This window comes from Mesoplodon mirus (assembly GCF_964341445.2).
Source record: "Mesoplodon mirus genome assembly, chromosome: 18".
In the NCBI taxonomy this organism is placed as follows: Eukaryota; Metazoa; Chordata; class Mammalia; order Artiodactyla; family Ziphiidae; genus Mesoplodon; species Mesoplodon mirus.
Genome location: NC_138994.1, coordinates 1975752 through 2045434, shown reverse-complemented (window position 1 = coordinate 2045434; position 69683 = coordinate 1975752). Strand labels below are relative to the sequence as shown.

The window sequence follows — 69683 nt, the reverse complement described above, 5'->3', positions numbered from 1 at the left end:
CCCTCCGTGCTTTTGTAGTGAAATGGTCGATTCCCCAAGTCAATTCCCCAGACTCTGCCGGGGGGCCCAGAACACATTCTGACCAAATCTCCGGCTTGCCACCATGTGCTTCCTGAGTGCTGCTTCCTGCTGTCAGTCTGTGGGAGCCTGGAGGACACGCTTTTATTTGAACAGCGTCTCGAAATAGACAGTGTGACAAACTATACTGCAGAGAGTAACTAGACATTCTTTACAATGTTTGTGTTTTGCTCTCCACCACTGGCTGGAAAAGGCATTTTCCAATTGCATTTCTTTTGATTTACGCCTGGCTTGTTCCTCTGATCAGCTCCCAAGAAGAGGGACAGACTCTCTTCTCTGTTCCTTCCCCTCAGTGCAAATCTCTGACCTCAGGAGTCATCACATGTTATATTATTTAAATCCAAGATACATTGAGTGTTTACTACCGGTTAAGTGCTCTTGTCATCCCCTTTTATAGAGGAGGGAGCCAGGGCTTAGTGAGGATGAGGACTTGCTGAGGGTGGCACAGCTGCAGGAGGCCAAGCTGGACCGGGGCTTAGGTTTGTAACACAGAATCCTGCTGTGGGGGAATGGGCAGGGGTGGGTGTGGCGCCTGAGGCCAGCTTCCTCTCACCCACCCATTCTGCCCTCTGCAATAAAGTTCATAGTCCAGGAAATCCCCTGCAAGTGACAGTGACTCTGAAACTTTCCTGAAGATAAAAACTGCTTGGCCAGGGCCCCACTCACCACTTGCCATCCCTTCAGCTGATGCTTAGTAACTCTGCCTTTGCCAGTAGTCAGGCTTTCCAGCTACCTTCAAGTCAGGACAAATTCTCTTAAAGAAGCCCTAGTGACATCCAGGCCCGGATTCAGGCCCATCCCCCATTATGGAGGACCCATCCCTGCCACCCCACCCAACCCACTATCCCTTCCTTCCTTTCTTCCTTCCGGGAGTTTTTGCAGCTCAGCTTTCACTCAGCCAAAGGGAAGCAACTGCTAATGTTAAGCAGGAAGGAGATGTAGTTAGGGGCCCAGGAGGTACTTTTTAAACAGAAATTTACTCAGGTTCAGGAAACAGCTATAAAGGGCATCTTGGCAGTGCAGGCGCTCCATCTCCTGGTTGTAAACCCCAGGCAATGCCATACAGAGTGTCTGTTTATCAGTTGTCATGGATTCAGGAAGCCACACAGACCAGCCCATCACCAGGGCATCCCCAGGCCCTGCCTCCAGAAATGACCATCCCTGAGTTGAAATCCACTCTTGGAAAGAAACTGAGGAACTTTTACAATTTTCTTAGGCTTCACACCCTTTGTTGTCAGGAAATTCTTTCTATAGCCAACTTCAGTCCCTGTTAATATATTCTGAACAATAGAATTGTTTTTGTTGTCCCCCATTTAATTTGAATAAAATAATAGGCATTGAATGTATGTATGACAAGCATTGTATTAAGCACTTTGTACTTGGTCATTTTAATTCCCACAAAAAGCCATTAATCATTACTGTATAAACAGTTAACGATTAAAGGTATCATTAATATACCCATTTTACAGATGGGGCACCAAGACTTAGGTTGAGTAAATTACCCAACATCATACAATAGCAGAGTAGGGATTTGAATTCAGATAGTCCCAACTTCAGGGCCCATGTGCTTAATTAATTATTAATGCTCTGTATCTCCCTACAATTTTCCTTTCCCCAAATGGGATTGTTCCACCTGCATATACCTGTCCACAATATTTCCCCTTGAGGCAGGCAACCTAGAACTGGTCCCAAAGACCCTGAATAGAGTCATATTAGGGACCAGGGCCATGGAAGCTTTCCATTCCATCTCCTAATTCAATTTCTGACCACATCCACACCAGCCTTTCCCCTGTATGACCCCATCTTGTTAATATCCTTCTTAACAAAGTGGTTCCTGAGCCTAACTGGAGGACTGTGTGAGCCATCCAGGAAAGCTCCAACAGACCAATAGCTCTGGTCACAAGTGGAAAATGAACCCCTCTTTGCAAAGCAGCTGTATTTGCTAATTTAAAATTACTTCAACAGGGCTTCCCTCGTGGCGCAGTGGTTAAGAGTCCGCCTGCTGATGCAGGGGACACGGGTTCGTGCCCCGGTCTGGGAGGATCCCACATGCCGTGGAGTGGCTGGGCCCGTGAGCCATGGCCGCCGAGCCTGTGCGTCCGGAGCCTGTGCTCCGCAGCAGGAGAGGCCACAATGGTGAGAGGCCCGTGTACCACAAAAAATAATAATAATAATAAAATTAAATGAAAAAAATAAAATTACTTCAACAAAATGCCATAAGGAAAAGATACCTGGGGAGGCATTATGCTCTCAGTAGTTTTGGTAGGAAATCAGCATTGAATTCCAACTGAGGAAACAGCAGAGAAAAACACTGTGATCAGCTCCTGGGGCTGGGTTCTCCCGCACGCATCACATAGACCACTACATCCCTCCCTCTTATTCTCTACCCCACTGGGCTTGTCACTGCCCCAGCCCCATACCTTATGACCCCACAGAGTAGGCAGGCTTGTGGTAAAGAGCCCAGATTCTGGAACCAGATAGCCTGGCAGCAACCTCCAGCAAGTTACTTAGCCTCTCTTGGCCTTGGTTTCCCCATTTACGAATGGCAATGATGACCACATCCTCTACTTCAGCTAAATGAGTTAAAATGTGCAAAGCATTTAGAACAGGGGCTGACACGTTGATTGGAAGCCCTCAATAAATGTTGCACTCTTCCATGTAATTCAGAGCCCTGTAAAACTGGGCAGGCTGCTTTGAAAGAGGGCAGGATGTAGTGGTTAAGAGCACTTGGTTTGAAGTCAGATAACCTTGCCCTTGAATCCTACCTTTCAACAATTTATGTAACCTCTCTGAGCCTCAGTTTCCCTATATGTAAAATGAACCTAATAACATCTACCTCTTGTTAGGATTGTTGAGAGGATTAAATGAGACAATGTATATAAGGGGCTTAGCACAGGGTCTGGATGGAAGTAAGCACTCAATAATTGGCCTTTGTTACTTTTTTTTTTTTTTTGCGGTACACGGGCCTCTCACTGCTGTGGCCTCTCCCGTTGCGGAGCACAGGCTCCGGACACGCAGGCTCAGCGGCCATGGCTCACGGGCCCAGCCGCTCCGCGGCATGTGGGATCTTCCCGGACCAGGGCACGAACCCGTGTCCCCTGCATCGGCAGGCGGACTCCCAACCACTGAGCCACCAGGGAAGCCCAGTTACTTTCATTATTAACTCTCTGAACTTTAGCCCCTTCATGTGTGACTTGGAGGCACCACTGCCCTATGAGTTCTGTGAAGCCTGAAGGACATGCCACCTAGTTTCCCCTCCACTCTCTCCTGCTCTTTTAGGATGTTCCAACTACTGCCTGTATGACACTCACCTGTCAAAGCCAACTCAAAATACTACCTCTTCCCAGAAGCCTTCCTGGGTCCCTACCTAGTGCTTTAGAGCCCCTGACTGGTTCTGACTTGACTTCAGAGTCACTTGGTCCTGGTCTTGTCTCCTGCCCATTCTACCTGCTAAGCCGGAAGTCCCAGGGGACAGAACCTCTTCCTATTCAACATCTTCCCAGTGGAGAAGCTTAAACCACCCCTCTGCTATCTTACCTTGAGACCAAGAAAGATGTTGGCTGAGGTCAGCCTTTGTTACTGACCAGGCCCGGGTAGGCATGGCTCCAGAGCCCCCAGCAGGAAGCGGGGAGGCAGATGTGGGTGTGCGGGCCTTCAGCCTCAGACTCATTGGGTAGCTGAGCTAAAGAGCAGGGCCCTGAGCCCTCTGGTGGGGAGTCTGGGCTTCCAAGTAACATTCCATTCCACTTACTCCCTCCCAGGGCCTTTTCAAGGGCACCAAGGGCACTCAGTGCTTTAGGACTGCCCACATAATGACAAAAACTAAGATGCACTCACATGCCACATGAAATGTCATTTATACATAAACTATGTACAAGTGGAGCTGCAGTTAATTGGTTGAAGTTTTTGTCTTATAGCCATTTGTTTAAATATGAATTTTCATTTTGCGATTTTCTTTTTCATTTTGAAACCAAAAACTTTTTTCCATCTTTCAACCATAGTCCCTAGGCCCTAAGCCTATGTCTAAGGTATGGGCCGGCAGTGCCTGGTTAGAGTCCCAAATCCCAGTGTTTGTCAATTCCTGAGCCCATCTGGACCACCCGACCATATCTATCCACCCACCTATCTATCATCTATGTAGCATCTATCTACCTACCTATCTATCTATCCATCATCATCTATGTAGGCTGCCTAAAGTAGTAAAGGCAACTGGACAGAGGGTAGAAAAGCCGCATGTGGTGTGAGACTGCCCTCTAGAGGAAGCCCCCTCTGCCATCAGGAGGAGATCAACCCCACCACCCACTCACTGACATTTATTGAGCGCCTACCAACACCAGGCGTCCTGTACGCACTTTGGGAACTAAGGGTAATAGACAGGAATAAAGTTCATCCCCGTCATCTGGGAAGTCACCATTCTGTCGCGGTGACTACAAACACAAACACACAATTACAGTTCAGTGCAATGACTACTGTAATATATGTGTGTACCAAGTTCCAGGGGGGATGTGAATAAGTCTGGGACAGTAGGGGAAGTGTCACCACAGGGGAGGTGACATTTTACTTGGACTTCGAAGGATAAGTAAGCATTTTCCAGACAGTGCTAGAGAGGGAAGACATCCTGGGCGGAGGGAACCGCATGAGCAAAGGCAAAGCACCGGAGAAGTGTGAGCTTGTTGGGGGGCAGTGAGGTGCCGTGCAGCTGGAGTGTGCATAGCACGGAACAGTGCAAGACCCGCCTAGAGAGGCAGGTGGCGCCAGATGGTGACGCAGCTCCCGTTTGAAAAACAGGGACATGCTACTCTGGCCAGGACCCTGTGCCCAACAAGAGTGAGGAATGTCTCTCCATCCCCATGGGTTTGGTTAAGGTCTTGCATTGGCCTCCTTGTTTCTCCTCTGCCCCTCACATCGCTACCTAAGGATGCTTCTAAATCACAGTCAGGTTTCTCCTGATTTCTGCCTGCTTAAACCTCTCCATTGGCACATCAACAGGCACAGGGCAAAGGCCAGACTCCCAGCCTCACATATAAGGGGGTGAGTTTGGGGCTCTTTCAAGAAGAAAGTTCTTTACATAATGGGGGTTTATTATGAGGCCGCACGAGGAAGGCAGGAGGACAGGAGTCTCAGCCACCAAACAACCAGGCCGTGCAGTGACTGGAAGGCGACTGAGCAATCCTGAAGCCTGCAGTACAGCCGTGAGGGAGACAGTCCTTTACTGGCAAACGTGACGCATTCCTACAAAAGTGTATGAGAGTGATATGTCTGAAAGCGGAACAATAGATTCGTGTGTTAGAGGAAAGAAAGTTCTGGCCCCAGGGAGCAAAACAAAAAAATATCTCAAAATACCTAAACATGGTCCAGAAGCAGAATAAAATAGTGACTAAGAGTATTGGTCCTGGGCTTCCCTGGTGGCGCAGTGGTTGAGGGTCCGCCTGCCGATGCAGGGGACACGGGTTCGTGCCCTGGTCTGGGAAGATCCCACATGCCGCAGAGCAGCTAGGCCCGTGAGCCATGGCCGCTGAGCCTGCGCGTCTGGAGCCTGTGCTCTGCAAGGGGAGAGGCCACAACAGTGAGAGGCCCGCCTACAGCAAAAAAAAAAAAAAAAAAAAAAAAAAAAAAGAGTATTGGTCCTGGCACCAGGCTGCCTGGCTGCATCACTTATTACCTATGAGATTCTGGGGAAATTAATTAATTGACTGCTCTCTGCCTCAGTTTCCTTTCTATACTAGTGCCTATTTCATACATTTTTGTGCAGATTACAAGTTTCACACATGTCCTGTGTTTGAAATAGAGTGTCCACATAGGAGCCACTCAATAAACATTCTCTATTACGATTCATGCAGGTCTTGGGGCAGAGAGGCCTAATTACCCCCTGAAGTACTACTCTCCACTACCTAGTCTCCCTTTCTTCTGGTTGGTAATGGAAACCCCACCCTCAAGGATAAGTGGTGGTCCAGCCAGAGACCAGATTTCATCACCCTCCTTGCAGCCCGCTGTGGCCATGTGACCGAGTCCTGGCCAATAGGAGGCAAGCAGTACTGAGGTGCCCAACCTCTGGATCCCGTCCTTAGAAGGAGAAAAGGTGCTTGCCCTTCACGTCTCGCCTTCCTGCTGATGAGAAGTGGCTTAGACACAGAGATGGAAGCCCAGGTTGAAGATGGCAGAGGCACTCCAAAAGCCCCAGGCTGCTCCCTTCTTACTGCTGCATGAGAAAGAATTGATCTTGTGTCTCACCTAAGCCACTGTATTAGGGGCCTCTTTGTTACAGCAGTTTAGTGCATAACTTTAATGAATGCAGTATCTTTTTCTAAAGTAATCCTTCCCTGTTAGAATAGTGGGCAAGAGGCACAAAGAGAGAGTTTACTCACATACATCAGAAAAAAACATCTAAAAATGGCCTTTAAATAGATGAAAGTATGCTCAATTTTACTCATGAAGAAGAGAAATGCAAATTAAAAGTACACTGTAACCCTATTTCTCATTTATCAGATTGACAGAAATTCAAAGGCTTGACCACATACTCCGTTGGCGAGGCTGTATGGGAAACACACACTTTCATAGTTTGCTGCTGTGACATAAGAAAAATATATTTGGTCTTTGCCACTGTTGCCTGACACTGAGCCCCTAAAACCCTAGGAATTTCCTGAGTGTAGGGGTGATAAGCCCCTTTCAACTTTACCTGAATTTATGCTAGTGAGGTGACTCTTGGAGGATAGGGGCTGGTTGCCAGAGGAATCAACCACAAGATCAGAGGGTTGGAACTTTCAGTTCCATCCCACGCCCACCTCTGGGGAGGGGAGAAGTTCTGAGGATCAAATTAATCACCAATGGCCAATGATTAAATTAATCATGCCTGTGTAATGGAACCTCCATTAAAATCCTAAATGAATGGGTTCAGGGACCTGCACATAGAGGTGCTGCATGGGTGGTGCACCTGGAGAGGGTGGGGGAGCTTCGCACCCCTTCCCCACATACCTTGCCCTGTGAACCTCTTCCATCTGGCTGTTCCTGAGTTACATCCTTTATAATACACCAGTAAGACTACGCAAAGTGTTTCCCTGAGTTCTGCGAGCCATTCTAGGAAATTATTGAAACTGAGAGGGCTTCCCTGGTGGCGCAGTGGTTGGGAGTCGAAGGCGCAGTGGTTGGGAGTCTGCCTGCCAGTGCAGGGGACCCAGGTTCGATCCCTGGCCTGGGAGGATCCCACATGCCGCAGAGCGACTAAGCCTGTGGGCCACAACTGCTGAGCCCGCCAGCCACAACGACTGAAGCCTGCGCGCCTGGAGCCCGTGCTCTGCAACAGGAGAGACCACAACAATGAGAAGCCCGCACACAGCAGCAAAGACACAATACAGCCAAAAATAAAAACAAATAAATGTGGGAAGCCCTGATTTACAGCTGGTCGGTCAGAAGTATGTGAGGCCTGGACTTAGGACTGGTGTCTGAAGTGAGGAGTAGCTTTGTGGGCCTGAGCTCTTAACCTGTGGGGTCTGCTCTGACTATGGGTAGTTAGTGTGTGAATTGAAGTCTAGGACACCCAGTTGGTGTCTGCAGAGAACTGGAGAATTGGTTGGTGTAGGAAAAACCACACATTTGGTGTCAGAAGTATTGTTGGTGATTAGAGAAAACAGTTTTCCTTTAGCTGGTGGGGGTGCAAAATGGTACAACCCCTATGGAGGAAGATCTGGCAATATCTAACAAAATAGGCATTGACCCTTTGACCTGGCAATCCCACGTCTAGAATTTACCCTGAATATAACCCTCCGACACCATTAAAAAAAAAATACACGCAGGTTTTTCAGCAATATTTGTAAGAGCAAAGTATGAGAAACAAATGCCCAAACATAGGAGATTTTGGCTAAAGAAATTCTAGTACATCCCTGCGGTGGAGTACTAAGCAGCTATAAAAAGGAAACAAGAGGGGGTTCCCTGGGTTCCCTGGTGGTGCAGAGGTTGGGAGTCCGCCTGCCGATGCAGGGGACGCGGGTTCGTGACCCGGTCTGGGAAGATCCCACATGCCATGGAGCGGCTGGGCCCGTGAGCCATGGCCGCTGAGCCTGCGTGTCCGGAGCCTGTGCTCCGCAACGGGAGAGGCCGCAACAGTGAGAGGCCCGCGTACTGCAAAAAAAAAGGAACAAGAAAGTTTGCTTTGACCTGATATAGAGTCACGGTCAGGATGTATCACTAAGTGGAAAAAGCAAGATACAAAAGAGTATGCAGATATCCCCTGCTTCTCAAAAGTTCACTTCACACCACTTTGCTTTTACAGAAGACCTACATTAGTACCTGTTTCGGCTAACCAAAAAGAATCTGAAGAGGATTTTTGCTTTAAGAAAAAAGTGAAAGGGGGGACTTCCCTAGTGGTCCAGTGGTTAAGACTCCACCTTCCAATGCAGGGGACGGGGTTCGATCCCTGGTCTGGGAACTAAGATCCCACATGGCGCAGGGCAATTAAGCCCGTGAGCTGCAACTAGAGAGAAGCCCACCCACCGCGACGAAGATCCTACATGCTGCAACTAAGACCCGAAGCAGCCAAATAAATAAAAAAAATAAATATTAAAAAAAAAAAAGTGAAAGGGAATTCCCTGGCGATCCAGTGGTTAGTGCTCTCACTGCCAAGGGTCTGGATTCATCCCTGGTCAGGGAAATAAAATCTCACAAGCCGCCTGGAGCGGCCAGAAAAAAAGAAAAGAAGAAAAGCGCTCAGCTTTTCAGCTAGCTGGGCAGCAGGAGTGGCGCCACCAGGCGCCTTCCCTGGGAACTACACTCAGCATCTCAGCATCAAGCCACTGTAGCTTTGAACGTGTCTGGGAGCATCTGTGATTTATCTCAGTTTATTTTGTGCATCCCATTAGCAAGATGTGTCCGAAGGTAATTGTTTCTTCACTTTACGCCATTTTATTTTATGAAAGATTTCCTAGGAACACTCTACTTTCAGATAGCAAGGGAAACCTGCATATGTATAGAAGACTACCTTTCGTATAAAAGAAATATTCCCAGTCACAAATGGGATTAAGGAAGGGGGTGGGAAGAATTAGTAGTAGCTACAAAGAAAACTAAACAAATGAAAGAATGAGACAACTATTTCCAGGCAAACCAAAAAACTGCATAAGAAAGGAAATGTAATTATAGTATAATATATGGCTTAGCTGGGAGTCATAGTTATTTAGTCATAAAATGTAAACGTTGAATTAACCAAAACTTATGATATGTGAAGTGTGGAGGTGTACAAGAGGAGAAATCAGGAACTGAAGGGAGCTCTATGCTCATCTACCATAATAATAAGTAAAATGGGTAATGTCTAATGTTGAGAAATTAGGAGTTAACGGTATAAGCATATTACTTAGAAATATGGGGGTAATACCAGAGGAAACAGCTAGAAATGTTAGATAAAAATAGTGGCCTCTGAGGAGTAGGACTGGGAGGTAGGGAGGGGTCAGGCAGGGAATTGATATTTTCCATTATAAGCCTTTTAGTACCATTTGCTTTTAAATGGTGTAAATACATTATGTTGACTTCAAAAACATGTTTTTCACTTTAAAAAAAATAAATGAAAAATTAAGAACAGGAGACTCCATACTAGCAGTAAAAGCTAGTAGAGCGTGAAGGGAACTGGGGAGCCCACTTCTGTTCTCACTTGGTCAAACCACATTCTATCCCTCTGATGTCAGCAAAGACTGCACACAGGGGAATATTACTGGCAATTATCTGACCCAATCCTGAGATGTTTGGGTTTTTAAAACAGAACAAAGGACTTAACTTGGGTTCCCCCGGAAGCAGACCCTGAGTCTGTTTTTGAGGACAAATAGTGTTATTGGGTGGTGATCCCAGGAAGCATGGGCAGAGAGGGGTGTGGGGCAGTGAGGGGAGGAATGCAACACAAGATGTGCTCCGCAGCGGATGACTGCTGTGGGCAGCTGGGGCTCAGTCCTTACAGAACCCACCTCAGAGCCGTCCCAACCACGAGTGAGAAAGCTGGGGTATTTATCCACCAACTCCTACCCACCACTGGTTGAGGGCCACCCCCAGAGCTGTTAACTCCCACCAGCTGCCCCGTTTCCGGCCTGCCCCAAGGAGGCCACCTGGCTTCAACAGCAGAGCGTGCCTCAAGTGGGAAGTTGCAGGTGCGTGATGTTGAGAATCATGTGTGTGGAAGGGAAGGTACATGAGGGGAGAGTGGACGTGGAAGGGATACGGGAGGGACACTGACGTCTGCCACAGGACTGCAAGGAACGGAACATGCTTTTCTTTTGGCCAGGGGTGAAGCTTCTCAGGAAGGGGCTGGGATGCACTGTGCTGTGAGTCCTATAAGAGGGGAAAGGGGGGAGAACTGAGGGGACAGAGAAAGCTGAGCGAGAGGGACCGTCCACATTAAACACCCTCCTTTCTAAGGCTTAGGATGGGAAGACCCTTCCCTTTTATGGTATGAGGGAACACGTAACAAAGTTACCGCTTTTTTCCCCCATACTCTACTGGTCTTTTCAGCTCCTTTAGTCATTGTCGCCTGGTGTGTGTTTCATGAAGGGAAGACAGGACATCACTTTACAGGGGTCTTCTGTCGAGCTAGCCCAGATTTCTAGGTGGAGTAACTACTAGTCACCCCCTGACGGTGTCAGCTTTGCCTAAAGACTCTTCTGTCACAGCCGCCAGGCAAGTACAGCAGTTCCAGGCATAAATCCAGACGACAACGTCCCGAGTAAGAAAAACGATTATTTATCCTTCTTGTATCTCTTTCTTAGAAATCCCCTGGCAGACTTCCCCTCATATATCATTGGCCAAACTTGGGTTTGATGTAGAGGAACCAACCGTCCTGGTTTGCCTGGGACTGAGGGTTTTCTGGGATGTGGGTCTTTCATGCTAAAACCAAGACAGTACCCTCAATATAAAAACAAAAGGAAACAAACAAACAAAAAAATGATTAAAAAATGGGCAAAGGACCTATTGAAAAATAGATATTTTTTCAAAAAAAGACATACAGATGACCTACAGACACATGAAAAGATGTTCAACATTGCTAATCATCAGGGAAATGCAAATTAAAACCACAATGAGAGATCACCTCACAAATGTCAGAATGGCTATCATTCAAAAGACATCAAATAACAAGAGTTGGCGAGGTAGAGGACAAACGTATGGACACCAAGGGGGGAAAGCGGCAGGGGGTGGTGGTGTGATGAATTGGGAGATTGGAATTGACATGTATACACTGATGTGTATTAAATGGATGAGTAATAAGAACCTGCTGTATAAAAAAATAAAATTTAAAAAATTTAAAAAAACCCCAAACAAACAACAAAAGAAAGAGGTGGCGAGGGTGTGGAGAAAAGGGAACCCTCATGCACTGTTGATGAGAATGTAAATTGGTGCAATCACTATGGAAAACAATATGGCGGTTCTCCAAAAAGTTAAAAATATAATTGCCATATGATCCAGAAATTTCACTTCCAGGCATTTACCTAAAGAATACAAAACCTCTAATTTGAAAAGATATGTGCACCCCTATGTTCAACCTAAGTGTCCATTGATAAATGAATGGACAAAGAAGATGTAGTATACATATATATATACACATATACATACATATATACATATATGTAATGGAATATTATTCAGCCATAAAAAATGAAATCTTGCCATTTGTGACAACATGGATGGATCTAGAGACTATTATGCTAAGTGAAATAAATCAGACAGAGAAAGATAAATAATGTACAATCTCACTTATATGTGCAATCTAAAAAACAAAATGAAAACAGACTCATAGATACAAAGAACAAGTGGGTGGTTGCCAGAGGGGAGGAAGCGGGGGTTGAGTGAAGTAGGTGCAGGGGATTAAGAGGTACAAACCCCCAGTTATGAAATAAATAAGCCACAGGAATGTAATATGCAGTATAAGGAATATAGTCAATAATATTCCAATAACTTTGTATGGGGATATATGGTTACTAGACGAACCATGGTGATTGTTTCATAATGTCAAATCACTATGTACTACACCTGGAAACTAACATAATATTGCATGTCAACCACATTAAAAAAAAAAAAAAAGGAAAAGAAAAAAACCCAAGACAGTCCCATGCAAACTGGGACAGTTGATCACCCTAGCTCCATGCTAAAATACATGCCTTTGGTGTCCTGCTCAAATTCCCTTTGCTGGGCTGGGGATTCCTCTGAGGGTTGACTACTAATGACCCACAGATTGTCTCCAACTCCAAAGTATTGCCTTCAGCTGAACCAGAGCCATCTTGCTATGGAGGTTACACCATCACCACCACAGCCCCTCCTCAGGGGAGCCTGTAGCCAGTGATTAACTGACAGGGGTTACAAAAGGTTGGCCCCTGGTTCCAAGATGGGAGGAAATGTGTGGTGCAATTTACACTCCAGAACTCCCCATGGACTCAGATTGAAGCTAATCTCCAAATGAGACCATGTCCTTGCTTCCCAGATGCCCTCATTTCCCTTCTCCCGAGGGCAGTCCATCTAACAATCAAGCATCCCTGTCTTAGGCTGTGCTTTAGTGAACCCAACAGAAGACACTCAACCATTGCTAAACCAGTCAATGACAAGGGCAATGGAATTGCCATGATTCACTTCAGGTTCTGCCACTGGAGTTGGGATAGGGTCCCCTTCCACTGACACATACAACACCGTGGAGAAAACACACCAGCACAAACTACCCTTCAGAGGAAGGAAAGGAAGACATGGTTATTAGTCAGGCAGTCAAGCCAACAGAGGCGCCCTAGTGAGTAAACCTCTTGGGAAAGGATGGAAGTAATCTGATTACATCCGGGCTACACATTGTATCAGGAGCAAAGTTTGGAGCTTTATGAAATTTAAGTGTCTACTCCCTGTGAAACACCTCTGTATCTTTATAATAAGTCCTCTTATTTTAAAAACAAACTAACTTGCAACCAAAGAGTCCTAGGTGACATAGAAAGGAGCATCCAGAGTAGGGTTCATTTCACAAAACTTGAGAGATATTGTGGACTTGGCTGAGTTGGGCAGAGGGGTGCGAGAAAGAATATGTGACCACAGAAAGGGAAGCTGGCAGTCCTTGCTATGTGGTAGTGAAGTGGTTGGTTAAGCTCTTCCCTGGTGTCTTTTTTTTTTTTTGGTAGTTTCTCTTTTTTTTATTGAAGTCTAGTTAATTTACAATGCTGTGTTAATTTCAAGTGTACAGCAAAATGATTCATATATATATATATATATGAATATATATATATATATATTCTTTTTCAGATTCTTTTCCATTATAGGTTATTACAAGATATTGAGTAGTTCCCTGTGCTATACTGTAGGTCCTTGTTGGTTAACTATTTTATATATAGTAGTGTGTATACATTAATCCCAAACTCCTAATTTATCTCCCCCACCCCTTCCCTGGTGTCTTTTGGTGCTCAGTCCATGTGTCCACTAAGACCAAGGCTTCAGATGACCTTATAGCAAGACAGTGTGTTGGCCATTGTTGGTGGACTTCAGTAAGGTGCAGCCAGAGACAAGCTGTTATCCAGCAATGGCACAGCTGACCAAAGATGGTAAAACCCCGGGCGACCTGATGTTGTTGCAGTCATGATCAAGAATTAGCCTTGGGGAATGTAAACCAGACGGCTAGTGGGAAGCAGTCACATAGCACAGGGAGATCAACTTGGTGCTTTGTGTCCACCTAGAGGGGTGGGATGGGGGGGAGGGAGACGCAAGAGGGAGGGGATATGAGGATGTATGTATGCATATAGCTGATTCACTTTGTTATACAGCAGAAACTAACACAACCTTGTAAAGCAATTACACTCCAATCAAGATGTTAAAAACAAACAAACAAACAAACGAATTAGCCTTGGGGGAATTCTCTGGCGGCACAGTAGTTAGGACTCTGTGCTTTCACTGCTGAGGGCCCTGGTTTGATCCCTGGTCAGGGAACTAAGATCCCACAAGCTCCATGGCATGGCCAAAAAAAAAAAAAAAAAAGAATTAGCCTTGGAATGGGAGTTTGGGATTAGCAGAGGCAAACTATTATATATAGAATGGATAAACAGCAAGGTCATACGCTATAACACAGGGAACTATATTCAATATTCTGTGACAAACCATAATGGAAAAGAATATGAAAAAGAATATATATATATGTATAACTGAGTCACTTTGCTGTACAGAAGAAATTAACACAACTTTGTAAATCAACTATACTTCAATAAAAATTTTTTAAGAAATTAGCCTTGGGCTTCCCTGGTGGCGCAGTGGTTAAGAATCTGCCTGCCAATGCAGGCAACATGGGTTCGAGCCCTGGAAGATCCCACATGCCGCGGAGCAGCTAAGCCCGTGCGCCACAACTACTGAGCCTGCGCTCTAGAGCCTGCAAGCCACAACTACTGAGCCCGCGCGCCACAACTACTGAAGCCCGCACATCTAGAGCCCGTGCTCCGCAACAAGAAGAGCCCCCACAATGCGAAGCCCACACACTGCAACGAAGAGCAGCCCCCCCGCAACTCGCCGCAACTAGAGAAAGCCCACGCACAGCAAAGAGAAGACCCAACACAGCCAAAAAAAATAAATTAAAGAAAATAAATACGGAAAATTAAAAACAAACAAACAAACAAATTAGTCTTGAATCTTGCTGAATTGCTGTGTCAGATTTTCTGATTCTCTACACCTCCCCACACCCAGGAATGAAGTTAGAGCATTGATTAGAGAAACTGTAAGATCTTCGCTGTTGGAATGAAGGTGTTGATCGATTCATTCAGTCAACAGGTATTTGTTGAGCACCTACTCTGGGCCAGGTACTATTCTAAGCACAGTGAATGAACATCCCTGCCTTCAAGGAGCTCATGTAGGAGGGAGAAAGATGATAAATAGTAAACATAACAAATACATTTGTTTGTAACAGTCAGTACAGAACAGTATGTTAGAAGGTGCTGAGTACCGTGGAGGAAATAGAGCAGGCTAAGAAATTTGGAGCGCGAATAGGGAAATGGTGGTTGCCATTTTAAATAGAGAGGTCAGGGCAAGCCTCGCTGAAAAGGCAAGATTTGAGTGAAGACATGAAAGAAACTAGGGAGTGAGTTACCTGGACGTAAAAGGGGAAGAGCAAGAATATGCCTGGGAGTTCAAGCAACAGCCAAAAGGCTAAGGGGGCTGGAGCGGGGTATGGGGTGGGGGGACTTGTAGGACAGGTCAGACAGGTAGTGGGGGACCCAGTGGGATGGAGTTTGGGCTTTTACTCTGAGAGAAATGAGAAAGCCACTGCAGGATTTTGAGCAGAGGAGTGACACAGTATACTTACATCTTAAAGGATCTCTCTGGCTGCTGGGTCGGATGAGGATAGATGATAAGGAAGCAAGTAAAGCAGGGCAAGTGTTCGGAGGTCTCTGCAGTAACCCAGATGAGAGAATGAAGGCGGTTCAGGCTAGAGCGGTACCATTGGAGGTGTGATTAAGTGGTCAGATCCTGGACGAATTTTGAAAGCAGAACCAGCATGGTTTCCTGGGATCGAATGTAGGGTGTAAGAGAAAACAGCTTTGTTGAAAAAAAAACCAAAAATCCCACCACCAAACCTCAGATCTCTCCAAACCATCTTTCATTGAGCCCCCTCTGCTGGACAAATGTGAAATTGCCTCCCATCTTAAGAGACCTTCCCCATGGCTGTGGAACGCGCGGTTGCAGGGATGACTGACCTTCGAAGGCAGATTAGAGGAGCACGTCAGACACCTCCACCCTCATTATTCACCATCCATACCCTGAAGCTAAAGCATGAATTGGAGAATTGGTATAACTGAGCAGAAACCCCTAGGCAGGCCCAGCTCTGAATCTTCACCAGGCCTGGATATTATCAAAGAAAGACAAGATTCTTAGTTTGGACTTTTTAGCAGAGAACTCCCAAAGGAAATGCTCAGGTCACCAAAATTTTAGGGGAATTGTAGTAGCAGAAAAAAAAAAGTAATGCTGGCAAACAGAGGCCTGAAATTTTCTTAAACCAATGTTACAGGAAGACTCGGTCCCAAACCTCATAAAAAGGATACCAGCAATAATAGGAAGCAGATGGCTCCCTAGAGGAGACCCTACCCACTGGTCCTCTGTGAAGCAGTCCTGAAGGATGCTGGTTATATCAATATAAAGGAAGTCCTCCAAGCAGGTAGATCATAGGGACCAAGGAAGTCACTCCACTGCTCAAGAAGTGAGTTATACCATGATGCCCATGAGATTTGCTGTTGCATCATTTACCTATACAGACTTGTCCAGCAAGATACAGCACAGCCCCTGGACCAGTGGCCAAGTATGGTGCTTTCATAGAGGCTTCCCACTAAACCCTTTTCTTAAGAATAACAAATGTGACTGTCCTTTTTTTTTTCCTTTCCCACTATTGCATATGAGTAGTCGTTACTGGTAGGTACTACTAATCAGAATTAAAATTGGGATTTTGTATGGTCAGTAATATGTAGGGAAATGTACCTTATAATTGATGCTAATGTGAGCATAGATGTTTAGGAATACTTTGTGTTAGAAAAAAATCAGTAAATTTAGATGAACGCGTCTTGGTCAGCAAAATGCTGGGAGATGCAAAACTGATTTAAAAAATAAATTGTACCATTTGACTTTTTTTTTCAATCATAAGAGAGAGGGAGGCATTGAGCTAGAAAGTGGAAGAATTTTGTGCAAAGATAATGACTGAGATCCTTAAACTGAAGGTCTAAGTTATGGACAAAATGGAATGCAATCAGTCTAGTGCTCAAAAAGGTCTTGGCACTGCACCTGCATAAATGAACCAAGTGTCCATGAATCTGTCCTGATCCTTGCACCATCTGAGACCTCTGCTGCATGGAAGGAAGCCCAAGTGTGCACAAGGTGGGGCTCTATCTATTGTTTAGTCCGTAAATAACAGGACGATGTGGAGCCACACCAAGGTAAGATCGAACCTGAACTAGAAGATTAGATAGACCTCAGTGGGAGGTAACACACTTGGAGAATAGCTGCCTCTTTATGGTGCCTCTGGCTACTAGCTAGACACAGATGATTTTAGCTTTGGGAAGAAGGTGAGTAGTGGTTATTCTTGAAGTGGTTGGGTCATGCTTAGAGGGCTCATCTTAGGCTGTACTGGGAGAAGGGTGGGGGGGGATGGGGCTTAGAATGTAGTGGAGACTTTTCAAGGTATCTGCCTGGCTCATGGGGGTCTTCACTTCCTCTTCTCTAGTTACTGGCCTTCAATTCTTGATATGGACCCCAACGGTCACATTTGAAAGGTTTCTTTATGTCTAAATGCATGTTTTGTAATGTTTTGATTTCTCATTTAATTACACTGTGGTCAGAGAATGTGGTCTGTGTGACATTGATTCTTTGGTATTTATTGAAGCTTGTTTTGTTATTTAGTAAGTGGTCAATAAGTGTTCCATGTGTGCTTGAAAAGAATGTGTACTCTTTAATTGCTGAGTGCAGAGTTCTATATACGTTCACTTAACGAAGGGAGTTAATTGTGTCATTCAAATCTTCTATATCCTGGTTCATTATTGGTCTGTAGGTCTGTCAGTTACTGACAGAGATGCATTATCTCCCAACATGATGCTGAATTTCTGAATTTCCCCTTATAATTATGTCAATGTTCACTTTATATGCATGTTATTAGATGCATACACTTTATTTAATTTATTTATTTATTTTGTTTATTTTGTTTTGGCTGTGTCTTCGTTGCTGCACATGGTCTTTCTCTGGTTGCGGCACGTGGGAGCTACTCTTTGTTGTTGAGAAGTATTGCGCCAGCTTCTCACTGCGGTGGCTTCTCTTGTTAAGGAGCACAGGCTCTAGGCATGCGGGCTTCAGTAGTTGTGGCACGTGGGCTCAGTAGTTGTGGCACACAGGCTTAGGTGCTCCGCGGCATGTGGGATCTTCCTGGAGGACCAGGGCTTGAACCCGTGTCCCCTGCATTGGCAGGCGGACTCTTAACCACTGCACCACCAGGGAAGCCCTAGATGCATACACTTTAGAATTATTATGTTCTCTTCATGAACTGAACCCTTTTTGTGTGTGTGTGATACGCGGGCCTCTCACTGTTGTGGCCTCTCCCGTTGCGGACGGAGCACAGGCTCTGGATGCGCAGGCTCAGCGGCCATGGCTCACGGGCCCAGCCACTCCGTGGCACGGGGGATCTTCCCGGACCGGGGTACGAACCCGTGTCCCCTGCATCGGCAGGCGGACTCTCGACCACTGCGTCACCAGGGAAGCCCTGAACCCTTTATTAATGTACATATGATCCTCTTTTCTGCAGTAGTGCTTTTTGCTTTAAAGGATATTGTGCTTGACATCAATATATAGTTATCTAAGGCCAGCTCCTTTTGGCTACTTAAGAGCATTGTTTCAGAAGTCCTCACTTTTCTCTCTTTTATCATCAGTTTTTTCCATCTTTGTTGGTTTGTTCCAATCAGCATAAAATTATATTACTATTTTTTCTATTTAAAAAAAAATTCACAGGACTTCCCTGGCGGTCCAGTGGTTAAGACTCCACACTTCCAGTGCAAGGGACGTGGGTTCGATCCCTGATCAGGGAACTAAGCTCCCACGTGCTGTGTGGCCAGAAAAAAAAAGAGTAAGATTAAAAAAAAAAAATTCACTTGATCCCACTTCCTCCTCTAGCTACAGCCTGATTTCTCTGTTTTCCTTTACAGCAAAATTCCTCAAAAGAATGATATTTAGTCCTCTCCTCCCATTCTCTTATTTTTTCTCATTTTCAGTTTTTTCTATTATGTTTTAAAATAACCTATCATTTTAGAAGAAATACACAAACATTGTAGAAAATTAGAAAATGTAGATATGCAAAAATAATAAAATGAAAACATTATATCAACCACTGCACCACCAGGGAAACCCTCTTCTATGGTTTTTGAAGGATATTTTTGCTATATATAGAATTCCTGGCTAACAGGGTTTGTTTGTTTGTTTGTTTTGGCCATGCCACGCAGCTTGTGGGATCTTAGTTCCCCGACCAGGGACTGAATCTACACCTTGGCAGTGAAAGCACAGAATCCTAACCACTGGATCTCTCTTTCAGCACTTTGAATATGTCATCCCACTACCTTCTGGTCTCCATACTTTATGGTAAGAAATCAGCTGTTGATCTTATTGAGGATTCCCTTGTCCATGATCAGTCATTTTTCTCTTGCTGCTTTGAAGTTTCTCTCTTTGTCTTTGTCTTTTGACAGTTTGGCTCTGATGTGTCTAGGTGTGATAAATTCTAACTACATACTGATGACTTCCAAATACATATTTCAAGCCCATACTTCTCCTGGACCCCAGACTCATATATTCAAATGCCTACTTTTTGTCCTCACTTGAATGTATAATAGTCACCTCAAACTTAATATGGTAAAATTGAAATCCTAATCCCACTTTCCCAAAAAAATCCTGCTCTAAACATAGTCAAACCTTATCTCAGTTAATGCCAACTCCATTATTCCAGCTCTTCAAGGTACAAACCATGGAGTCATTCTTAATTGCTCTCATTCTCTCATTCTCATCATCCATTAATAGCAATTGTTGTCTCTACTTTTAAAATAAAACCAGAATCCTATCATTTCTTACCACTTCCACTGCTACCATCTTGGTCCAAGCCACATCATCTCTCATCTAGATTATTACAATAACCTCCAACTGGGGTCCCTGCCTATCCCGGTCAGTACTATTTTCTCAGAATTACCCTTTTAAAACAGAAGTCAGACTATGTCACTCCTGTACTCAAAACCCTCTAATGAGTCACCATTTCATTCAGAGTAAAAGTCAAAATTCTTATAAAGCTAACATTTACAAGCCCTCCTCTCCCACCACCAGTATCTCTCTGATTACATCTCCAGTGATACTCCTTCTTGCTCCCTCCTCTCTATTCAAACTTGTCTATTCCTAGAATGTGTTAATCATTCTTCTTCCGCAGCACTTGCTGTTCTTTATGCCTGGAACATGTTCCCCCCAGATATCCTCATACCTTATTGCCCCTCTTTCAATACTTTTTCAAATATTACCTTCTCAGTGAAACTTTCTATTGTAGACAAATTGTTTTTCTTTGTGGTAACTTTTAATATCTTCTCTTTGTAGAGTGGTCTGTAGTTTGACTAAAACGGAAAATGGGATTTTTCTTTTTTTATAGCTATCCTACTTGGGATTTGTTGAGACTTCTAAACTATAGGATTCATGTTTTTTATCAGTCTGTAAACGTCTCAACCATTATATTTCAATATTTATTATTTCCCATTCTCTCTGTTCTCTCCTTCTAATATTCTAATTAGGTGGATGTTAGCTCTCATTTTACCCTCCATGGCCCTTAACCTCCTTTTCATATTTTTGATCTTTTATTTCTTTGTGCTTCAATATGAATAAATTTTCTCAAACCTGTTTTCCAGTTTGCTAACTTTTCCTTCAGCTCTCATTAATCTTTTGTTTAACGTATCCATTAAGTTTTTTCTTAACTTCAAGTACTATATTTTTCTTTTTTTTTTTTTTTTTTTTTTTTTTTGGTACGCGGGCCTCTCACTGTCGTGGCCTCTCCCGTTGCGGAGCACAGGCTCCGGACGCTCAGGTTCGGCGGCCATGGCTCACGGGCCCAGCCGCTCCGCAGCATGTGGGATCTTCCTGGACAGGGGCACAAACCCATGTCCCCTGCATCGGCAGGCAGACTCTCAACCACTGCGCCACCAGGGAAGCCCTATTTTTCATTTTTTGTTTCATTTATTTCTTTTTCTTTGTTCATTTCTTTTTTATTATTTATTTATTCATTTATTATTTACTTATTTTTTCTTTTTACTGAAGTATAGTTGATTTACAGTGTTGTGTTAGTTTCAGGTGTACAGCACAGTGATTCAGTCATATGTATATATATATTCTTTTCCCTTTTAGGTTATTATAAAATATTGAGTATAGTTCCCTATGCTATACAGTAGTAGGTCTTTGTTGGTTACCTATTTTATATATATTGTAGTGTGTATATGTTTTTGATCACTTAACAGCACTTAATATGTTTTTGATCACTCCTAATTTATCCCTCTCACCTCCCATTTATTTCTTTTTCAAATCTGCAAGTTCTTCTTTATACCATCTTGATTTTTTCTTATGTTCCTAATCATTGTAAGCATACTTCATTTTAAATAATAACAAATGCATCTGTGACACTATTTGCCAAGCACCGTTCTAGGTGCTTTATAAATATTAATTCATTTAATCCTCATAACAACCCTGTATAAGGAAATGGAGGCACAGAGAACTTAGTCACCTTGCCCGAGATCACCTGGATAGTAAGTAGAATGCCTTGACTAGAATGCCTGGCAGTCTGGGTTTATTCTTAATCACTACACTTTACTGCCTCTTTTATAGTTGAGTTGCAATCTGAATATTGTGTTATCTGAAATCCTTGCTGTTTGTTATGTTTGCTGGTCCTCGCTCATTGTGGATTGTTTCTTTATGGAGATTACGTTTCAGTTATGGTGAGAATTCTGCATGGGTCCAGAGGAGTTTTACATTGTTTCATTCCAGGGACATCCCCTGTCTAGAACGGCTTTCAATATCAGTTCCTTAGCCTGGACATTCCTGGACCCAGGGTATAGATTTGAATCCAAAACCCAAGATATAGTCCTGTCACTATAAATTCTCAGGAAAGTTTTTGTTTGTTTGTTTTTCTTTTCCCACTGAGAGCCAGGAATAGGCACACAAGCTTCACTGTTACCTCCCTGTGGATAATAGTCCACATTTGAAGTCCACCCTTCAAAGGGTGTAGCCTTTTGAGGATCTTAGGTTTATCTGGAAATTTCAATTTTAATTCCTTATTTTATACAGACCCCAAATCCTTCTGTCCCCATGGGCGATTAAAAGTCAAGCCACTTAATTGGTGCCACTGATACCCCTTTCCCTATCCCACTATATTCCCAGTCATGGCAGCTTCAGTTTAATATTACATGTTTACTGCTCTAATGTTATGTTCTCTCTTTCTTTTGGGTCCTTAGGGACTCTTGTTACTTTCTTGTGAGCTCAGCTATGCATTTAAAAGCTAGGATTTATCACCATGAATAATCTATGCCCAAAGCTCCCCCCACCCAAAAAAAAAAACCTTCCTTTAAATTTGTTACTATTGTTGTTACAGAATATATCATCACCACCTGGGTCATTTGGCAGAGGAGGTATTTTTTTCAGACTGTGGGAAATTGGTAATTTGGGTATAATATAGAATGTATTTTCTTTTAGCTGTCAGAAACAAGGCTATGCATTTTAAAATATGTGTGCTATATTTATATAGCATTTTTAGGTGTTGTGGCAGGATGTGGCAGGAGGATTTTCAGAATACTTAGTCTGGCCATATTGCCGGAAGTGGCGTATAGCCGTCATATTTCTGCTGTCCCATGGCCATGACTGATCAGTCTAAAATTGGCCACACCAACTCTCCTGGGTTTCTACATCTCATTCAGTCTGCCTGGAATATCTTCATCCATTCTCACTCTCTCCCTTGATATATCTAGCTAACATATGTTTATCCTCAAAGCTCAGCCCAGAATTTTTTTCCAAAAAGTTCTTCCTTGGTTCTCTCCACCTCCCTTCTCTGTACTTTGCAGGAAGTTTTCTTGTAGTGTTCATTAAGATACTAGTGCTTAGTATTTATTTGCCTATTTATTTTCTTGTTAACTGAGTTTCCTTAGTGTGGAAACTGGTTCTATTCATCTGTGTACCCCCAGCGCCAAGTGCACTGCTTGGAGCTGTTAGGTGATCAAAAATGTTTGTTGAACTGAATTCCTAAAGGAAGAGTGAAAAGGAGGAGGAAAAGCGAGACGATCTGAGATACGACTCTGGGTGGAAGAGGTAGATTTGAGGAGTCAGAAATGCCTTTGGAAAGAGGGACCTGCTGGTATTAGTATCCACAAGTTTGCCCTTTGCCACCTTCATCAAAAGCTTTTTTGCCATACAAATGAACTTATTTACAAAGCATGAAGAGACCCACAGATAGAAAACAAACTTATGGTTGCCAAAGGGTAAAGTAGGGAGGAGGGATAAACTAGGAGTTTGGGATTAACATATACAAACCAAAATAGATAACCAACAAAGACCTACTATATAGCACAGGGAACTATACCCAATATTTTGTAATAATCTATAGGAGAAAAGAATCTGAAAAAGAATATATACATATATATATATATATATATATATGACCAAATCACTGTGCTGTACACCTGAAACTAACACAACATTATAAGTCAACTATACCTCAATAAGAAAATATATCTCTAATAAATCATTTTGTAACCATAAGAAAAAAGCTTTTTTGCCTACTCAGGAATCCTCTCAGAGTTCCCACAGAAGTTTTTGGGCCTCCTCCAAGCCAGCTAGTACAACCCCCAAGATGTCGGTCTGGGTTTGAGGTTTCCTAACCTCCTTCCACCTCCCACAGCCTCTCCTGGTTTACCAGTACTTTTTACTTCAGTACTTAAAGGAGCACCTCTACATGTACTATCTCATTTACTCATAACAATTCTGTTGAGAAAGGAGTATCTCCTTTTTATAGGTGATGACGGAGCACTAGAGAGGTTAAGAGCCTTGCCCCAAACCACACAGCAGTAAGTGGCATTGCCAGGATGTGAATCCTGCTTATTTAACTCCAAAATTCATGTCCTAAACATGGCACTGAAACACCTGAGTTCTAGCAGGTCACAGGATAACCTTGACAATGTTGAAGCTAAGCTAGGAGAAGAGCTATGTGACAAATCTGGATGTGAAAAAGAAAATTAAAACACGTAAACAAAGTGAGGGATGTCCACACGGAAACAACGTGTCCTAGAGGAGTAACAGACAGGGACTACTCACCAAACACCAACCTATGCCTGGCATGTATTTTATCTCATATTTCTATAAGGTAAGTAGTATTAACCCTGTTTTACAGGTTCCCCAGTTTTAGGGAGACTCAAGAGCTGATGGTTAAGCACTTTGGACCCAGACCGACCTGGGTCCACATACTGACTTTACCTCTTACCAAAGATGCCAAACTGGAAAAAAGATGCTCTGTAACATGGGGGTAATCTGTAAAATGGGGATAATAATATCCACTTAAAAGGCTGTTGTCAAGCTTAAATCATATAACAGGTGAATGCACCTAATCCAATGTTTGCCGTATGGTGAGGCCTCAGTAAATGGTAGCTTATTACACTAAAGCCAAAAGAGATGTGGTAATCTGCTCAGAGACAGACATATCTAGTTATATGATAGAGCCATGATAGGAACTCAAGTCTGTGTGATTTCAAAACTCCACATTCTTTCCATTGTACCATTCCAGCAGGATACCTTAAATCTCAATCTTAAAATATTTTTTCTAAGAGTCCAAAGTTCAGACTTTCCAGATTAGCCTAATTGTTACTATATTGCTATTATAAATATTATACAGGGACTTCCCTGGGGGCACAGTGGTTAAGAATCTGCCTGCCAGGGGACTTCCCTGGTGGCGCAGTGGTTAAGAAACTGCCTGCTAATGCAGGGGACACGGGTTCGAGCTTTGGTCCAGGAAGATCCTACATGCCACAGAGCAACTAAGCCCATGCACCACAACTACTGAGCCTGCGCTCTAGAGCCTGCGAGCCACAACTACTGAGCCTGCATGCCACGACTACTGAATCCCGCACGCCTAGCCCATGCTCTGCAACAAGAGAAGCCACCACAATGAGAAGCCTGCGCACTGCAACAAAGAGTAGCCCCTGCTCACCGCAACTAGAGAAAGCCCACCCGTGCAGCAACGAACACCCAACACAACCAAAAAAAAAAAAAAAACTAATACATACTCATAAAAATATAAATCCTTATTATACCATACTGAATTTACTATTAATATTGTTTTATTTTCTTTTTAATCTTTTTTCCATTTTTTTCACAATACTATACAGCTCTGCATTTAAATCTTCAAAATTTGTCTTACATCATGAAAATTTTCTCAATATAAAACATAAAACCAGGGCTTCCCTGGTGGCGCAGTGGTTGAGAGTCCGCCTGCCAATGCAGGGGACACGGGTTCCTGCCCCAGTCCGGGAAGATCCCACATGCCGCGGAGCGGCTGGGCCCGTGAGCCATGGCCGCCAAGCCTGCGCATCCGGAGCCTGTGCTCCGCAGCGGGAGAGGCCACAACAGTGAGAGGCCCGCGTACCGCAAAAAAAAAAAAAAAAAACAAAACCAGAAACATGGTTTTACTGGCCTTGCCTCAGTTTCTCATGCTACCTCCTGTTCCTGGCAGCTGCCCACAGGGAGGGTTCACAGGAAGGGACCAAAGTAGGGCTAAGCACGAGCCACCTTAATGCAACCTTGGATCTGAGAGCCCAGAGGATGGCTGGCGTGAGGGGGGTAGTAAGGGTGGGATCAGGGATTGAGACTTGGTCTTGTTGAACCCACCATGCTCACCTCGAAGAAGCACTGAGCAAGAACCCAGGCTACATTAAAACTGCACAAGATCTGGGCAGCACAGAACATCTCCAAGACAATTGCCACATCACAGAATCGTATCTATCTCACTGATGACAGCCTTGTGCTGAACCTACAGCATGAAGTGTAGGTCACTTCCCTACACCCAGGGAAGTGACAACCTCATCAAGGGTAAGAAATAAGCCTGGTGACCCAGAACTCGGCTCCCAGAGAAGAAGTGGATCTGTTTCTCCCCTGGTTTTTGAGGAGCGAGTTCGGGGTCCAGCACACGCCCACCCTGCCCCCAGCAACATGTGATGGTCTCCTCAGCATCTGTCCTCCCAACACTTCTTGGAATAATGAGAACTGACCCATCTTCAGGGGAATGACTTTCCTCCCTATGTTGGCCGGGGGTGTTGGGACTCTGTGATTTCTCAGTGATTTCCTAGTGTTGGTTGTTCCTCTCTTTAGGTTGGGAAGCCACAACCACCCCCCCAGGAATTCTTAATAAATTTTTATTACTTAAGCTGAAAAAAAAAGAAAGAAAGAAAGAAAGAAAGGGGAGGAAGGAAATTTACAATACCTGCTTATTTCATCAAGTGAAAACATCACAATTTATTTAACCATTTACTTGTTTCCAATTTCAACAAATTCTGCAATGTACATCCTTTGAAGAGAATCTTTGCATTTCTGGTTTTTTTCTTCAAGACCGATTTCTATGAGTGACATTCTGGGTCAAAGAGGATAGAGAGTTTAAAGGCTCTCAATTCCTCGAGAATTTCTGAGTCAGAGAGGATGGACCATTCAAAACCTTTCAACAAACGTTACCAAATCACTTTCAAGAAATGTTCTAATTCATACTTCTCACCGGCAGTACCTAAGTGCCTGGCTCACATTAGTAAAAAGAACTCTGCTTTTTGATTTAGTGAGAAAAGTTGAGTTTAAACTTCTATTTCTTTGTATAATTTAGTTTAAGATTCTTCCCTTCAATTTATATTTCTTCTGCCTGTTTCCCATCCTTTGCTTGTTTCTCTATCAGGGTGTTACGTGTTTTGTCCTTGGAATGTTGTTTTTAACAATACAAAAATACTTTAAAAAAACAAGCAAACAAACTACTGGTTGCTAGCTCATGGCTGCTCAACACTGGCAGAGGCCCACAAAGTTGCGCTCGCCCACTAGCGAGCTTACATGGAGGCAGGTGGCCTTTACGCTTCTTGGCGGAAGCAAGCCTCCCACAAAACACTAGGGCGGGAGTTGCTGCAAAGGCATTGGCTCTCCCAGCCTGGGGAGAAACGTCTCGCGGGATCTCAGCCTCCCTTAGGGCCTCTGACCCGACTACAAGTCCCAACATGCAACGCGCCTCAGGGCCCGAGCGCTCGAATGAAGGCTAAGGTCCAAGGTCATGTGTCTGTCTGCGTAAGGCGACCGGTCATCTCTCCCACGCCTTTTTCTGCTGCTTTCCACCTTGGCCGCCATTTTGTGCGGGAGGTTATAGAACCTCTGAGTCAAGCCGACTCTGTGATCGAGCCCTTCAGGGATCGGCCAATCGGAAGCCAGATCTCGGAGGAAAACCCCGCCTTTGCCCGCACGGAGGCGGGAACTGCCACGAAGCTCCTGTGGAGAGAGAGGAAGAAGCTGCGGAAGACCAATAAGAAAGGAGGACTCGAGGATGTTAACCAATGAGGGCGCGGGGGGATTGCGGCCAATGAGAGTTGGGGGACCCCCGGACACGTGGGCCGGGGAGCTGAGCGCTGAGTCCTAGAGCTAAATCCCGGAGGTGAGTCAGTCACCTTGAGCCGGGCGAGCGCTGTGTTCCGAGCAGGGGCAGCAGGGCAGTGGGAGTGCAGGTGACCTGGGGCCGAAAGCCAGCAATCGGCAGGGATGTGGCTGGGTTGTGTGGTGGGGCATTTGCCCCTAGGGCCGGGAAAGGCAATGGCCGTCTGTAACCTTAACAATTAATGTTAGTTACCAACGGTAATGAGCAATCTACTGTCCCGGCTGAGGCGGGCCGTGGACTGCTGTGTGAAATGGGCAGGACCCTAAACGGCACCTGCCTAGTTTCTGCCTCCCCAGTCTTCCCGGCAGATCATCCTCTTTGGGTATCATTTCCCTGCTGGGGCTCGGGCCTCCTTCCTTTACTTCCGATCTCCGTGACCTTCCTTTGCAGACCTGCCGCGCTGAAAGTGGTGGAGAGGGAATTTGCGCTGTCCCTCTGACCTCTAATGGTCTCCTCAGCTGGGGCATGGTTCGAGGAAGAGCGTGGTCCAGGGAGGACGGGCGGGGTGAAGGGGACGCGACCGAGGGTCGCGACTGTAAGCAAACAACCAGGCTGTCAGTGGATTTTTTTTTTTCCTCTGCAGACCGAAAAAATGCAGACCACCGGGGCACTACTCATTCCTCCTGCTCTGGTAAGCTGCGGCTCCCGGGTGCTCTAGCGCCAGGTGTGGGAACCATCAGTGTTTAATGAATGAACTGAGAGGAGCTTGGCATTCTGATGATGTTGCCCCTTTAGCGAAGCAGTAGGATGGATGCAGTTGACCCCTGTAAACCAAGCGATCTTGGCTTTGGAATGTGGTCAGAGTCTGGATCTGACCTTTACCCCCAGTCTGACTTGGCCATAGTTAGCCCATTGAAACAGTGATTTTCAACATTGGTGTACATTGGAATCATCTGGGGAGCTTTTAAAAATCCTGATGCCCAGGCTGCACCCTATGGGAGTGGAATCCATGCATTTGTATTTTGTTTTAGAACTCCCCAGGTGACTCAGATGTTCGACCAAGTTTCACAACTGCTACGTTATATTTCTTGAGATAGTTCAAGAGAGCCTTGTTACAGGAGTCTCTGATGAGGTGACTGTTTCAGGAGCCTCACCAGGCTTACTGGCTGCGTAACAGTGACTACAGTTTTAGCAAAATAAGATTTTCCCCTTCTGATTCCTTTGGTGGTCTGGGTACAAAGCCTTCCTGTACTTGGTTTGATGTTAGTGTGTGGGGTTTTTTTGTTTTTTTTTTCCCCATTCTGGGATATTGATTAAGGGCTGTGCTCATAGCAGTGAACTTTGTTACCCAGTTTTAAATGGAAGGGTTGCCACTGCTGACCACACCAGGGTCTCAGGACAGCTGTCTCTGGTGTGGGCATACGTGGTAGCAACAGTAATACATTAATTGACCTTGAAATACCTTGGACTTGTTTTATTTATAATATTTGTAGTGATTTTTGACTGAAGCTCAGCAGCTAGGGGGATTTTTTGTTTTGTTTTGATTTCTTGCCTGATTTGGAGAAATGTGTCTTTCTGATTTTATAGATCCGCTCTTGTACCAGGGGTCTGAGCAGGCCTGTGTCTGCCTGCTTCCTGAGTAGGCCAGAGATCCCATCTGAACAGGTAAAGGAGATTGGGCCCTCTTAAGAATTTCCCCAGACCACGTTCCTTTAAGTTTGTTCACTTGCCTTTAGGCCATAGTGGGAGGAGAGTCAGAGAATCTGTGGTGCTTTAATAGTTCTAAGTACCTCAAGGTGAGCGTTGTAGGTGACAAACTTGCAAAAGTGAAATTGGGTTTGCATGAAGCCCACGAAACTTCCCTAGTCCTGTCTGGAAACGGACCCTAAGACTAATTCCAAGCACGCTCTGCAGTCTGAGCGTTCTGTACTTGCTAAGGGCGAGCTTGCCAACAATTTCCGAGCTCAGGTGGGTGGGGTGAGGGGTGGAGTCAGCCACCTGTCCTTGAGCCTCACTATCTCCCTTCTTCCTCCCTTTCCTTCTCTACTCCCCTCTCTCTCCCCGCTCCTTCTAGCCTTCCTACAGCAGTGTCCCGCTCCAGGGGGCCAGGCGGGAGTTCCGGACCGGTGTTGTCTCCCGGGACATTGACACGGCGGCCAAGTTTATCGGTGCTGGGGCTGCCACGGTTGGTGTGGCTGGTTCAGGGGCCGGCATTGGAACAGTGTTTGGCAGTTTGATTATTGGCTATGCCAGGTAAGTTGTGGGGTGGCCTAGAGCATCTTCTACTACAAATTCCACCTTATTTGGAGGAAACCTCAGGAAGAGATCCTTCTAGCTTTGTGTTGATTTCATCTACCTCCTGTTTTCTCAGAATTTAAATATAAGTTTCCAGTCTGGCTCACTTCAACTTACCGTGTTGGTACTCTGCTTGCCTGTCCAATCCCCAGGATATATGCAAGCGAGGCCCTCTCCCAGTTTCAGCACTCTCCATTCACCTAACCTACTTGAGTCCTCCACCACCACCCATGACCCACACCCTCACCCCTTCCTTTCCCTGTCTCTGTCCCCGGCAGGAACCCGTCTCTGAAGCAGCAGCTCTTCTCCTACGCCATTCTGGGCTTTGCCCTGTCTGAGGCTATGGGGCTCTTCTGTTTGATGGTCGCCTTCCTCATCCTCTTTGCCATGTGAGGCTCCATGGAGGTCACCTGTCCACCCCTGCTGCTTCGACTCCAGGCCGTGCCCGGTGCTAGAGTGTGCTAAGCTTTACCATTAAACACAATGTTTCTCTAAACTCATATGCCTGCGCCTCTGTCCTTTGCCCTTGGGGAGGGCCTTCATAGAAAGGTGGGACGAGGAAGTGGGATGGGGTCAGCCACTGGTGATCAGGAACTCCTCAGGGCTGAGAACGGGCACTGCCATGACTGTGGTAACATCTCCCACAGGAGGGAACACGGATTTGACTAATGATAATTGGTGCTTTTTTCCCTTCAAATTTACTGTGATAATATGTAACATTTTTGAGGGGCTTAATTTGCACCAAGCTCTTTACCAAGTGTTTTGCATTTTTTATCTCAGCAACACTATGAATTGTAAGTGCAGTTATTATACCTGTTCTGCAAGTGAGGGAACTGAGGCTTAGGGAAGCAAAATAACTTGTCCATCATCACAGGGCTGGAAAGTGGCAGCATTGGAGATTCCCCCACACACACACCTCGGGCCAGCCTAAACCTTCACCTGCTGTGCTGTGCCATCTGTTTTCATTTTGGCCACACAATTAAGGTGGCGCAGATAGGGAAACTTCGTCCCAAAGAAGTTGCATAGCATGTTAGAGTTGGAGGTGGGCCTCCACCTCCCTGCACTTAGCTACACCTGTAAGTTTCATTTCCTTTCTTAGAGTGCCTAAATGTTCTTGAATAAAGCAGATGAGGGACATGGTCTGTGTTCTTGGAGAATTTACAATCTTAGCTTTGCTAGCGATGAAAAGGGTGTCTGGGGGGGTGCGGGGTAGTGAACCAACTACTGAATTGCTTAGAGAGCTCCTCACGGTATCATCCTGTGCTCTCAGTCTGTGCCCAGCGGGTGCCCCCCACTTGGCCTGACGTGGGACTGATAACCCAGGTAAGAGAAAGCTAAGCTGATACATCCACAGAATGAACTCGGGGGTGCTAGTAGGCATGGTCTGTCTCAAATATGGGACCCATTTTTTGAAAACCCGATACTTCAACTTTTTGCAAAGCTCTGAGCTTGTGAAACCAAAACAAAATTTCTAATAATTTTTGACACCTTCCAACAGAAGGGCAGCTAGTAGGGTTAAAACCCCAAAAGATGTGAGTCAATAAGGATGGATTCAATTTAGTGCAACTTAAAGACAGTTACGGGACTTCCCTGGTGGCGTAGTGGTTAAGAATCCGCCTGCCAATGCAGGGGACACCGGTGCAAGCCCTGGTCCGGGAAGATTCCACATGCCACGGAGCCGCTAAGCCCGTGTGCCACAACTACTGAGCCTGCGCTCTAGAGGCCGAGGCCGCGAGCAGCAACTACTGAGCCCGCGTGCTGCAACGACTGAAGCCCGCACGCCTAGAGCCCATATTCCGCAACAAGAGAAGCCACCACAATGGGGAGCCCGCACACTACAACAGAGTAGCCCCCACTCGCCGCAACTAGAGAAAGCCCGCAGGCAGCAATGAAGATCCACCGCAGCCAAAAATAAATAAATAAAGATAGTTATGCAGGTATTTAGGAGTTAAGCATCCTCCTAGGAGTCTTGGGGAATGCTGAAAAATCAAGAGTGGAAACAATACTGAACAATGCCATACGTTATTGAATACGTGGGTAGAGAAGCTATGTGCTATAGAAGAGGAAAAGCAAGGAGGCTAGTGTTGGTTGTAATAACATGAGCTAACATTTGAGCACTTGTGTGTCAGGCATGGTGGTAAGCATTTTCAATGAATAACTTCAACCTCCCTATGAAATAAGTCATTCTATAAGTAAGGAAAATGAGGGAGATTCAGGGAGGTGAGGAATCCTGTGAAGGTCATACGGCTGGTTAGTAAAGCTGGGATTCAAACTCCAGAACCTGTGTTCTAATCACTGTGCTGACTCATCCAAGATTCAGTGACATGCTCAAGGTCATACAGCAGGGCAACGATTTCAATCCGAGACCACCTAACATTCAACAATCATGGTGGTCTTCTTCCACAGGATCGCTCACCCTTGGCACATTCCCGGCCAGATAAATCATTGTCTGATAATGTTTAGCAACTTCCTAGTCTCTATCCACTAGATGCCAGTGGCAACCTCCCCTCCCCCAGTTGTGACAACCAATTGCCAAATGTAAGATATTGACAAATGTCTCCTAGTTCTGGGGCAAAATCACTCCCAGTTGAGGACTGTTGGTCTACTGTAACCTGCTACTTGTCCTCTTAGTCTGTTCACCTTAAGTAACTCTCAAGATTGTCCACAGCAACCCAGTGATAGAACCTGAAGCAGAGCCCAGGAATCTTGGGGCCAAAGAGAAGGAATCAGACTGAGGTTGAAGTGGCAGCTGAGGTATCACCGAGGGAGCAATGGATTAACTGGTAATGCTGTTATGCAAATGGAATGTAGTGACCTTTTGGGATGTCAGGCTGGCATCCTTGCCAGGTCACTACCCTTTGGTGGTAATCAAGGAGCAGCCCCCAGGGAAGATGGTTACCTTTTCCTTCCTGTGAAGCTCCAGGAACCTATTTTTTTCCCAAGGGGCTGGTAAGAATTTCCCTTCATCATGGGTTCCAAACAGCTTTGGAATTGCTGGGCTTTCAAATCCAAATCAGCAGGGTTGGGAATGTGGTTGGTGGGCCCATGGAACTCTAGAGTCAAGAGAGAATGTGCGGGACTTCCCTGGTGGTCCAGTGGCTAAGACTCCGCACTCCCAATGCAGGGGGCCCAGGTTCGATCCCTGGTCAGGGAACTAGGTCCCGCATGCTGCAACTAAAAGATCCCAAGTGCCACAACTAGGAGCAGCCAAATAAATAAAGAAATATCAGGAAAAAAAAAAGAGAGAGAATGTGCTCCCACCCCCAAGCAGGCAGTTAGTCCATTACCATTGAGATTCTTTTTTTTTTTTTTTTTTAGATGTTGGGGGTAGGAGTTTATTAATTTTATTTTTATTTATTTTTGCTGTGTTGGGTCTTCGTTTCTGTGGGAGGGCTATCTCTAGTTGTGGCAAGTGGGGGCCACTCTTCATCGCGGTACGCGGGCCTCTCACTACTGCGGCCTCTCTTGTTGGGGAGCACAGGCTCCGGACGCGCAGGATCAGTAGTTGTGGCTCACGGGCCTAGTTGCTCCGCGGCATGTGGGATCTTCCCAGACCAGGGCACGAGCCCGACCATTGAGATTCTTATCTAAGCTCTACGGCCCATGGATGGGACCATTTTGCTTACCGCAAAATATTTGTGAGTGCATACAGAGGTGCACTGTTCTTGGGAGAGGGGTAATGACCAAAAAAACACTGAGTAACCACTGCCTTAAGAGTTCAGCAAGGTGGCAAAGACCATGAACTTGGGAGTTAGAGGGGAGTGCAAATCTCAGCCCTGCCATTTCCTAACTATGAAGTTAATTATCTCCCTTGAGCCTTGATTTCCCCATCTCTAAAATGGGGATGAGAACAATTCATAGTGATTGTGACAACAAAGTAAGATAATACAGGTAAATGTATGCAAATAATGATAATATATGTAATATATATATGTACAGTATTTTTTAATATACATGTACAGTATTAATGATATATGTAATATAAAGATGTATTGAGATATGTAATGAGATAACACATAATACATGTATTATTAAAAATTTTAATATAGCTATTATTACTTATAATCAGAAGCCTCCAACACCCAGTCCAAGTTCTGATTTTTCCTTTTAGCCCCCAATTTGTGACCTGGGTGGGAACTCTTCATCTATTCCTGGCACTGAGCCCAAGACGAAAGGCTAGGCCCTGGAGGGGAAGGACTGCTCCAGAGAGCAGGGGGACACAGGACCTTGGGGAAGGGGAGAAGGATCTTCACGATGTATCTGTTTAGAGGGTTGAAGCACAGCAGTGACCTGAACTCCAGGATACTTGCTGGTCTCTGTCCTGGGGGAGAGTGCTTTCCAGGTTGCCATGAGCAAGGTGCTACCAAACTTTGCTGCATTAAGAGATGGCTCAATGCAGTCCAGCGTGCTGGGGAGGAGAGAGAGGGTTGGATCCAGTTTCCTGTCGGAAGACAGCTTGGTTGTATCATCCATCCCCAGAGGCCATGGGAGTGGCTCCAGAAGGCACACTCTTGCCCTCTGGCCAAGTTGCCAGGGAAAAGCAGCCAGGTGTTGCCTTGAAAAAGTCAGTGAGCACTGGACTAAGCAATGCCAGTTCACAAAGTTCTGCCAGCCTCTCCCTGGTCCTTCCTCTTCCCAGTTTAGAGGCCTTCTGGAGTTCCCTTGGGGGTTGGTGAGCTGGTCCTTCAAGCAGCTGCAGCCCTTTAGACCTTGAGTTGAAGATTCTTTGTACAAGCTTGGCCAGCCCTTTGGAAAGAAAACAGGCATTTCTGAGGAAGAGGAGGTGAAATCTTAAAGATCCGTGGCCAGGGGAAGGGCAACTGGCTACAATGTCTTCACTTCCATTGTGTTTACCATTTCTGCAATACTCACTGAATGTCAGGTCCTGGAGATACAAGATAGGTGCTCCATGCTTACTGCCCTAGAGGACGTCATATGTAGTAGCTAGACAGATGAGTAACCAAACCACTAAAATAAAAAGCAGGGCTTCCCCAGTGGCACAGTGGTTAAGAATCTGCCTGCTAAGGCAGAGGACACGGGTTTGAGCCCTGGTCCGGGAAGATCCCACATGCCACGGAGCAACTAAGCCCATGTGCCACAACTACTGAGCCCACACACCCAGAGCCCATGCCCCACAATAAGAGAAGCCACCCAATGCAGCCAAAAATAAATAAATAAAATGTAAGATAATAATAATAATTATTATTATCAAACACTTACTTTGGCCAGGTATTGTGCACATTCATCATCACATTATCTCTTCTTTATAGCTACTATTATTTTATCAATATTACTGATGAAGAATAGAAGCTTAGAGAGTTTAAATAACTAGGATTTTCCCTAATAAAGGGAAAGCGGGGGCTTCCCTGGTGGCGCAGTGGTTGAGAGTCTGCCTGCCAATGCAGGGGACGCGGGTTCGTGCCCCGGTCTGGGAGGATCCCACATGCCGCGGAGCGGCTGGGCCCGTGAGCCAAAATTACTGAGCCTGCGCTCCGCAACAAGAGAGGCCGCGATAGTGAGAGGCCCGCGTACCGCGATGAAGAGTGGCCCCCGCTCTCCACAACTAGAGAAAGCCCTCGCACAGAAACGAAGACCCAACACAGCCAAAAATAAATAAATAAATAAAGCAAACTGTCAACAAGTAAAAATAAACACTATTATAAAAAAAAAAAAAAAAAGGGAAAGCGTATTCCAGGTAGAGAAAATATGAGCACAGGCCCAGAGGAGAGAAGGCACATGGGCAAGTGAGGTGCCAATTATTTGGACAGTGCTTACCACTTTGCAAAACACTTCTAAAAATGCCACACTTAATCCTCAGAAAAACCCTGAGAGGTAGTAATTATCACCATTCTATGGATGCAGAAATAGGCTCAAAGAGGATATTTGCAGAGTGGTACATATCAAAGGTTGAACCTCTTTTTTCTGGATCTGAGGTAAGTGTTTTTCTGTTCATTGTCCCATCTCTAATGGACCTTGTACCTGAAAACAATGGTCCAATAATAAGTAAGGGACCCATTGAGGAGTTCTCTCACCCCATGGGCCCCCTATGGGCCTCTGCAGTCTGTAGCCATGGAGAAGCTATGGAGTAGTGTTTTTCTTTGTGTGAGGTTACCCAACGGGTTGACTTTTGACCATCTTACTAAGTAAATAATACCCAAGAAAAATTCCAGAATCCTTAAAAAATGAATGAAATATATAGTTTGAATAGGCAATAGATGTACAGCACAACGTTTAAAAAGTACAAGTGTGTTTGTGTGTGTGTATGTATGTGTATATGTATGCCCTTTGCCCCATCTTGTCTGCAATCAAGAGGCAACCGCTGTTACCAGTTTCTTGCATATCCTTTCAGAGATATTTAGGCATCTTTATAATAGAGTGGTAAAACGCTATACCAATAAAACATGAAATCTGTATAAAATATTGTATCAATTCATTTTGCTTCATGTTAAGTACCTAAGCTGTGACAGGCCCCATGCTGGATTCATAGATAATACACGATCTAGAGTCCGAAGAACGGGGAGCAGGGGGTAGTAGGGGGTGGAAGCAACAGGTACCAAAGGACCCTAATTAGTACAAGGTACAACGTGATAAGTGTGGGAGAGAGTTCCAAGCTGTGGCAGTTTCACACAGTGGTCAGAACGTTTCTTCTGGAGACAGATTTGGCTTGCTCTCACTGTGACCCATGTAAATGACGGAACCTCTGTGAGCCTCTCTTTTTCCATCTATCAGAATGGACTAATAATAGTACTTACTTCATAGGTTTGTTGAAAGGAATAAATAAGACATACAAAGCACTTGGCATGGGACTTGCCTGGTGGTGTAGTGGTTAAGTGGTTAAGAATCCACCTGCCAGGGACTTCCCTGGTGGCACGGTGGTTGGAAATCTGCCTACCAGTGCAGGGGACACGGGTTCAAGCCCTGGTCCGGGAGGATTCCACATGCCGCGGACCAGCTAGGCCCTTGCACCACAACTACTGAAGCCCACGTGCTCTAGGGCCCGCGTGCTGCAACTGCTGAAGCCCGCACGTCTAGAGCCCATGCTCCGCAACAAGAGAAGTCACCGTAATGAGAAGCCCGCGCACTGCAATAAAGAGTGGCCCCCGCCGGCTGCGACTGGAGAAAGCCTGTGCGCAGCAACGAAGACACAGCACAGCCAAAAATAATTTTAAAAATAAGATAAAATTTTAAAAATAATAATAAAAAAAGAATCCGCCTGCCAATGCAGGGGACACGGGTTCAAGCCCTGGTCCGGGAAGATCCACGTGCCGCGGAGCAACTAAGCCCATGCGCCACAACTACTGAGCCTGCGCTGTAGAGCCTGCGACCCACAACTAACGAGCCTGTGTGCCACAACTACTGAAGGCCGCGCGCCTACAGCCCGTACTCCGCAACAAGAAAAGCCACCACAAAGAGAAGCCCGCGCACCGTAACGAAGAGTAGCCCCCGCCCGCCGCGACTGGAGAAAGCCCGCGCGCAGCAACGAAGACCCAACGTAGCCAAAAATTAAAAAAAAAAAACAAAAAACCCATTTGTGTTAAAAAAAAAAAAAGCGTTTGGCACCTATTAGGCACTCAATAAATGTTAACTAAAAAAACAGTATTTTAGCTCTCAATAAATGCTGGCTATTATCACTCAACTCCACAGTCCCTGGTTGGAAAATTCACAAAGCTGTGAAAACAAGACTTCTCTTTTAAAAAACAAATTTGGCGGCAAAACGTAATCTAAAGTGAGGCTAGGGGCTTCCCGGGTGGCGCAGTGGTTGGGAATCCGCCTGCCAATTCAGGGGACACGGGTTCGAGCTCTGTTCCAGGAAGATCCCACATGCTGCGGAGCAACTAAGCCCGTGAGCCACAACTACTGAGCCTGCGCTCTAGAGCCCACGTGCCACAACTACTGAGCCCTTGTGCCACCACTACTGAAGCCCGTGCGCCTAGAGCCTGCACTCGGCAACAAGAGAAGCCATCGCAATGAGAAGCCCGCGCACCGCAATGAAGAGTGGGCCCCGCTCGCTGCGACTAGACAAAGCCCGCGAGCAGCAGCGAAGACCCAATGCAGCCAAAAATAAAAATATAGATACATTAAAGAAATTAAAAGTTTAAAAATAAAAAACAAAGTGAGGCTATTCGTCTGATTTAATATGAATATTCATCAGTGTACCCAAATTAATATGAATATTCATATGCTTTGCTACAGAAGTATCAGTATGTTTGGTTACTGAGTGCTGCCCAAGGTCTTGCTGGGAGTGTTAGATTATGATCCTGTACTCTTGATAGGGAGAAAAGGGAAAGCTTTTTTTTTTTTTTGATGGCTTGTTTTTGTTTCTTGATGGCTTGTATTTTTTCAGCTTAATCTCAGTAAAGTCCTGAGGAATCCTCCCAGGATTTAAACTCACAGCCCCTTGATTCCTGCATATTCAAGGCCTTGTGGAAAGAAATGTTGAGCTTGGAGTCGGGAGGCCTGATTTTCTTCTTTTTACCAAGCTTCTCTAGGTTTGTTTTATTATCCCTATGGCAACGCCTAGCAAAAGTGCCTGGCATTTAGCAAGCCCTTCATAAATATATATCGAATACACTCTAAAACGAGGTAGTTTTTCACTCGTAGTTCCTGATTCCTTCCTTCCTTCCTCTTGGTCCTGTTGCAGGCAGGGGGCAATGGCAGCCTGCCCTCCGTGGGTGAGGGTGCAGGAAAGATAAATCACAGAGACTTTCGGACAGGAAGAGCCCTAAGCGAGTCAACTCCTCTACTCAGCACCTCCCCACAAGGAAGCTGGATCCCCAATCCTACCCCTTGGGCACGTCTGAGGGTCGCTTTCCTAGATGTGGTAAATGGTCCTCCTCTCCTCCCCTTTCAACGCTTGAAACTAAAATATTCCTTGGAATTGGGTCCTCATTTGCACCTAGGAGTCCGGATCCGCCTCAGAACTTCCTCCCGCAAAGCGCGGGACCCGCGCAGGCCCAGTACCCTCGCTTGGCCGGCGAGCTCCGACCCCCGCCCGCCCTGGAGGACTGTGGGTGGACGCTCTTGCAGAGCGCCTCTCGCTGGTCGGGGCGGGGGTGGGCGGAGCCAACGCCGCCCAGGCCGGGGAAGCGGAGGGTGGGGACACTCTGGCCCGGCTCTCGGTGGTGCGGGGAGCGGGAGGGAGCAGCGGCCGCTCTGGTCGGCGGACGTGCTGCCGAGCAGTCCCGGAAGCGAAGGAGCGATGGCGGAGAGTCCGACTGAAGAGGCGGCGACGGCAGGCGCCGGGGCGGCGGGCCCCGGGGCGAGCGGCGTCGCCGGTGTTGTTGGCGTTAGCGGCGGCGGCGGGTTTGGGCCGCCTTTCCTGCCGGATGTGTGGGCGGCGGCGGCGGCAGCGGGCGGGGCCGGGGGGCCAGGGAGCGGCCTGGCTCCGCTGCCCGGGCTCCCGCCCTCGGCCGCTGCCCACGGGGCCGCGCTGCTTAGCCACTGGGACCCCACACTCAGCTCCGACTGGGACGGCGAGCGAACCGCGCCGCAGTGTCTACTCCGGATCAAGCGGTGAGCTGGGGTTTTTCCTCCCCCAGCCCCGAGCTCCGGGGCTCGACCTTCCCCGCCGCCCCCACCCTGTCCCACTACCACCCCCGCTGCCCTCGCGGCGGCCCAGCTCCCAAGCCCACGTCTTGCCAGCCCGGAGCGTCGGGATCCAAGTCCCCTTTCCCCCCGCCCCCAGCTCCACACGCACCAAGCCCCTCCTCGCGTATCCAGGTCCGACCCCGCCCCTCGGTAACCTCCCTTGAGCCCTCGGTCTCCAGTCCGGACACCCTCCCCCACACCTCCCGACCTCCCGCCCGAAACCCGACCCTTCGGCGCTTCAGTAACACCCCCTCCCGCCCTCCGCACCGCCCCTCTCCCCCCTTCTCCACCCCAGCCTTGTTAGATGCAGCCCGGAGGCCCCACCCAGCGGTCCCCTGCGTCGTCTCCTCCCGAGCCCCATTTGTAAGACACACACACAGCTTGCTTTGCCCGGCCTGAGACGTCAGGCCATCCTGGCTTTATTCCCGGCCTCCTCAACCCCCTCCACAGAGTCCCCTCCCCAAGTCTAGGTCGCTTCCCACGCATGCCCGCAGCCTTCTCTTGAACCACTTTTCCAGAACCCCAAAGCTCTCTACTCTCACACCTGTTCCAGGAACTCAAGCTTCCATCCCCCCGCCGCCCCCCCCCCAGTCTCACATTGGCTTGTAATATCCCACTCAAGACTTTCTTTTCTGTATTCTTTCCTCTGAGTCATGTGATTTACTTTCTGAAGCAAATGTACCCAATTGAAATATAGGAACAAAGGCCCAAGTCCCTTCTGTGCTTATTTCTTGGGTGACTGATCTCAGATCATATCATTTAACAGATAATGTTTTTGTGAAATTGCTTAGCATAGTACCTATCTCATAGGAAAAGGGAATGCTTTTTAGCTGCTGTTAATCCCGAAACCTGTTTGCTGATAGCCAGACTCTCTCTCCCTATGCCACCATCACAGTCATCCTCATCTAGGTAATCACATTCCCCACATTCCAAGTTCTTTCAGATGTTTCTGCCTACTTTCAAGGTTGTACTAAAAACTAAACAGCATACTGTGTGTAAAGTACCTGCCCAGTGCCTGACACAGTTTGCCAACTCCATCAAGGTTGCCACCTCTAACTTAAGAAACTCAGCACTCCTCAACTCTTGTACTCCTTCAGCCATTTCAGTCTTCCAATCCTAACATATCTCTGAGTTCTGCCAATACTTTCCCTCCACTCTGTCGCTTGTTTGCACTTTTTTATGTCCCTCTGTACCGTAGCAAGTCCCTAGATTTCCCACCTATAGGCCCTTGCGCACAACTGATCCATTCTAGTTTATGAGCTATGACCTAGAAGTCCTCTCATCGTCTATAGTAATGACTTCGTGTCATCCTCCACCTGTGAGATTCTCAGCAATTTCAGAGGGTCCCCATCCCAACCCGAAGAGGTCTGTACACTATTAGTCTCCTGGGCAAGAAGGCCATTATTGCTCCTTGCTAGCTCACTTGCTTCATATAATCCCCGTGCTAACAACGGTCCACTGTGTGGTTTATGGAATTAGTTTTTTAGTGGAGTTGATTTTGCCTTCCCAGTTACGGAGAGATCTTCATTTAGCATTCAGCCGTAGTACCTGGGAATCTCGGAGGTGGGGAGTGAATGAAGTGCCATGTGGGAGGAAGTGAGAGTAAATGGGATGTGGCTTTTCCAGGGTGACATCGGATACCATTGGGATCTCTGATTTTTTTTCCCCCCTCCCTTCCCTCCCCCTGAGGAAACAATGCCCCTTTGATGATAATTTGCTCTCTGCTTGCCTGACAAATACTCAGCTGAGATTTCTCAGCCAACAAGACGGTGCAAACATTTGTGGTACCAAGCACCACTTTCTCGAACCCTGGCCTCACTGAGGTGATAACAACTGTCCTGCTCAAGGGATTCCCCTTTTTTCTCCTCTCCCTCACTCCCTCCCCCACTTCCTCTTGGTGTTATACAGGGATATCATGTCCATTTATAAGGAGCCTCCTCCAGGAATGTTCGTTGTACCTGATACTGTTGACATGACTAAGGTATGTACCTTGGTGGGGTTTGGGGGTTATTGGGAAATTGGGCCCATGAAGTTGAAAGAGCCTAAAAGAGATTATCCAGCTCACATCTCTGATTACATAGATGAATAAATCAAAACCCCAAGAGAGTAAGTGGCTTGCCCAAGGTCACACAGTGAAGTGCAGCGGAGCCTTGAACAGGTATCTGTTTTGGGGTGCCCAAAGGTCCTGGTTGGCTTGGAAAAGCCCAGTTCATGCCTGTTGTCCAAGCTTAGTTATTAATAGAGCACACTCTTTCCCTCTCAGAAATGCTCCGGTTTGGATGATAAATTATATGGTCACCCTATTGTACTAGCCAACTCTTCCCCCATCCTGCCTCTCTTGACCTTTAAGTGTGGTGCCGTAAGTCAGATGCCAAGAAGGTTGGGGATGGGACAAGCTCGAGTGAACCGTGTTTGTAGTTACAGGGCCTTGTTTAGGCTCCTGTCCTTACTGATTGCTTTTGAATATCCTTTCCACCCCAAAGACCGTTCCTGCCTTGTCCACACACAGACACAGAGAAAGCTTAAATTCCTCTGGCATAGATACCTAGACTTCTCTGTCACTGATTGCTCTACCCTGAGAAGTGAATTTTTACTTAAACTGAAATCGGGAAGAAATGAGATTACCTAAGTCTAGTGTTGTTTAAATGAAAACTCCTCGTAGGGTCAAATTTCTTATAGTAAAAATTCAGATTTGGTATTATTTGTGTGTCTGTCTTGTTTTGAATAGGTCTCCCTTTAAATTGATTTTTTTCTTTTTATGTGGTTGGAAATGTTTTCCCTGGGACATCTTGTTCTTAGTCAAGTATTAGTGTTAATATGCTGGTCCCTGGGGTCCCAGAATTGATGTCATGTTGATACCATTTGAGCTTGCTATTCCAGTTGACGGAAGGCTAAAAGATAACATAGGAGCCACCAGGGCGAGGCGGGGACTGTAGCCAGAGGCACTGGATTGCAGGTCCTTTTTCCTCTTGCTGTTTAAATTCTGAGCAGACTTAAGTGCCTAGGAGCCTTTGTAGATGAAGAAATATAACTGAGTCAGTTAGGTTTTCTTCCCTTCAAGAAGGGAAGTCTCGTTCAATAAATCACAGCTGGAGGAAGAGAATTCAGCATTTTGTTTCAAGTGCTGCTGATTTTTTTATATGATTACTAACCTACAGTGTTGGGGAAAGTTCTGGGTATAGTCTATGGCTCCGAGTGGACCCTGAGTTTCCCCATTTTTCTTTGTATCTTTCACACAGCTGGATGCTGCCTGAGCCACATCCTCCACAGTAGGTTTGATCCTCTGCGGAGGAGACAGACACCACCGTAGGCCTCCATCACAGCCCTCAGCTCTGCCCTGTGATTGGCACTGATGCTGTGGCCTCCAATCCCTTTCTTCTTTTCCATTCATCCCCTCCCCTTGGTGCCACATAAATGGAGGGTGGAGTTGCATCATACGCATGTTTAACCTAGGCAAATCCAAACATACGTACTCAGTAAAAATAGGTATTGACTTCTTAAAATTAAACATGCTAGGACAGTATTTTACAGATGTATATTATGTTTTGCACGTTGGTGTTCTATCCATTTGTTATATAAAATACTGATCAGGGAAGTCCGAACAAAAAACATGCTTTAAGGGAGTTTTAAGGGACACTCAAGGGTGATTTTGGCTAGATTCAATTTTCACCTTGGGCTCTAACTTTAGAATGTAACCCCTGAGAAAGATGCCACTACACTGTAATGGGGTTTCTTAAAATTCCAAAAATATTTATTAGTGTGAGTGAGCACAGGCTATTCATTTTTCATGGTGAGGACATGGAATATGGATTCAGATGAAGGTCCTGCTTCTGGCGTGGGTAGCAAGTGGAAGTCAGGAGGGTTTGGGATGGGACATCACCTCACAATTTTGAGATGGGGTTTTATTTTGCAGATTCATGCATTGATCACAGGCCCATTTGACACTCCTTATGAAGGGGGTTTCTTCCTGTTCGTGTTTCGGTGTCCGCCCGACTATCCCATCCACCCACCTCGGGTCAAACTGATGACAACGGGCAATAACACAGTGAGGTTTAACCCCAACTTCTACCGCAATGGGAAAGTCTGCTTGAGTATTCTAGGGTAAGAGGAGACTTCTAAGTGGCCAAGTTGGTTGTCAGCAAACATTACTCTAGGCCAGCCTTCATCAACCAGGGTTTCTCATCTGAATCACAGGACACAGAAAATGATTGGAGTGACTGTTTCCTCACTTCTCCCCCGGATGGTACTTGATTACTGTCATTCTAGATGCAGAAAAAGAAGTTAATTCATGACGTACAATGGATGCCTTAGTGAAGTGGTTCACCCCGAGCAGCAGTAGCATCTGGAAATTCATAGCCATGTAGAGTCTGGGCCCCCGCCCCCAGACTTGTTATACCAAGAACTCTGGGGGTAGGGCCAGCAGTCTGTGTCTTACAGGCTCTCCAGGTGATTCTGGCGCAAACTGTTGGAGAACCACTCCCTTAGGGCATCAGGGCTTAATTCTCTCCTGAGCAGGTTGAGAAAGGCTGCAGATCCTGTCCCATTCAAGGCTGTGAATGTCTTATTTCTGAGTCTCTCGTGAGTGGCTTTGGAGGCAGTGGTGGTGATGATGATGATTATATTTTAGCAACTGAATGAAAAATGTCTGAGGTTGGAAGTCACGTCAGATATGAAATAGATGTTTCAAGTACATTTTTGTTTCTGGGTGCTACCAAGATTTTGCTTCATGTAGTTCTCATCCATTCCCTTTTCATCTCCTTTGGGGGTTAAAAATTCAGAATAGAAATATCTTCTAGCATATTCTGGATTGGTCTTTTTAGTGTGGTCTGAATTTCCCTGGGGCATAGAACAAGTAAAAGTTGAAGTTAAGAAAGTTGCCCAGACTGGTGATACTGTTTTCTTTCTTCCTGTCCAATCCAATATATTTTTAGGTTTGTGTAGGGAAAAGGCAGCTTAAACAAACTTCTCCCTCTGCCCAATTCTCTCAGATCAAAGAATATGTTCTGTGATTGCGGCAGTGAGACGGTCCTTTGAAGGAGGTCGTCCTTAAAGAAGTCCTTTATCTCGTTAGGGTGTAGGGTTGTCGTGCTGGAAGGACAGTGAGTGGCATATGTAAACCACAGTGGTAAGGAAACTTAGTTGTTGTTTCTGTATGAAAGTTGTTCTTGAAAGGGTTTTTGTATTAGGTTCTCCTTCATTAGGCCAATATAAAACTATTTCGAGCAAACATCAGTTCACGGTAGAAACAGGGGAAGTAAGATGGTGGGGTAAAAGTGGCAGAAGTATTGGGTGGAAAAGGAGAAGCTACTCTGAATTTGAAAATTTGCCGTCAAGAATCAGAGTAGAGGGCTTCCCTGGTGGCGCAGTGGTTGAGAGTCCGCCTGCCGATGGAGGGGACACGGGTTCGTGCCCTGGTCTGGGAAGACCCCGCCCAAAAAAAAAAAAAAGAATCAGAGTAGAAAATTCCCATGTGTACTTAGTTGACTATTCACCTTAACAGCTGCATTCCTTTCCTCCCTACCTAGAAAAAAATATTGGGCTGACTTACAAAAGAAATTGAATGAGCTTACCCTGTTGACTTCAATCCCCAAATACTAGACGCGTCGGAGAGCACAAGGTCTAGGGTTCCTGGGGGACCGAAGCTGAGAAGAGAGGTTGAGAGGCACTGAAGAGCGAGCCCTGAGGAAGTTACTGTTCCCCATTACTTAGTGGCCTTCCCTCAAGGCCATCAGGGAAAGGGAAGTGGCAAGTTAACTTGAACAAGCCAGTCCTGGTTCAGGTTGTGTTCAGCTTCCAGCTCAGGTGCCATCTCTTCAATTAATTGAGTTAAAAATAAATGTCCTTAATGTCCAAGCTTCCCTCCTTCTCCCAACATTCCATCAGGCATATGAAAGAGAGGAGCAATTTTGGTGTTTCTCTGTTGTTGAAGATGATGTTCATGTATTATTTTCAAGCCCTCCACACTCTAGAAGTGCCCCTTATTCCCTTTCCGTCCTTTGGCAGAGTTCTGTAGTTTTCAGAGGATTTGACACTCTGTGGGGTTTGATAGAGAGCTGGATCCCCGATCACCAACCCCACCACACGGCCTCTAACCAGGCAGCTTCAGTCCCTTTTCTGCCTCTGTGCTCAACTTCTCTCTCCTCTCTGTGACTCCCATCACCACCCATAAATAAATAAGCTCTTTAAGATCCATAGAGGTTAACATTTAGATTGCCTTTGGAGCTGTTTTCTTACCTTATTTCTTTCATCTTGATGAAGGGAACCTTCCCTGGCTACTGTTTCTCTCCTAGCCCAAAGAAAATCCCTTCAAAGTTACTTTGCTTGCTTTGCCCTCTTTTGTGACACTTGATAAGAGGATTAGGCAGTTGAGTGATTTCTGGTGAATGAGGGTGAGATGGAGGCTGGGAAATTCCAGAGTGCTAATAGTGAAAGAGAAAGTGAGTCACTTGTGATGGTGCTGCCAGGCCCCCGGGGTACTCGTACACTGGTCTTTCTGTATGGCCTCTCCCGTCTCTCTCTGCCTCACCCTCTTCCCTTGCCTCTGATGTGTTTTGCAGTACGTGGACTGGCCCTGCCTGGAGCCCAGCCCAGAGCATCTCTTCCGTGCTCATCTCCATCCAGTCCCTGATGACTGAGAACCCCTATCACAATGAACCTGGCTTTGAGCAGGTAAGGCCAGGTGGGCCCAGCTTTGGGGTGTAGAATATTGGGTTTTAAGGGATCTGAAAGATCTACTTGAGGGTTTTTGTTTTGTTTTTGACCTGGCTCAGCCCCATGTATTAAACTCGTCACTGTGGGAGAAAAAAGGAGCTGGTATGTGTGTGCCTTAATAATGAATGTTTTTCCCTATTAAATTACAATAACACTGTCAAATTATTTCCATTTGACTTGGATTAACTTCAGTGGAGTCATTTGGAAATTGATTCTGCATCTGTTTTGGGGGCTCTTGGAGCCAGTGTGTTCTTCTGTATGCCTCCATTCCCCAGTATTCCTTTAAGGTGCCCCCTAGTGACTACTGCTGAGCCACACTTCCTTTTGGAGTTACGAAGTCCTGTTACCTGCAGAGCCGCAGGAACAGTCACTGGCTAGGGCAAGAATATTTTCGTCAGTGCTGCCAGCTAGAAGGTGGAGAAAACTCATTTCCAAGGGTGCACTGTACGCCAGCCACTTCCAGACTTTTATATGTATCTTCTCACTTAATCCTCATACTGACTCTGCAAGATAAATGTTATCCCCATTTTCAGCTGAGGTAATGGTGACCTGGAGAGGTTAGTTAACTTTCACAAGGACACACAGATCAGGATGTAGTCCCAGGAGCCCAAAGTCTTCCATTGTTTCAAAGCCCCTTCCAGATTACTCATGAGCACAGGAAAAGAGTTCCAGTGATATTATCAAAAGATATAATCATTCAGTTTAAATGATTAAAACGGCTTAATTCATTTTGAAACTACTTGAGATAACACTAACATTGGTGATTCTTCTGTAGTCCTAAACAAATGGAAATACCTTTTAAGAATGAACTAAAATTATTCCCTAAGCCATCCTTTCAAACAAATAGTGAATGTGATTTCAGGAGTAGGTGGAAATGGAAACGGACCTCATTGGCAAACCAAGGAGCTGATTTTTACGTCTTGTTTGGAAATTCAAGAGATGGGACTTTTATTCTTAAAACTACCAAACATTCTTGGCTCACAGAACCCCCTTGTCTTGGTAGTTTTTTTCACAGTTCCCCAGGCAGAAAGAAATGCCACACTGTTCCATTTGTTAAGTAGTTAGGTCCAAACAACTTACTTCCTTCTCAGATGACTACACTGACTTAATAATAGGATGTGTACACCTGTTCAGTGCCCCACAACTTTTAAAATCTTGGAATCAGATCAGAGCCACCACCCTCATTTCTGTTTCCTCCTGTTTTCATATGCTACTTGCTATTTATCCAAGTAGTGACTGAAAATCCAGCTTCGTGAAAACAATATGTCATCAAAAGGAATGTAGGGCTTCCCTGGTGGTGCAGTGGTTGAGAGTCCGCCTGCCGATGCAGGGGACATGGGTTCATGCCCCGGTCCGGGAGGATCCCATATGCCGCGGAGCGGCTGGGCCCGTGAGCCATGGCCGCTGAGCCTGCGCGTCCGGAGCCTGTGCTCCGCAACGGGAGAGGCCACGGCAGTGAGAGGCCGGCGTACCGCAAAAAAAAAAAAAGGAATGTAATACAGTTCAACATTAAAACTGAACTACCTGTCTCAAGGTAGTAGTTTGCATGGAGTTTCACAGGTGTTGAATACTGTGGTTTTCCTCAAAAAGTTTACAGTATCCCACAGTGCCCTTGTGATTTCGCTGTGGTGCACATTGGGAACCGTGGTGGTAGGCTGAAGGCATGTGTGTATTTCCTGTTCATTACATGTTTTGATCAGAGCCAAGGCTCTGACTGACTAGAGTTGGTGGTGGGAGGGGGGAACAAGGGAGGAGTCAAAGGGTGGAGCGCCGTGCTCCCGTCTGTTCACGCCCACATGTTCCTGTCAGCTCTCCAGACCAGTTTCGGAGTTTTTTCTTCTGAAAACTTCAGGTTCTACTTCTGATAGACAATAGTTGAATTCAGTGATGGTGGAATCCACAGATGTGTAAAGGAGGTAATCAGGAAGCATCCCGATATCTATAGGTTTTTCAGGCTAAGACTCCTAGCATCATTTATACCTTTTTGTCCCACCATTATTCTTATACATGGTTATTTCCCACTTAATCCTTCCTGCGAGGCCTTTCATTTCAGGCTTAGGGAAATTTGATGCATGTGGTTTGCTGCTTATAGGTCAAATGACCCATAACAGAGGATGGGTACTGGTATGTGTGGCGGGGGTGGGCGGGGTGAGTGGTTTCAGGGACTTAGTTGCTCTTCATGGATCTGCCATATAGTGGGAAAGGTATCCTCTTAGTTCATTTGCTTGGGTCACGTACATACTAATCCTAAAATCTCTTCCCATTGGCTTTTCTTTTTACCTAAATTTTGTACTTGGATACTGTGGTGTCTGTCACATTATAGGAGAGACATCCAGGAGACAGCAAAAATTACAATGAATGTATTCGGCATGAGACCATCAGAGTGGCGGTCTGTGACATGATGGAAGGAAAGTGTCCCTGCCCTGAACCCCTACGGTATGTGTAAAGAGAGCCCACTTGGTACTTGGTATTCCTTTTGGATATTTAGCTTGTTCGTACATTTGAGAACCTTTGGGGCAAAGTCCAGTGTTGGACACCAGAGAAAGACAGAAAAAGGCAAGATGTGGTTCATGCTTTTAAAGAGCGAGTGACCGAGGGGTTTCCCAGAAGGAAGTTCAGAGAGCTTTTTGGTCCTTGGAGATGCCGAGCCTGATGGGAAAGACACAAGTCCATTCCTTCAGGGAGCCCCTGTTTGACTAGAGACACTTAACTGTTGTACAGCCAAGTGAGGTGCAGAGTGCTTCATAATAAACCCATTTCTTAGGGTTCAAGTTTATTCTAGGTGTGAAAAGCTAGATGAGCAAAGAGTTAATGAAACAAACTTTTCTAGGAAATGGGTGGGGCCACGGTTTTTTCTTTCTTTTTTTTTTAATTGACATATAGTTGATTACAATGTTTCAGGTGTATCTAGGAGAATTTTGAGTAAGGTTTGGGATTAGGGATGGCCTATGGAAAATGAATGAGAATGAGCAAGTCATGAGTTGAAGTTGGAGTTCAAATGGTCCGTATTAACAGTCACTCTCATTTGATAATCCTTAGGGTATAAGGGAAATCAACCATGGGCAGTCAGCTGTTTCTTTTTCCATTTTCCATTGAAACATCTTTGTAGGAAACCACATCTGGTCTTGGGAACTCTAGCTGCTGAATTTGGCACTAAGGTTACATGGTGAAGGGGTGGTGCCTTCCCCTCTTGTTCCTGAGTGAAGCTTCTCTGCTTGTCTTCCAGGGGGGTGATGGAGAAGTCCTTCCTGGAGTATTACGACTTCTACGAGGTGGCCTGCAAAGATCGTTTGCACCTTCAAGGCCAGACCATGCAGGTAACAGAGCCCCTGCTGCTGACTCCAGAGGCCTTACAGCAGACCATGTAAACCCCCCTCACAAGGGTGACATCCGCATCTCTCATAGAGTTCAGAGCCAAAAGGAACCTGGTGCATTGAGTAGCTGAGGCCCAGAGAGAGACTGAAGTCATATGGAGTTGGTTCTAGGTTCCTGGCATAAAGTAGGTACTCAAGAGTAGAATCTGAATCATCCTGCTTTCTAGCCTGGAACTCCTTCCCTTCTTGGTCAGTAGTCTTTTCAAACCAAGAACATTCAGCCCTCTCAGAACTTAGGGATGATGAGAGTCATCTGTTGGAATTCCACCCCTAGCTCAGGGGGTGCTAAGGGAAGGAATGCTTCGGGAAACATTGGGTGTGCAATTACTGTTGAAAGAACCTCATACAAGGATGGTAACCAGTTGTTCATTCTCTGCCTCTACTGGGGAAATGTGCTTCTGCTTCCAATAAGAATGCAGAATTCAGGCTTGCTTAAAAGGAGAGGTTCTGGGACTTCCTTGGTGGCGCGGTGGATAAGCCTCTGTGCTCCCCAATGCAGGGGGCCTGGGTTCAATCCCTGGTCAGGGGACTAGATCCCACATGCATGCCGCAATTAAGACCCGGCACAACGAAATAAACAAATATTAAAAAGAAAAAAAGAGGTTCTTATTAAACCGAATTGTGAATAGGATCAAATATAAGTGACTGGTTGAGAACCTTCCTGTCCTGAAGGGCCAGTCCTGTGTCTCTTGGATCGTTTACTTGCTTAGAAACGTGGTGACTTGGACAAGTGGCTGAAGCCTCTTCCGGTCCTCTCCAGTTCTGTTTGGCCTCTGTCCCCACCCACCCAGTACCACCAGCTGTGGGAGTAGCTGCCCTGTTTCCTCAGGTGCTGCTCGGAGCTGGTAGCTTCCCCATCCTCCCTTCAAGGACTTCCCTCCTACGTGCCGCATTGAAACTCAACGGGCAGGACCAGCTCAAGGCTGACTTGCTTCCTGAACCTTGTTTGAGACTATGTCGAGGATGATGCGTGCTGTAGCTTGTTCCCCATCAGGGATGATCACGGCTGGTATCTAGCAGCATTGCTAATGTTCGGTCTGTGAAGGGAAAACGACTCGTGACGAAGGAAGGGCAGGGAGGAGCAGCACCTGGGGAGGCGGAGAACGGGTGGACACGGAGCCAGTGAGGACAGGAGGAAGATCTGGGAAACTGGCGGCTCCGGAGTAAGTGTGGAGCTCAGCGTTGGGGGAACATAACCCTCAGATGTGAGAAGTATGGGCTGTAGTCACAAGAGACTGACTGACATCCGCTGACCCTTGATCGTGAGGGTAATGCGTGGGCAGAAGCGTGGAAGGAGTTTAGGTGGGAGAAGCAGACGTTCTGTGAGAGGGAAGATCGTGGACTTTCTTGTAACTGCCGAGGAAGGAGGTCTCCACTTGTTTGAGCCCTGGGCGAGCCGCTTTGCTGCCGTAATCCTTATTTAGCATTTTAAATTTCTTTCTTTATACCCTCCACCCCACCCATGGTTATTTTTGAGACTTTAAGGACAGTTAACCCCTTTGCACGTAATGTTTGGTTATCTTTGATCTCGAATGACAAGGACTGGAGTGATGCCCAGAAACCTGGACAGGAATGTGATGACTGGTCCATGGGGAGGAGGGCAGGTACTTATCCGAAGTCAGAACTCCTTCATTCTAGACCTGCCTGTGATCTCAGAAAAGCAAATTGCCCTTTTTGAGTAGAGGGAATGAAGGATAATTTCCCCCTTATATAGTTTGTATGAGGTTTATTGAAAACACCAGCAAACTGAATGATCCCAGTCCTGGTCTTGAACTTCTCTTCCCTGTCGATGTCGCCATTACTGTGTCCCCCTCCTGCACGGTGGCTTGCTTTGGGGGAACGCAAACACATTGTAATGTTGGCCCAAGCCAGATCTGTCTGGGGTGGTGAACGTGCCACAGTATTCCTAAACAAAGATGGTGTCGTCTGCTGTTGGGAACTCTGTGCTGTGCCCGCTTCCGTCCCCAGGCTCAGAAGTTGAGCGTGTGTTTCACGTGGGCCTAAAGCTGCTCTGTCTAGGGTGAGCCACCCAGACTTGAATCTTCCTTCCCGCTTGTCTCCTTTCCCCCACAGGACCCTTTTGGAGAGAAGCGGGGCCACTTTGACTACCAGTCCCTCTTGATGCGCCTGGGACTGATTCGTCAGAAAGTGCTGGAGAGGCTCCATAATGAGAACGCCGAAATGGACTCTGATAGCAGCTCGTCTGGGACAGAGACAGACCTGCATGGGAGCCTGAGGGTTTAGACCCTGCTCCCCTCTCCCCTCCCTTCACTCGAGAGTCCCAGCAAAGTCCCTTCCCCCACCCCAGGGATGGAGAGGCACTTGTGTATCTCCCTCCAAATGTGACATCATCCCGCAAGATGGCAAGAACCAAGCAAGCTTGGATCCCAGGGTGTGGAAGTGGGGAGGCTGTTCCCACTCTGACCTCCTTGGCTCTCGAGCATCTGGGGCTGTGTTCATCCCATATCAGGGGCCAAGGTACCTATGCAGGAGCACCTAGGGCGAGGGCCTCTGGCAAAAACAAAACAACCAACACACCTCTCCACAGGGCCAGCTCCTTAGGGACAGGTGGAGACAGAAATTGCAATTCCTAGAGGGAGTGCGCCCAAATGATTTATGGGGATATCTGGAAGGTAGCTTGGGGTGGGGGGCTGTCCGTGACACTTAAGCAGTCTGGGTGGTTGTCTGTCTCTCTTCAGTTTTGAAGCAGGGCTTCCCAATGCCCTTTTCCTCCCTGCCTCTTTACCCCCATTATTTCCCACAGGCCAGCATAATTTTGTTTTTCCTAATTTATAGTCACTGTTCTAGACAGACCAAAGAGAAGGAACAGTGGTGGAGTCTAGGCTGCTGATGAGTAAGCTTTACCTAGCACCTGAGCACCTTTCTCCTCCGCCCCCACTCCCTCACCCATTCTACTAGAGTTAAGACAGAAGGTGAATGTGACTGGGCCTGAACCAAGGTCTTGGTGAAGCCTCTGCACAGGCACCGTAAGAAGCTGAAAATGCCGTTTGTTCCCGCAGTCACTTATTTGAAAATTTCCCAGTGCAGACAGCTGTTGTGTGTATGGGATTAGAGCCACTACATAGAACAGTCTCTTACAGATTTTTTTCATGAATACTAGTCACAATGAGGGTTTTACTCCTGGGGGTGGGGTACAGGGGGGAGGCTGATGCTAGTCCTGTTGTATTTTGTTTGGCTGTCCTTGTGTGTTTTCACCACAGCCTGTAGTCCCCCTCCTCACTTCAGAGCCCAGGGAGTTGTGGGGAGCAAGGGTGGCCAGTGGCAGAGGGGATTGGGGCTGGGACTCTGAAGACTCCTCTCCTCCCCCTCCCACCCCCAACTGCTCTTTGTCACCGACTCTGATGGGTGTTTGCCTGGCTGTGTCGCTTCTCTGTTTAGCTGCAGTGATCCTTTATCTGGTTGGCTCAGAAAAAAATGTGCTTTAGGTGCCCCGTGACACGGGGCATCAAGGGAACCCATCCTTCCCCTTTTTGATGCGTCCTCCTGTACTTTCCAGATTCTTACTGATAGGTCTCCCAGTGGGGTATTGGTGATCCACATGACACAGGGCCTCAGTCAGTATCCAGCCACATGTAAGGGAGAGGCTAACTTGTACCTGCTCTGCCCGCTGCTAGAGAGGCCTCTGCCTTGTGGGTCATGAGACTCCCTGGGGAAGTTGGGAAGGGGGTTGGGCACAAAGGAGCATGTCCTACTTGGGACGGCAGGAAGCAAAGGGACTGGACGGGAAGTGGGCTCGGGGGACCGAAGTGTAGCTTTGATACCTGAAGGCTGGGTCTCTTCACAAGGAGACTCAAGAAGGGGCCCTGCTTCCAATTTCCCTCTTCCATTCCCAGAGCTAGTACAGGGCTTGGAAGAATGCCCTTGGTCTGTTGGTCCAGTGTTACCTGTCATCCATTTAAGTGTTCCCACTTTCAAGTGACAATCCTCTCCTTGGTCCTGCCATGGGCAGAGCATGTCTGGCGTACTAGCCTGACTTTTACGTCCTAATCTTGAGTTGAGGAAATATATGCACAGGAGTCAAAGAGATGTCTTTATATCTGACTGTACATAAATGAAGTTTTTTTTTTTTTTTTTCTTTTTGGTGCAATAAAGTTTGTTTTGGCAGAAGGAGGAAGCGCCTATGGGTGTGGGAGGGTTTGTGTAAAAGGAAGAATCAGGATTGTTTTGACAGTCACACCTCTCACCTAGGCCTGAAACTGTCAGGGATAAAGATAGTGCTCAGTGGAAGCCAACAACTTGGGTTCCGTGGTGTGGGTGGAAGCAGGACTACTGGTGGCGAAAGTTCCCATCGTTAAGAAATAGGGTCCTTTTTTTGAGGCTGTAACTTTGGCAGTCAAGGAGAGGAATGCCATCTTGGCCTCGGCTGCTTCGAAAGAAATACCTGCTCAGGAAGTGAGCTTGTCCTCGAGGACAGGCAGAGGTAGAGATGGGCTCAGGCTATATATCCCCTTGCTAAGGGAAAGGTGTCTTCGTATGGATAGTGCAAACCATTGGGTTTTCAGTTTCCTGATACCAAACTACCCCTTGTTAGGAATTCAGAATTCAGACCATGAAGACGGGGCTTAATGCTGGCCTCCCAGCTCACCACCACCTTCTCTACTTGCTGTAGAAGGCTCTTGCTTTCTGGTACAGAGGCTTTTCCTCTTGGCTGACCATGTGTGTCGGAAGAAATTATACACAAGATGTCCTGCCAACCTGTGCCACGCAAAGCTGCGTACAGGAAGGCGTGGGCCCGGGGGGGCTAGTGGGCCTAGGCTCTAGCTTTGGCTCTGCTTAACGTGGTGGCCTCTGGTCAATAGATTCCTCACCTGCCAAAGTTAAGGACACCTATTTAACTTTTAAGGTTGTGAGGACTATACGAGGTGTATATAAAACTGGGTGTCTGGTAGGTGTTCAATAAATGATTCCCTTTCCCACCCCTAAGGTTAGAGGGATGACCTGGTGATCACTGTAGGAGGAAACGGTAGTAAGGAACCTGAGAAATACTGCATCCACCATTGGTTAATTCCCCTCAAATTAAACTTTCTTTTCTGTAACCACCATTTAACATTGACCTCTATTTCCTTCATACTCATAGCTGAGTTTGCTGCCATAACCTGGAACCTCTACAAAGGAAGCTGGAAGAGACTGAAAGCGTGACTATTTACTGGTCCGTCAGGGTCTCTGCTCGTTTGAGAGAAAGAACATTTTATGAGGAAGGGGTTTGAATTAACAGAGGCTATAATTTATGTCTCGGGGCCACAGAAACCAGACTGTCTAGCCAGGAGACAGAAGGCCTTCGTTCTAGGCCCAGCTCTACCGTGAACTTGTAGATGACCTGTGCAAGTCATTTTATACACGTTCACTGTTATCTGTGTAACTCAGGTTATCCTTAGCGGATAAAAAAGGTTTTCTCCAATAAAGATGCAATGTGAAGGCACTTTTTAAAAAAAGTACTGGGTGAAGAATACTGGGGGAAGAAAAAAATTGGAAATTTTTTGGGTTTTTTTGGCTCTTTTTTAAAACAAAGTTGTCGAGGTTTTATTCACCACCAGCTCCTCCCTCTTCTCCCTGCCTGCCGCTGTGCCCCCTTCCGCATTCCCAGTCAGGGGAGGGCTTCTCTGGCCTCCTCAGCTGTAATCTCCTGGGAGTAGAGGTCAGTGAAGAGAGCCGGCAGCCAGTAGTGGGCCTCCCCTGGGGCCTGCAGGTCCAGCCAAGCCAGCCCTTCCTTCAGCAGGTGTTCCTGGCAGAAAAAGGAAAAGTCAATTAAGAAAGGGGAGTTTACATCATGTAGGGTAGATAATCCTCAAACCTATCTTGGCTTCAGTGGGGTTTTCAAATTAAATCTACAAGAGTGCCTTCACATATTTACACAGCCAAACTAGAAGGATCTGTTTAGCCCAGGTCTTCGCCTGAGGGGTGAGAAATGCCACCAAGTTGCTTAATCTGTGCTGCTGGAAAAGAGGATGATGACAAAGTGGGACGTTGTGGAAGGAAAGGCTACAGAAATATGTGCTATATGGCTCTGAGCAAATCACCAACTCCGTTCCCTAAAACAGAATGGAGGTCAGTACCTTCCAGTTAACTTACGGAGTAACACACAGCTAGGGGGAAACCTTTTTGGAAAAGTTAATGGAAAAACCGTATGAGGATTAGAATGGACTCAGAGTTCCTATAGCTGGAAGTGTGCTCCAGATGGGCTGGTTCTACCCAATGTCATTAAACGTTTGTTATCCCCACTTCACAGATGAAGTCAGGTCTGTAGTTCAACTGCCTGGGTAAGGAGGAAGGTACTGAAAGCCAGGGTTCCTTCGTGTTCCCGCCACTCCCTCTTCACAACATCGGTCTTTCATTAGTACCATGAAATGTGTATATATAGAACGACACGTAAAATGCACTGTAATAGTACATAATTAGAGCAATGTAGTTATCATCAGTAGTTAATAATTCCCTTCACTCTGTACTCACAGCGTTACTTCCAGTACAAGCCACGTTATCCATCTGACCAGGCTTTACAGGTCAGCAGAGAGAGGCGTTGGTGACTCCCCAGTGGCAGTGGCAGCCTGGCTGTACCCACGTGCCAGGGCTGGAAGCCTGCCTTTGTGAGTTCTACCTCTCAGTGCCATCTTCAGAGAAATGCTGGGGTTGCTTCTGGTGTGACGGCGGCAGCCTTCCAGGCAAGAAGCCAGCAGAGAGAGAGAGGGAGGCCAAAGCTCTTGCCTGTGTGGTACCTGTCTACCCACCTCCTCCCACCTGGGGCCCATCTTTTCTGGGCCATTCCAAAAGTCACATACCAGCACTTGCCGCGCTCGCTCCGTCTCCCATTTAAGACTGGCTTTGATGTCACTGACAGTCACATAGCCATTTTTCTGAAGGAAGGAGGAACGGGGACTGCGTCAGTGAAGAGTGTGCTTTCCCTCAGGACCCCGCATCTGCCCGGGGACGATTAATGTACCCAGGCAGGAGGGGGAACTGCCCTTGGGTGAAGCCTAAGAGAGCACCGAAGACTGTTTAGAGGGCCCAGTAGAGAGCAAGAGAGAAGTGACCTTCAGGATGACAGAGGCTTAGGTTGAGGGGTCCAGTCTTACAAAGTAGAGTCGAGTCCCTGGTACTAAAATAGTAATGTAGACTTTATCAGAGAACTCTAACGTATGACGAGGAGGGATTCAGAATGATGAACTGATAGGAAGGAAAGGTGATCATCATAAACTGTTCATGATCTAAACTATGTAAGTATTGAGCCCTAGTCCCGCCTCACCCGAACCATCCCCCAATCCGGAAAAGCCCCCTCCCTCGCTTAGTTCTGTTCTACACCACAGAATTGAGAAAACTGAACATGTCTTCCCTAAATACATGATAAGGATTTCGAGGAAGATGATACAGCTTAAGGCACTGCTGAGGAACAGGAGGATGGCAAACAAGATTAAACATTTTTTCAAAGAATCCATAAAGTAGTTTTATGAAGACATCAAAACATCTGTCCACCAGGGAAATTCAGTTAGTTGTCTGCATGTCTGTCTACGCTAGACTGCAAGCTCCTTGAGAGCAGGAACTATATGGCACCCATCTTTACATGCTCCTGCAGCCTGGCCCAGTGCTCTGCACCGCAGCTGCTCAAGAAACGTCTGCTAAGTAAGCACAGGTCTGAGGAGTGCATCCATGAGACAGTTTCAGCAAAAGACCCGAGTGATGGAGGGGAGGAGATCAGAAAATCCCCTCCCAGACTGCCCCTACATGCACGTGCGCGCGTGCACGCACGCCCGCACACGCCCGCACGCGCACACACACTCCCTCCCTCCCGCTCCCCCGCTCTCAGAAGGCCCACCAGTACCTCGGCCAGCTGCAGCACCACAGTGTGATCCATATTAAGCTCAGCTGGAACAGACTGAATGAGGTAAGTGCCGCCCACAGGGATGATGCCGAAGCCAGTGCCCAGGGCCTTTAGCTTCTTGATGGCCCTGATCAGGTCGTCTCTGAGGTGAGGAAGAGCTGCTTAAAGACCCTTGGCAGACCAGACCTAGCAACAATGCAGTTTCAGCTCTGCCCTGGGCAGGATACCCTGACTGAAGACTCAAAAGGCTGCACAACTTTTAACTACATCAGTAAAAAGGCAGGGGCAAAGTGCACCAAATGGTGCTTGGACGTTCCAGGGAAATGGTATAGGAGTCAGGGTCTCCACTTAGCAACCCATTCCAATACCAGACAGAGGTAAAAGATATGCTTCCAGGAGCCCATCAGGAAATGTGACTAAGTGAGCTGAACTTAGGAGACAATAGGGAGTAGTGTAAAACTATGGCAAAATAGAGAATGCTTATCCATTTGAAAGGGGCAACCCAGCTGATTACTGCCATCTGGAAATTCAGGCCCAGTAGTGCCAGATTTTGATTTCTTAGTTGACAACTAACTGAAATTAAAGAAAACCCACAAGATAATGTGTAGACCACACATCCAGCCCACATACTGAGAGTCTTTTTTACCTGTTCTCAAATTGGAGTCACACAAAGGCTAGTGAACCAGGTCAATTTACACCCCATCTTCTGAGCCCAACTCCTTTCCCCAGCCTTTCTCAGTGCCTGCCCTAGTCTCCTTGACCACAAATAATGTCAACAGTATATACAGCCCCAAGTATGTTTAAAAAGAAGAAGAAAAAAGTGTATACACACACCCACGTTACTTTTATGCATGAAAAAAACGCTTAGAAGGAAATCTACCAAAACTTTTAACAGTTGTAATATCTCAGTTGAGAAATAATGGGTTGTTTTTTGTATTTTTATATAGATTTCTAAAATAAAAACATTTCTTCTGATCATGAAGAGGAATAAAAATGATTCCTAAACTAGCCTAGACGAACGAGTGGTAAGGAGAAAAGATTTCCACCTTTTTTAAAGACCTTTCTATACTCCAAGGGGTTGGAAGGCAAAACCTACTGGCTGACATCCTGGGCGAATTTGCCCCTTCCTTTTAACACCTGTTGATGTAGTTCCTCCAGAGTTATCAGACCTATTGGAGAGGGGGACAGAAAGCAGTTGAAGGATTATCTTTATGACTTTAAAAAAAAAAAGGGTGGTATCTCTGAAAAACTGTAAATGCTCTCTTGACACCAAGGCTGTGTCTACAGCCAATGATTTCTGTCTATAGCCAATGATTTCTAACTAGGTTTAAGTTTTATTTCTTAACTTCAACACAGACCATTCAGTGTGCTTATTAAGATGATGCCACTGGATGATCGTTTTAAAGGTAACATTCTGGGGAGCACAGAGACTCCGCTGGCATCACCACACCTTGGAGAAGCAGGGCAGGCCTACAGTTACTAATGAGAAAATCATAACCCAGACACATCATCTATCAGGGAAAAAGGCCTATTTCCTACCTGCCTATATGTTCTGTAACAACTAGGAGCCAAGCCTTCCTGGCCAAAGACCTTTGGAGAATAGAGATAATCATTCAGGTTTACCCTTGGCCATGGAGACCGGTCGTGGGTTCACATCATGAAGCACTAAGATACTTCTCAGGACCTAACAGCTTCTCAAGACCTTACTGGCCTGCAGACTGCAGGATAGGAAAGATCATCTCTCACGATTTCTTCCCTCTCAGAGAAGCCCAAAGCCCAATCCACAGGACCCAGCCCCCCTCACCTCCATTCCGGTGTTTCAGGGCCAGGCACACTTCGATAATCTGGACACCCAGCTCGTAATAGAAGTCTCCCACGCCTAGCATCTCAGACCAAAATCCTTTTCCAGCTAAAAGACAGAAAAACAAAAGCTAGGTTATTCAATAGTTACATCTTTTCTTTCAAAGCTGGATTAAAACATCTATTCTAGTGCTTGCTTCAGCAGCCCATATACTTAACAAAATACACCTATTCTATGGGGCGTCTTCTCTGCCCAGCCGTAAGTCCTTCTGCTCCACTTACAACTCAGGATCCCCAACACAACCTGACTCTTGGTAATTCCTACGAAACAACTGGTTCAGACAGTTCTAAAGGTGGGCAATCTATTTGGCTGCTAACTCTGGCTCAGGATACTATAAAAGTGAGTTTCCTTTCCCAAAGCATGCAGTGAAATATAATGGGACATATGGTCTAGACCGGCTAAGAAAAAGAATATGCAGACCTGGCATTCAGAAATCCACTGAAGCTATTTTATTGAGTAAAAAATGCAAGTTACAGAGTAATAATTACAGCATAATCCCATATATTTTTTTAAAATAGTTTATAAATATGATGAAGGTGTCTAGAAAGATATACCTTAAACTGTTAACAGTACTTTATCTCTGCAATTACGGGCAGGGTCAGAAGACTTCCACTTTCTCATTTTCTTTTTTCTCCTTTGTTGACTGACTGCCTGAATACATGCTACTTTTATCAAAACCTTCTTCTTCTTTTTTTTTTTTTTTTTTTTGCGGTACACGGGCCTCTCACTGCTGTGGCCTCTCCCGTGGCGGAGCACAGGCTCCGGACGCGCAGGCTCAGCGGCCATGGCTCACGGGCCCAGCCGCTCCGCGGCATGTGGGATCTTCCCGGACCGGGGCACGAACCCGCATCCCCTGCATCGCAGGCGGACTCTCAACCACTGCACCACCAGGGAAGCCCAAAACATATTTTTTTTAACAAAGGGAAAAACAGTCATAAAAAATTCCACAGCAGAGCATTCCAGGGAAGATCACGTACACTGGCTACTCAGCCTGCACTCCAACCTCTCCATCTTTCCCATCAAACTAGATATTCAGCCATCCTGCTAGGGATTCCCTGAAGACAACATCCTCTGGATCTCCCTGTAGGCCCTTATAGAAGACGCCCCAACAGTAATGACGACAACTAGGTGAGCTTTGTCCCTTAGCAACCCTAGAAGAACACTGGACCCCTACAGACAACTCCTTACAGGCCAGAGGATCCACCCCAATGGTAGCACACATGTCCTGGAACTGCACCCGGAACTCAGGGTTCTTCCGGATCTCCTGCTTGTGCTTGCTGGCAAATTCTTCCAGGTTGGTCTTGAACATGTCCAACTGCTTCGACATCTGCAGGATGGATCACAGTTAAGTTTAGCGAACTTCCTTCATCACAAAATACAAAATTAAAGTAATAGAAAAAAAATTTTTTTCCTTGTGCTGAGAACTCTCAGGGTTTACTCTCTTAGCAACTCTCATTATATAACATACAACAGCATTAATTATATTTCGCTAGTTGTAAGTGCTTTTCTTTTTCCCAGAAGAAAAAAATGTTATTAAATTGAAGGTGCAATCAACAAGGACCTATTGCATAGCACAGGGAACTCTACTTAATATTCTGTAATAACCTATATGGGAAAAGAATCTGAAAAAGAATAGACATATGTATATGTATAACTGAATCACTGTGCTGTACACCTGAAACTAACAAAACATTGTAAATCAACTATACTCAAATATAAAATAAAATTTTTTTAATCTAATGAAATTAATTAATTGAAGATGCACCTAATAATTTTGTAGCATTCACATGGTGGGAAATCTTCAGCCACTGACAGAAAGGCTAGATAGGAGAGAAAGGAAGCCTAGCATGAATTAGGTGTGTTGTTTTAATCTCTGAGTCAAGGACCTCCTTGGGGATAACCGTAGATAAAGAATCTCTGAGGAAGGGATGTGGCTCTACCAGAGTACATTCTAAAGCTAAATACTTTTGGTTTGGGGATATTCTGACTTCCCATTTGCATTCCTCCTTCTCTTTCCCTAATTAACAACCTATCTTCAACCTACCAAGAATAACCACTCCTGGCCCAGCATCTCCTCATTTCCAACATATTAGAAATTTACACATTATTATAATCACCATTTCCAGTTGATTCCTGCATGTTATCTCCCCTGAGTGGGAGCTTTTGAACAGCACACCCTGTGTCTACTTATTTTCCTCAGTTCAAGGGCCCATTTCCCTGCCTCACTGCCTCCTTCTCTTCTTCACCAGGCAAAATAACTGAGTAAACAACAGGGCATGTACAGAAAAGGGAAGTGCTAGAGAAGGAAACTGCAGGAGCCACACCCCCATCACTGACACACACTTCTGGTATGCACCTAGATGTGATGGTGGTGGGTGCCACAGGTTAGGCAATATTTTCATGTTATTCTTAGGCATTTAAAGTAAAAACCCAAAAGACCTAAATCAAACAACTTCACCACTTACTACCCATGTAACCTTGGATAAAGCGCTTAACACCTCAGTGCCCTCAATTCGAAAGTGCGAAGAACAGAGTTCCTTCCTGATAGGATCGTCAGGAGGAATGAACAAGACAGTGTATGTAAAGAAAATGGACATGTGCCTGGGACGCTACAAGTAGGTAATCACTCAAAGATGTTAGCTATCATTGTTATCAGCAAGTCACCTAAATGATCTGAGCAGCCCAGAAATTGGTATTCGCCAAATGCCCTATTTTTAGTTCGATCCAAATAGTCTGGTTTATATCAAAGGTGTCCTGCCCAGCCTTGTCGGATCTCCCTTGCTGCCTGGAGCCCTCCATCCCACTCACCTGGGCCAGCTGGTCCTCAGCCAAGACAGTCCCTCGTTCCTTATACTTGGCCTGTCAGACAAATAGACCAGGATGAGTTGAGCGAGTGGGTGCTGGGGGCTCCCACTTGTACTGCCTCCGCAGAAGTATTAAGAGGGTCTCGCAAATGGTTTTCCTTAGGGAGAGGAGGTGAGGAAGTAAAATAGACGACTCGTCTGTAGTCAAATTGGGGGAAGTGGGGGAAAGGGCTGATGGATCTAGGGATGCTGACATTCCAATCCACCGGAAGCTGGAGAAACTCAATTCCCCGGGACCGAGAAACCCGCGTCAGATTCTGTTGGGAGGCGATTTGAGGGTACAGAGCTCTGCGCGGAGAGACTTCTGTCTCTCGCGGGTCTGGAGTGACCGTAGGGCCCGCCTCCTTCCCCTCACCTCCGCAAGCTTCTTCTTGGCGATGGCGCCGGCTCCCACTCCGCGGCGGTGCATCCCCACCGTGGCCCGCGGGCCGCCCCGCTACCGGGACCCCGGGTCTCCGCGTCCCGGGATCCTCCACCAGCTCCCCAACGCGGATGCGCAAGCTGTACGTCATCTCCGCGCGCCGGAAGCTACGCCCAGACTTCCGGCCGCGGGGCTGAACTCCCCCACCGCCAGGGGCCCGGCGGCCCCGCCTCGTGCTCCAGCCAGGATCCGCAAAACTGTTTGCGGCCCAGTGCTCCCCACCCAGGTGGACGCCTCGGACCCTCTCGATTTCATGCGACTTCCCCCACCGCCACCCCAGGCTGCAAGTGAAGGTCCGCCGCTGCTCACTGGCCGTGCGTGCTACGCGCTGAGTTGGGCTCCGAGCTCCCCGTTCCATATTAAACATAAAACGATCCGTTCTACGCTAATGGAGCTTGCCTTTTGGAATCACACGTAGAGCTTCTGACTGGGGAGGGCCTTACAGTTAAGAAGTTGGACTCTGGAATTAGTTTACCTGGTTCCATAGCTCACTTCCACTACGTATGGTCCAGTAACTTAAGGCAAATTCCTTAATCTCTTTGTGTTTCATTTTCCACAGTTGAGAAAGAGTAATACCTACTCATGAAGTCATTGTGAGAATTAAGCCAGAAAATATATAACAAAGCATTTAGTGCAATGCCTGGCACATAAATAAGTATCAGCTATGTTTGTTATTCATCAGATATGGGGTGGAATCAGTTATCTGTGTGTTTAGGAAGTTCCATAGGTGATTTCCACAGCATTATTGAGTCTTACAAAAAAGGAACCAAGGGAGGTTTAAGTCAGGGAGTAATAATATCAAAATTTTGTTATAGGAAAATTAGTGGCAACCTAGATTTAATTTTACGTCAGTTGCAGCAATCCGAAGTAGAAGTGTTGAGGGCCAGGGCTTCCCTGGTGGCAGTAAGAATAGAGAGAATGCGACAGATTGCGGACAACGTAAGAAGGTGGGATGGTAAAACTGATGCGATGGGGCAGAGTGGGTGGGGAAAGTTCGCAGGGTGTTCAGTGTCGTGGCTTGGGCAACTGCGTGGTGCCATTCAGAGAGAGGGGTAGGAAGAGACCACAGGATGAAGCTGAGGAAATAAGAGTGGTTTTGAAAATGTTGAAATTGAGGTCTGTGGGACGTCCCAGGAGAGATGGCCAGTTGTCATTCAGATGTACCGGTGTGAAGTTCTACGGAAAGAACTGGGCTACAGATCAAGGCAAAACCATGGATGTGAATAATGTTACCAGAGAGGTTTCAAGTAAAAGGATAAAAAGAGGATGGGAGCAGGGACTTCCCTCGCAGTCCAGTGGTTAAGACCCCATGCTCCCAATGTGGCAGGGGGCAGGGGGGTGTAAGATCCTGCATGCTGCACCATGCAACCTAAAAAATTAAAATAAAATAAAAAGAATAGGAGCAGAGAGATCGGTGGCAGGGTATTTAGTTGCCATTTTGGGCCTTGAGGGATGGTGGGGCTATGAGCCAATGAGTCTGGGTCCCTGAGGATTTCATGGAGCAAGCTGTCACACCAGCTCTAGGCTGCCTGCTTCTGGATGTTTACGAGAAAGAGAAATAATGCTCTATCTTGCTAAAAATATTTAGCACTGTTATTTGTGTTTTTCTGTATTTTGAAAGAACGACCAAGGCTGAAACAATTATTTAGGCTATTGTAGTCCTACCTTCAGATTCACTCCGATACATACCCTCAGACACTAAACTCAGATAACATAAGCCCCCTTAAACACAAACTTACTTTCTGAGACACCGATTTGTCCCCTCCCAACACATACATTTGACACCCTCTCATACACACTGACTTCCTCCATTATACCCTATGAAAAACACATTAGCCTCATGTATGCACACACTGACCTCATATTTTCATATTCTTACTACACCACTCCCTAACACAAAAACTCCATCCCTTAGGTGCCCACTGACACCATCTAGACACACTTGCCTCGTTTCTCACTCTTTGACTCACGTTGTATGACTCTTTAAGGTATACACACTGATCCCTCACTCACACTCATGACTTCAGATTTAACTATTCAGACCCTCAAATGCACACATACATACTCCCTGATGTACACATTGACCCTTGATAAACTTTGTTGCCACCCTCAAGCAGACATGTTCATTCCCTTCTTCAGACACATTTGTTCTCCTCTATAAATTTAAGAGAAAGTATGCTGACCAGTAATGTGCTGATAAATGTTTAACAATCACCTCTCCAGGTTGGGAGGGCGGTGCCCTGGTTTATATCATTTGCCAATTTCCATAGTGTAAATACTCTGACCACAGCCTTTGGAGCTATTGTTTCAAGCTATGGATGGTCTCACAGCCTGTTCACAGAATTCCTGACAATCTCACAGTGGCTCTCAGAAGCACTCTGCCCCAGTGCACCACTGAATGTGACCGTCACAGATGCTCTCAGTTGCTTTAAGTGACTAGTGAGTCATTGGCCTTATGGCAGAGTGGCTAAGAGCATGGGCTTTAATTCTCTGCCTCGGGGAGGCAGTGTAGTGCGCGGTTGGCAGCTATGATGCTGTCATTACCTCGAAGGACTGTGATGAGGCTTTAAATGAGATCACCACAACTTTGTAAAAATGATGTTTATAAATCTGAATAAAAGCCAAAAAAAAAAGAATAAAAAACCAAAAGTTGGGGAAAAAAGTGGCGTCTCGAATGTACTGAGCTCTAATGCCTGGCCCATAGGAAGACAGTTGTACAACATTTTTTTATTTTTATTTTTATTTATTTATTTTTTTTGTGGTATGCGGGCCTCTCACTGTTGTGGCCTCTCCCGTTGCGGAGCACAGGCTCCGGATGCGCAGGCTCAGCGGCCATGGCTCACGGGCCCAGCCGCTCCGCAGCATGTGGGATCTTCCCGGACCGGGGCACGAACCCGCGTCCCCTGCATCGGCAGGCGGACTCTCAACCACTGCGCCACCAGGGAAGCCCACAACATTTTTTTAAATAACACTTTCAGATTCACTGATTCACAGAGACACCCAAGACTACAGAAATACAGATCTGAACTCGTCCCCAATACAATCAGTTCTATCATGGAGAATCACTAAAATATAACCTCTGAGCAAAGGCATGCTCTAAATTGTGTGGTACACACTCTTAGAACTCTAGGAGTTTAGAGGAGAGGAAGCCCAAAATGTTAAGAACTGGAAGAGATTGCAAACTGGCAGCCCTCAGGCAAATTCAGTTCTCCAAAGAGTTTTGTTTGGTCATCAGAATACCTTTAGGGGCACATTTCTTTCCCTTTTTTTTTTTTTTTTTTGTGGTACGTAGGCCTCTCACTGTTGTGGCCTCTCCCGTTGCGGAGCACAGGCTCCGGACGTGCAGGCCTATCGGCCATGGCTCACGGGCCCAGCCGCTCCGCGGCACGTGGCATCTTCCCAGACCGGGGCACGAACCCGTGTCCCCTGCATCGGCAGGCGGACTCTCAACCACTGCGCCACCAGGGAAGCCCCTCTTTTCCATTTTCACAGTCCCAATCCTTCCCCTTATTTTACACACTCCCCACTTTACTTATTTAGGTTACTGGCCCAGCCATTCAGCCAATCCAGTTTGCCACTCCCTGATTTTCAACTAATACCCCAGGGTTTTTAAACTGAGGTTTAAGTGTGTGAATGATAATAACAAAAGTTAACTTTTATTGACCACTTACTTTGTGCCAGGCATTATTTTAAAATACTTCAACCCTATGAAGTGAGTACTTTTTAATCTTTTCCAGACAGCAAACTGAGCTTCAGAGAGAGAGGAACTAACTTGCCAAGTCACACACCTAGAGAGTGATTTGCATCTAGGTGTGCTTGACTCTAGTATGCTAAAATATGACTAGATCAAAGGAAGAAGAGGGGACATTAGGCAAAGGTAACCTAAACTAAGCGGGAAAGAGAGACAGCCTTGCCTTCTGTGGATGCAGGGCACTGGGAGAAGGCGGCATGCCGAGGTGGAAACACATTTAAACACCGGAAGAAAGAGGTGTTGACTTTCGGACAAACTGAGTTCTCCCACTTCCCTCCACCTTCACTGGCAACTCCCTCGTGTGAAATCTGGAATCCCGTACGAGCCTCTTCCACATTCATCCCTCTTCACCTCAATCTAATTCTCACCATCATCAGTGTGATTGTTCGGGGATGCAAATAGATCTTCTCTGACCTGCCCCTGCTTAAAATCCTTCACGTACTTGTCCTTGCGCTGAGGATAAACTCTCAAAGCTTTAACATGGCCTTTGAGACCCCGCCTCTGCCCACCTGCCCGTCTACTTGTGCCGTTCTCACTGTTGCCCATTTTGCTGTGCGACAATAGCACTGGCTAATATTTATTAAGGCTCCCGTCACCCTTTGGCCATTTGATCCTTCAAATCTCCCTCAGCTTAAACGTCATTTTCTCAGAGAGGCCCTCCTGACCACCCACTCCATCTAGATGAGGCTTTATGTCCTCTCACACTCCCTAGTGTTTCTTCACGTAACTCTGCATGTTATGTAATTATTAATGTGTTTGCATGTTTAAAGATTAAAGTCTGTCTCCACCACTAGACTATAAACCCCTTGGGGACAAGGATTGTGTCTGTTTCCATGATTGCTGTATACCCAGTGCTCAGCACAGTCTCTGCCTGTGTTAAGTTTCCAATAAGTGTTCGTGGAAACAATAGATGACTTAGCAGATGGGTAAGAGCCATATCTCCTTTTCAGTGGGTGGTGCACACACGAAGACAAATGTACAGTTCGTGCTCAGTAGACACGTGAGTGTGTTTTGACAATGGCCACAAAGATTTATTTCAGCTTGAACTCAGTTTGGTTTCTTTGGGGTATCCTGGGGTGGAGCTGAGGCAGGAGCTGAGTAAGTGAAGGACAGAGTCCAGTTCTGAGCTGGGTTTGGTCAGAGTCACTGGAACCTGTGCAGAGTGGAGAGAGGAGTGGAGCGGTGGAGAGGAGGCTCAGTATCGGCTTAAAGGCAGCAAAGTCAACGTATCCTGGCACCCAGCCATAGTTCAACTCCTACCTCCAAATTACCTCTCTAATTATAAGTAATCAAAATAATTCCAAAAAGCACAGAGACTGTTACCCACTTTCCCGTGGAGATTTTCTCATACTCTCTTCTCCATTGTTCAGGTCACATGCCCCTCTTCCTTCTAACCCTCTTACAGGAAGCCATCCCAGATTTGTTCCCTCAGTCCCTCAGCTGCCCAGCACCGACGTCTGAATTTGTTTTGGTGTCTGTGCCTCGGTGTCTGCATCTTAAATGAGTGTCCTGTCTCACCATTTGGGTGGGTGGATCTCTCCATGGTATTGAGCCATCCCTTGCTTCTGAGACATAATAGATTGAAAGACTTCCTAGCTTAGGAAGAGGATTTGAGGACTATTGAGACCAGCAGCAGCTACAGAGAAGGGCAACATGCCTCCAACTCTAGGGGTTCCATCACTGAGAAGGTGCCATGGCACAACGGTACCAAGGAAAAGCTAAGGTTAGGATGGGCTCGGGTGGGTAGGGCAGGTGAGAGCAGCACCTCACCTGGAGGAAATTGAGGAAGACGTGCAAGTGGTACTAATAACTGTCAAGGTTACTCTGCAGATGTTGATTTCAGCCTTTTCCTTGAATTATCTTATTTAAACCCCACCAAATCCCATGAAGTGGTTTAAGTAGCCCCAATTTTCACAAAAACCCCAAGGTTCAGAGAGTCTAAGTAATTTGTCAGCATGTGTTGAGGTGAAGATCTGAACCCATGTCTGACCCCAGAGTGCAAGCTCACAACCACTACTCAAGATGCCCAAAGCTACCAAACTCCCACCTGAGCCTGCAGAGCTCCATCTGATCCACTATCCAGGACAGCAGCTCTCGAATCAGTAAATCCTTTAGCAAACCGTCATCACTGGGGTTCTTGGGTAGGGAGCTACAAAGGAGAAAGCCTCAGGCAGGCACCTTTAGCCTGGGCACCACCCAGAGAGAGTAAATACCGGACCTGGGACTCCAACGTGGTGGGACAAGGTGGGGTGGGGGTGGGGTGTACGAGTCAACACAGCTGCCTCTCAGTTGTCTCAGCTTTCAAAGCTCCACCCAGACCTGTCGGCCAGGGAATATAGGCTCTTCCATACAAGCAAAGACAAACAATTCTGGTGGGAGACATCCCACCCATCCACCTCTCCACGTGTCCCAGAGTGCATTCGAAAACCCCCAGAGATTACTTTGGGAATATTCACTCTTTAGACGGATCTGTGTCATCAATTCCTCAGCTTCCTACAGAGGCGGGGTAACTGATTTCAGGGGACTGGCCCTCGGAGGGTCCCAGTTTCACAAAAGCCTTCCTGAAGTTTGGCAGGCAGAAGTGGAGAAGCCAGTTTCCGAGGTCTCTTTTGTGCCCCACTCCTGGACTTGGTGACTCTGCACACTAAGTCATCAGCCTTAGAAACTCTGGCCCCAGATTCCCTCCCAGGACCCCCACCCGCATTCCTCCCAGGCTTTCCCTTAGGCTTGGGCTGTCCTCCAGGAGTTCTGTGAAGACCCCTCTTTGAACTCTGAGTGGAAGGGGATGCTTATCTGGGGCCTAGCCCTGCTCTGGAGTCCGGGAGAGGGAACAATGAGGTGGGGTCAAGAGCCCCCCCCCCCACCGACCCCTTCCCCTGTGGGCTGACTCACCCCTGCTGCTCCCTTGCCTCCTCCTTCCTGTTAGATTGATGGGTCAGCTCTGGGGCCCGGGCCTCCCTCTGGGTGATGTTGTGTTTCCAGCTGGTAAAATAAAGATTAGGGAGTGGGTGGGGCCAGGGGGGACTCCAGATGTTCTCCAGCCCAAAGAAGCTCCCATCTTTTGGTACCTCCCCAGGAGCAGAGGGTTCCTCCTTCTCTCCTCAGCCTCCCCACTGCTTGTCTTCAGCGATCAGTGACAAGCTTTTCAGAAGCTACCACGCTGGCCAAACAGTGAGGGCAGGGGAGACGATGTTGCATAGAGAAGAGAGATGAAAGCAGTTTATCCTGTTTCCAGAGTCTGAAGCTGCCACCACCGAGCAGAGTCATTGGCAGCAATTCAGCTCCCCTGGTTCGTCCAGCCCCCCGGGGATCCTCTGTGAGTCCCATACATCTTCCCGACCCCTCCTCTTAGAAGAAAAGGATTGGAAAATTGCTCAAATCCTGCCCCACCCTCTGACCAGACTGCTGCCTGAGCCAGGGTCCCAGGCAGGGCCGCCATGCGGTCCAGCTCCCCAGCAGCAGCTAAGCGAAAGGTGCCACGTGGCCTTGTGCATCACACGGGGGCACAGGGGGCAGGGAGGGGCACGCGGGACTCACTCGCTCTTCTTCCCTTTCTGCGCCAGCAGCCAGTTCACAAAGTCTTGTTGGCGGATCTTGTCCATGGCGATGCTATAGTCACTGATGAAAGTGCCTTCGGCGTACCTGGGGCCTCGTGGTTGGGAGCCGCTGGCCTTAGTGTGGAACCTGAGGGGCGGGGAGGGGAGAGAGAGGGAAACCAGGATGCCACAGAAGAAGAAGAGGGTGCGAAGGTACATGATGGTCACCAGCAGGAGGCCGATACTTGGAAAGGAAGCAGCCCATTTCTA

The 69683-nt window shown here is 46.5% G+C and overlaps 4 protein-coding genes and 1 long non-coding RNA gene across 6 annotated transcripts in view; 2 read left to right on the top strand and 3 right to left on the bottom strand.

The window, feature by feature from the left end:
• Positions 1-27107: 27107 nt before the first annotated feature.
• On the top strand, positions 27108-29972 carry ATP5MC1 (ATP synthase membrane subunit c locus 1). Of its 2 annotated transcripts, none has more exons than XM_082604275.1 (5): positions 27108-27241; positions 27825-27872; positions 28769-28846; positions 29256-29434; positions 29755-29972. In XM_082604275.1, exons 2-5 carry the CDS (start codon positions 27834-27836, stop codon positions 29867-29869), a joined length of 411 nt encoding a protein of 136 aa, XP_082460401.1. In that variant the 5' UTR covers positions 27108-27241; positions 27825-27833; the 3' UTR covers positions 29870-29972. The 2 variants fall into 2 exon arrangements, with proteins under 2 accessions (XP_082460401.1, XP_082460400.1); XM_082604274.1 differs by having other exon boundaries at positions 27187-27311.
• A 3530-nt stretch (positions 29973-33502) lies between these two features.
• On the bottom strand, positions 33503-38672 carry LOC309793129. The gene is made up of 2 exons (XR_014291885.1): positions 38261-38672; positions 33503-34222 (listed from the first exon to the last, which is right to left on the bottom strand). It is a non-coding gene; the product is annotated as an uncharacterized lncRNA (long non-coding RNA).
• On the top strand, positions 38609-53277 carry UBE2Z (ubiquitin conjugating enzyme E2 Z). The gene is made up of 7 exons (XM_082603414.1): positions 38609-38989; positions 40973-41045; positions 42978-43165; positions 45622-45733; positions 48099-48211; positions 49002-49092; positions 51223-53277. Exons 1-7 carry the CDS (start codon positions 38676-38678, stop codon positions 51391-51393), a joined length of 1062 nt encoding a protein of 353 aa, XP_082459540.1. The 5' UTR covers positions 38609-38675; the 3' UTR covers positions 51394-53277.
• A 151-nt stretch (positions 53278-53428) lies between these two features.
• On the bottom strand, positions 53429-62206 carry SNF8 (SNF8 subunit of ESCRT-II). The gene is made up of 8 exons (XM_082603413.1): positions 62061-62206; positions 61650-61700; positions 60030-60168; positions 58785-58889; positions 58077-58149; positions 56981-57122; positions 55944-56018; positions 53429-54892 (listed from the first exon to the last, which is right to left on the bottom strand). The coding sequence occupies exons 1-8, from the start codon at positions 62112-62114 to the stop codon at positions 54755-54757; spliced, it is 777 nt and encodes a 258-aa protein (XP_082459539.1). The 5' UTR covers positions 62115-62206; the 3' UTR covers positions 53429-54754.
• A 5537-nt stretch (positions 62207-67743) lies between these two features.
• Positions 67744-69683, bottom strand: part of GIP (gastric inhibitory polypeptide) — a gene marked incomplete at its 5' end in the record, with an annotated part of 3133 nt that continues 1193 nt past the window's right edge. Inside the window, 3 exons of the mRNA XM_082602865.1 lie at positions 67744-68026; positions 68770-68859; positions 69415-69561. Coding sequence (XP_082458991.1) covers positions 67891-68026; positions 68770-68859; positions 69415-69561 — 373 coding nt within the window. The 3' untranslated portion in view covers positions 67744-67890. The remainder of the gene's footprint in view (positions 68027-68769; positions 68860-69414; positions 69562-69683) is intronic.

What these genes read in the sequence shown, in the direction of transcription:
- ATP5MC1 (XM_082604275.1), top strand. Translation starts at nt 27,834, where the DNA reads ATGCAGACCACCGGGGCACTACTCATTCCTCCTGCTCTG. An exon ending in CAGAGATCCCATCTGAACAG is followed by an intron (nt 28,847 to 29,255) that starts GTAAAGGAGATT and finishes CGCTCCTTCTAG; the next exon opens with CCTTCCTACAGCAGTGTCCC. An exon ending in TTGATTATTGGCTATGCCAG is followed by an intron (nt 29,435 to 29,754) that starts GTAAGTTGTGGG and finishes TGTCCCCGGCAG; the next exon opens with GAACCCGTCTCTGAAGCAGC.
- UBE2Z (XM_082603414.1), top strand. Translation starts at nt 38,676, where the DNA reads ATGGCGGAGAGTCCGACTGAAGAGGCGGCGACGGCAGGCGCCGGGGCG. An exon ending in TGTCTACTCCGGATCAAGCG is followed by an intron (nt 38,990 to 40,972) that starts GTGAGCTGGGGT and finishes GGTGTTATACAG; the next exon opens with GGATATCATGTCCATTTATA. An exon ending in GTCTGCTTGAGTATTCTAGG is followed by an intron (nt 43,166 to 45,621) that starts GTAAGAGGAGAC and finishes TGTGTTTTGCAG; the next exon opens with TACGTGGACTGGCCCTGCCT.
- SNF8 (XM_082603413.1), bottom strand. Translation starts at nt 62,114, where the DNA reads ATGCACCGCCGCGGAGTGGGAGCCGGCGCCATCGCCAAGAAGAAGCTT. An exon ending in TGGGGTGGATCCTCTGGCCT is followed by an intron (nt 58,890 to 60,029) that starts GTAAGGAGTTGT and finishes TCTGTCTTTTAG; the next exon opens with CTGGAAAAGGATTTTGGTCT. An exon ending in TTCGCCCAGGATGTCAGCCA is followed by an intron (nt 57,123 to 58,076) that starts GTAGGTTTTGCC and finishes TCCTCACCTCAG; the next exon opens with AGACGACCTGATCAGGGCCA.